Source organism: Colias eurytheme, chromosome 20 (assembly GCF_061535395.1).
Source record: "Colias eurytheme isolate Ceu_HAF_F1 chromosome 20, ilColEury1 Martin Lab GWU primary, whole genome shotgun sequence".
NCBI classification, from domain to species: domain Eukaryota; kingdom Metazoa; phylum Arthropoda; class Insecta; order Lepidoptera; family Pieridae; genus Colias; species Colias eurytheme.
Window position 1 is genome coordinate 4,192,644 of NC_142999.1, and position 60,948 is coordinate 4,253,591.

The window sequence follows — 60,948 nt, forward strand, 5'->3', positions numbered from 1 at the left end:
TTGTAAGGAACCTGAAATAATTCTCAGTGATAGATGCTCATTGGAGCCTGGAGGCGTTCCACTTACAAGCTTATCTCCATTACATATAAAAAATAAAGGTATCTCTGGCGACAAGCTTACTTGTTGGCCGCTTTTTATTTAAACTTTTTCACGTTATCTTCAATTTATGAAAAAATTGCGCACTAAATATAACTATATTATACTAGCTGTTGCCCGCAGCTTCGCTTGCGTGGAAAAGATTAATTTTCATGGTATAAGTTTTCATCCCCTATTTTACCCCTTTAGGTTATAAATTTTCTAAAATCCTTTCTTAGGGGACGCCTGCGTTACGACATCTACCTGCATGCCAAATTTCAGCCCGATACGTCCAGTGGTTTGGGCTGTGCGTTGATAGATCACTATATCAGTCACCTTTGAGTTTTATATAATATTGGTTAGGGAGCCAGGTGCAAATTTGGTTAACTATTTCCTCTCAAGAGATAATTCGTCAGACGCATGAGAGTATAGTATTATAAAGCCTCGTGAACGTCAGCTGGCGCTCGGTTGGGGGGGTGAGCGGTTGTAGCCTCCCACGCACATAGGAAAAAAAATACATTCATTCATTCATTTCCTCTCAGCTAAAAATTTGTCAAATTGTAGCTAACCCAATATCTCAACGAAAAAAAATAGTCAGCTGGTATGGTATGGCTGGTACATGGTGTATTATACGTCAGCTGGTGTCTCGAACATGAAAGTTAAATTTAAAGAAAAATTTATTTTCCGTTATTTCCTCTCAAACAAAAATTTACCTGATGATAGCTTATATGTAACTGTGGATAAATATATATGTCAGCTGGCTGTATCTTGGTGGAAAAACCGTCAGCTGATACGGGAGGCTACAACCGCTCTTCCCCCCAACCGAGCTCCAGCTGACGTTCACGAGGCTTCATAATACTATACTTTGATGCATTTTACTAATTACCGCTTGAGAGGAACTTGGTCATAAAATCTGCTGCTGGCTCCCGGACCAATATAGATAAGTAGGTTATTTAATTTCAATACAATAATCATTGCCAAAAACCATGTTTCTATCATTGGTTTCTATATGTTTCACGTTTTTGTAATAATACTTAATATGAATCTTTAATATGAAAAATCCTTGTTTTACCTGCATATTAAAAAATCTTAATTTTGTATTCAATCAAGTTAAACAAAAATACAACGATTAAATACTACATGTAGTTTAAAATTTAATTACGTATTCAAGCCACGAGTCGCGAATTAAAGTTTTCGAGCTGAGGCAGGTTCATTTAGTTAAAATTTCACACATATATTCCAACTGAAAGGTGGAGCTGAGTCAAATCCCAATTGAATAGCGTATTATTCATACAAATCATTAAAATTAATACGATTTTTAGTAAAATTGTTGTTAAAAACAGGTTTTGCAAACTAAATTCTCTGAGAAAAATATGTTTTTAAAAAAACTAGGTAAAAAATTATAAATGGTGATATTATATTTGCTTGACATTTTAATATTTGTCACGTTCTTCGTTGTTAATTATTTAATCACTAGCTATGCTCCGCGGCATTACCCGCATTGGTTCGCTCCTGTTGGTCTTAGCGTGATGATATAATACAGCCTATATATCCTTCCTTCCTCGATAAATGGGCTATTTATCACCGAAAGAATTTTACAAATCGGACTAGTAGTTGCTGAGATTAGCACGTTCAAACAAACAAACTCTTCAGCTTTATAAGTATAAGTAAAGATTTAAATATACAAGTTTGAAACATTAGATTAAATTTATTGCTTGACTTATAAAGCGTTATGAAATAATAAACTCAGTCATTCTGGACCATTAAATTCCAATGCAATGAAACGAACTCATAATCCATAACATTTGAAATATAGACAATAATTGCGTATTATTTTAAATTAGATTTCGCAGTAATTATAACTAGAATTTAATAACCCGCCTGATTAAATTTTCATTAATTAGAATATAAAACATGTTTTGTTGCTGAAAGCTAAAACTCATGTTTTCTGTTTTCAGTTGATACAAAACCAGTATTTTAATCTTTATTAAAATGCTATTTCACAGTTTTCCATTGGTTCACCTAGATGAAATAAGTAACTTTCATTTAAGTTCAACTTTAATATGACACATTTTTAACACAAAATCAAACGAATTTAACTAATATGCAAAAACAATGTTTTCTATTAACATATTGCCTGAAAACAATCTCGTTTGATGTTTTAATGTCTTGACACTTCTATACCTATATATTAATCTATTTGTAAGGTTATTATGAAAATAAAGTTTTGGTAGTTCACTCGCGAAATGTACTAGTAATTATATAAAACTAGCTTACCGCCCGCAGCTTCGCCCACTTTATTTAAAACCTAATCAATTATATACTTAAACCTTCCTCTTGAATCACTCTATCTATTAAAAAAACCGCATCAAAATCCGTTGCGTTGGTTTAAAGATTTAAGCATACAAAGGGACATAGGGACAGAGAAAGTGACTTTGTTTTATATTATGTAGTGATATCTAAATATAGGACACACAGAAATACTTTAGCATTTAATATTAACGAGACATAAATCACAAAGTATATTTGCATAAGCGTTAGGAAAATGGCTATCACTCATATTAGGGAAATGTGAACGTGCTCAAACCAGCAAATCTTTTAGACGTTATTTACATACGATTTATTACGTATGCGTAATTGTATTACTTAGTTACCATTTATTACGAGATTCTCTACTGCAATACTACATTGTGATAATGAACAAATTTGAGACCAATTACTTGATTAAATGACGAACGCTTTAAATTATAAGCTACTTGATTGTAAATAATTGATTACGTAATCAGACTGATGTTAACAGTCTTCTTCCAGTACTGGATTATCCAAATAGGCCGCTAAAATGCGAGTTGACGCATTCTGGTTCTAGGCTTTTTAGAGCTGACTTAAGGTAATAAATTTACCAGTAATTAGTAGGTTTAGAAATTTTATTAATTTAAGTGCTTTGTCTATGATTTAACTTCAGCTACAATAATGTTTAAATTTTAATTGTGAATATTCTGTAACTGTGCCTGAATTAAATAAATAAACTTCCATTTAAATATTTTTCCTCGTTAGAAAAAGCGTCAAAAGCCGTAAATTCCGTCCTATTGGTACCTATGGAGCAAGTAATAACTTTCGACGTATACTTACCTACAAATAGGCATTACGCTCTAATGTCTGACGTATGATGATGCATTGTGTATATCATAACATCATGATTAAGTGATGTGCAGGATTTGAAGTGGTTTCGCGATAACCTATTCGTAGTTGTTGTATTCGTAAAAGTTAATGCAATGTGCATAATTTTTTCATACAAAATATTGTATAAATAGGAGCCTGATACCGGGTTCGATTTAAGAGATAAGACGCTCTTAATAGTAACTACTAAAAAGGTTTCCGTCCGGCGATCGTGGATATAATAGGGGACTTATCCCTAACATACACACCCTCATATCCTTAAAAACTAGACTTCGAAGGACCATAGCGTATCTATATGTGTGTATTGCAGCTTTAAGTTTTTGTTTACTAGCGGTCCGCCCCGGCTTCACCCGTGGTACATGTTTACGTTTTCTCTCCATAAAAACCATCCTCGTCAACGAATATTATAAGAAAAGAATTACCAAAATTGGTTCAGTCGTTTTCGAGTTTTGCGCTTAGCACATTTGGCGATTCATTTTATTATAACGACATGATATCTAATGACGTAGCAGTATAGATAGCAAAGCCTATAGCCACTATTTAATGGCGGCAAGCTGAAACATTCTTACAAGCTAATAATTCACAGAACCGTACAATGCCGGACGATCTCTCTGTGACAAACGCAATCATTTGTTATTGTTAATAATTAATCCGCGAATGAATAATAGCCGAATACAATTTGTAATTGGAGAATTATTCAGATGATTTATGAAAGCGGCCGGATACGTTGTAAATCTGAATGATATTAGCATTGTCTCGTAAATCTGGGTCTAGTTACCCTTGAGTTTTACACGTGTTCACTATGAGTATTTTTATAGTGTTAGCAACATTTTAGAACGTGAATGTCCGCCATATCTGTTAAATGACAGCAGTTTTGTCTACTTAAGAAGTGAAACAAAGTAGTAATAAAGTTTTAAGTGTAATTATTGCGTTTAAATTTGCCAAGGTGAGGGAGTGTTTATGAACACAAGAAATACTTTAATCGTTTCGAAGTTCTGAATTCATAGTGAATTTCATTTCCTAGATTAAAATGGGGCGGCATTAATTTCTTGCATTTAAAATTGTGCACCCACAAAGGAATGCTAGTCTATTCAAATAACCACGATATAATTAATGCTACATAATTCATTATATTTATAAATACGTTATCGAAGAAACACCCAACATTCATTCGCACATATTACATAACATGCAAATAATTTGTGCAGCGATAGACGCTAGAGCCTTTAAGTTCATAAAAGAAATATAAAAACAAGCATTCAATACATTACATAGCAATAAGTCAACAAATCTTCGGGAAGATATTTCAAACTTGTATATGCACTCGCGGCATAAGCTTTTCATTTCATTCATATGATAACTCCGGGTGTTGCAATATTTCTAAGAGCTTAACTTCGAATCGAAGCCAAGTTTGACTTACCCAAACTCGGAAATCTAAAGTTATTTGGTGAAAATCTTGCAGTATTTTTATGTAGGTCATATTTTGTGTTGCTTTTAGATATCTTTGGATAACGCTACACTATTTTGCTTTTCAATAAATTGAAAGAATCTATGCTCTTTTCATTTCTTATTTTTAATATTATAGTGCTTTGGTTTCTAGTTTTTCTGCTCAAGGTCGTAAGTGTAGAAAAGTTGAGCTCTATTAATAATATTGAATCTGTGTTCATTACCATATTTGTAAGGTAGCTTCTTTAAGTCTTCTTCAACTGTTTAGTAGTAAAAAACGAAATAAATAATATACTTGTTATCAAAGTAACAACGGTAGATAACAAAGAAAGTAACATTAATTGTTAGAGCACATTTTGTAATTCTTTTAAAATTGCATCGACGGACTGCTGGGAATTGTATAGGTCATTATTCTGATTGTGATTGTAGCAATAAACGTTCAATGGTACCAATAAAGTTGTTAAAGCGTGCATTCCCTATTACGGGATTTTATTGAAAAAGTTTGCGTTCCGTATTACGCACAACATGCTCAAAGGGGAACTTAAATTTAAAACTTAATTCAATTGACTCACTGGGAACGTCGGCTTGGCATCGATAGGTACTTACAAAGTGAACGTATTTTTTAACCTATAGTGAAGTTTTCGTATATAAAGTAAATGATAATTATCACATTAGATGAAATTTTCAAATGCAATATTTATAAAATTCTTATTGCAAAACTGCTTGAAAACGGCTTGGCCGATGTTATTGAATTTTTTTTGACAAAATTCGGCAGGTGCTTGTTTTATTTAATATAGAATCACTGATAAGTATATTATTATAATATAACGTACATTTAGAATATAAGAAATACACGTCAAGCCTACAAATATTAGTAGAATAGAAAACACAAAAAAAGACAACACAATCGCGTTATAAAAATATATCCTTTCAAATACTTTTTCCCGAACAACAAACTGGGATTAAGGAATTTATTGTAACGTTTACAGTTATTACAGATTTTTCTGCTTTCAAAGTTATGTTTTAAAGGTATATAACAGTGAGGGTAATCGTCAAACCGTAGAATTTAATCGCAGGAGTTTCAGTGAACGCGAAACGGTTTCAGTTAAAAACGTTCGAGTTCAATATGTACGTATGAATTTTCAATTAAAATTAACGAGAAAACGGCCTCTTAATTGAGACCTTTACTAAGTGTAATGGGGCTAACGAATATTAATTTTATGTGTGCATTCAAAAGGTACTCTCTTTTATGACGTAACCGGTAACTGGTAACTGGTGGAACCCGCGGTTTCATCTGGGAAGGAAACCACAGACACAAAACTTTGAACCCAAAACTTTTATTAAAAAAAAGTATAGGTAGATAATATTTATTTGAAATTTGGTGTACGTTCTATTTTTAAAATTAATATATTAACTGAATATCTTGATACTCAGCAATACTATGGTACATAATAACAGAAATAAAATAAATACGCCGTCTAGACACAATGTTTTAACTTGAACAAATAGTCTCGATTGCGGATTTTATTAACCACAGAATGAAAATGACGAAATGAAATCCCGAAATATATTCCACATGTATCTTGTAATAAAACAGTAATCCGCAGCTAATGTTTGAAAGCTCATTCAATCCTTTTAAGATTCAATTTTCATGTACGCTGTATGAACTATTTGCAAGGCAGAGGTGGTCTGTTGGGAAATCTCAAAGAGAAATTGTTTCGAAATGACTCGCTTCAAACTTTAGTGCACTCTGGGGAACACATTAGGATTATGTTCTAATAATACGGTACACGTTTTATTTTATTTTAGTCACGTGAATTGGTTGTGTAGGTGGCCTACGCGTGGTTAATTAGCTATTTCGTCGTAAAACTATGTGATTATGTTTTGTTTCAAATTAACATCGTATATTTGATAAATTTAACCTAATTCATTCTAATATTAACAAACGCGTATAAAAAAGGAGATTTGTGTTTTTAATTATATACATGTATGTGCAGACAATTAATAATTAATTCACCGTTTTGAGACATGTCTTGCTTCAAAGAAATGTATAATAGGCATTGTTTGTTTTTAATAGCAACTTAAAGTAATATTCAGACACAACGAGCTACCCTAATGGTATGCCATTTTAAGAAGATATATACGGGAGGTCTGCGTCGTTAAGTACCTACTAATAAAACTTTATTCATTTAAATTATTTCAAAACTGAATTATTTTACGAGTAATTTTATGCTTACTCAGTAATAACATGGTAATAACTAAACGAAACAACGCACGTTCCAAAGCTATAGATAAACAAATGCAGTCACCACAATATCTCTAGCTACACTTGACTACATTGTGAAATTTAAACATAACTGATCTAGCACAATAGTGTGGGTCAAATCCAAGTTGTCAAATTCCAAAGTTTAGAAACTTGGCTAACATTTCCCGCGGCCGAGACGCGACAAACTTCCAAATTAACACTACATATAACACAACGAATTAATCTGCAATGCAGCTGCAATGATGGATGGATTTTAGAAACTAAAATAATTATTTGGTTTAGGAATTCGTTTCGGGTTTATTTAGTTTTACCTTTAAAGAGCGCTAACAGGGAGAGCAAAGAAGGAATTTGATTTGTTAAAGCTATCGATTTGTTGGTAGGTAATGTATCAATTAATAAACAATTGCTTTAGGTATATAAAGAAGAATAGATACAAAAATATATAGGTACTTAACAACTTTCAGCAAAGGAATTATAAGTACATTTTGAATTTATCAGTTGAAATTACGAAGATTTCCCATGCATTCATAACTTGAATTTAATACCTCTTAGCCTTTATATCGAAGTAATATACTTACGTCATATCTTTCAGGGTACCTAGGTTCTAGGAAATATTGACGCTGTCAGAAATATTCAAAATCTGCCTTTGCTGGGAAGTTTTCTAACAAACTAGGTTCTTCCTGTATGTGCACACCAATAAGATTTATTTTTGTAGACTCATTGTTATTTTTATGGTTAGAAATAGATTACAAAAATAGATGTATTTTCATTCATTTTTATAACAATGCTTGTTACCGTCTCTGGTCTTTTCAATTTTCTATTATTGTATGATAATTTCCAATTTCCTTTTCATTTCAAGAGGTATTAATATCGTTTTACATTTTCCTTTTTACGTATGATAAAAACATTAACGTTAACGCTAACATTAACGTCAGAAACGTAATTTTGAAAATTGTGCCGAAACATGTGAAAAAACACATTGTATAAGTAACATGAATTATTAAAACTATATTCTATTAATACTATTATATTATTTCTTTCTATTCTTAGAATTTCTTCCTATCATTATTTTATGGTCTAAGATCCGAATATAGGTCGACCTGCACTGGCGTGATAATAGAATGAGACCAATTTAAATAATAAATGTAGTCTATTAAAAAATCTATTAAAGATGGGTTGACTGAAAAAATCCTGGACAGGACATTTTAATTAATTTTTAAAAAATATTTTTTTTAATTAATTGCAGTACTTTGATAGACTACTATAATAGACTTGAAGTATGAAACCTACAGAATGTGCAGTCATAGGGTTTTCTAATATTTACCTGGACAAACTGCTAGGTTGGCAGGTATAAACAGGCATGTCCGTACCAGTTACTTTCACTTGATGGGATGATAGAAAAAAAATATATCAACATGAGCGCTGTTTTATAACAAAATTGTTTATTGTCTCAACACTGCATAATTAAAAAAATAAAAAGATTTTTTTAATAATTAACTAAAAATATCCTTCCTGTCCAGGATTTTTTCAGTCAACCCATCTTTAATAGGTTTTTTAATAGACTACATTTAGGTATTATAAAATAGGTCTCATTCTATTATCACGCCGGTGCAGGTCGACCTATATTCGGATCTTAGACCATTAGAAAAGACTAAGGAATCAGCTATGTTAGCTTTATTATAACCTTAGATTATTAAACGTTTCGCTGCGTCACAACTCACAATCCAGAAACTATAAACAATAAAATTGAATGCTTATACATGCAATAAAAAATTAATAAGCGAAGCTCATTCCCCTTCATAAATCAATGAAATAGATTTCCGAAAATGGACAATCATTGAATTATGATTAATGAGACGGAAGTAAGAAGGGCATCCATTTTGGCCGACTTCCAAGACTGAATGTTATGACCCACTAAAATATGTTGTAAGAACACATTATATGCGCTTATATGAGTTTGCCGACAAAATGGAACACATCAAAAACTTTTTTATACCTTCGTAATGGTGGGGCAATTGTTGTGAACTGCTTTGCTTCTGTAATAGTTAAGTATATCGCCGAGAAAATTCGGTAAGTGGAAGTGATGTTTTTCCTTATGTCAAAGTCATGCTGTAGGTATACTGAATCACTGTTATGGCATATTTGTTAACATTATATTTTCATCTCAGATTATTTCAACCTATATGGAGTTATTTTTAAACGGGTGGAGTAAAGTTAGTTTATGAATTATTAAAAAAATCGAACAGACAGATATTTACTTTCACATTTATTTTAAGTAAATAATTAAACTCAATTTCGTACTTGAATTACTTCACAGGTCTCTTGGCAATAGATAAATCTTTGACCAACGCCTAATTAACATTGGGACCCCAAAATGCCAAGCGACTAATGACTCTATGTTTAAATTTGTTCGAACAAACGCACTGTTTTTCGCCTTTTTATTTGTATGTATAGTAAGAAAAAAACTTCAACTATTTGCATAATGTATATTACATTCAAACCAATTAATTGATTCTTATACCTAATGAGAATGAAAAATAATGTATCTACAACAAAAACATATTTTTATCCGTATTTCACAAGTACGTAATGTAATATTCAATGACTTGAGTCATTCACTTCTAATTATTATCTCTACTGGCGAATTCAGGACTTTTTCTTTGTAGCGGAAATGGAAGTTGATTCCATTTCCGCTACAAAGAAAAAGTCCTGAATTCGCCAGTAGAGATAATAATTAGAAGAAAAATAACAGAAAGCTGACAGCTCGCATACTGAAGGCAGAGAAATAGATATTAAATTCATCTCTCGTACCCCATAACTTCACCCTCATATATTATTAGGTATGTATTAATAAATAATTGCATTCGTAAATGACTGAGTTGAAATTATAATCTCACTAAATACCTACATTTCAAAATTATACGTTAATCGCTTAAGTCGTCGAATGAAATTTAATCTTACACAGCCTCATTAGGACCGTGTATATCACATTAAGACTCTTTAAGTTATTACTTCGTACCCGAGTTGCCACAGACAATCAAATTAACGTACCAATTAGAGACCATATTCTCTACTTAATCTTGGCATTAAGTCTGTCTCAAATAGAACCGAAATAATATAAAATAAAACTTAATTGCTTTGGGATCTTAATGGCTTTGATAAACAAATAAATGCGTGTCTAGTTGAGCTTTATTTGAAAAGTCGATGGACGCACAAATTCAAAAACATTGCACCTAAAAAGTTAAATTAATGAAGTTAGTTCAAGGACATTTACTGCACTAACTATTATAAATACTCGTTAAATACTCTAATTTAATACCTACAGTAAAACACAGCATCTACGAGTTTTAATACGAGAAGCATCATTTCAAACACTACAACTACTTACTAAAACCTCTAACCCTTACTAAAATAAAAGAAAAAAATAGCATTATATCAGGTAGAATCCTTAGCTAGTGCCACACAAATGTATAAGATTAACGGTATCTGTCCGGATGCATTCCGTACAACGTCAGATTTACCTTCCCGCCACTTTCCATTATTACAATGTAATGAGATTTCATTACACCAGCAATGGATTGTTTCCTTGTGAGATATTTTTATCGAATTGAAAGTATTGCAACTTTTTGCGTGTATTAAAACTTAGTGCTATATTATAATATAATATAGGTAATTAAAAGGGAAAACTAGAATGTATTTGAAGGTATTTCAGTTATTAGTCTCAAAAATTTTAGGTATGAACAACGTAGGTATGAACTAAGAATAAACTTTCTATACCGAGCGATAAATTGGCGTGAAATAAAAATGACAATGAATCATAAATATATTTATTTCTAGCGACAAACAATTTAAATCATGTAGGTACCTACAATAATAAAAACTTCAACAGTATATAAATTACATTATAATACAATATTCTAAACATTATGTAAATTCTTATAAAAAGCTCGAGTAAAAAGCTCTGTACAAGTATATTTATTTATTTATATTGCAAAAAGGCACGCATTCAAAATTTCTGTTTAAATTATACTTAAAGAATACCAGAAAAAATGTTACAAAATATGAGTAGATTGTTTTTTAATTTTCCTGAAAATTTAACAATTAACAAAACACTGTCGAGATTGCACAGAGCCCTCCAAATTTTGCTGACATGAACCAAAATGTTGTTCGTTGTCATCTACCTAAAAAGAAAAAAATAAACATAAGTAATTAAAGTAAGTAAGCACTTAGCATGTTTTTGGTAAGGTTTTTATAACCTGATTAAATAACAAGTGATGAAAAAGCAATTTTTGCATTTAAAAATTATTAGAATGACTGTTTTTGCTTTGTACCTACCTACACGCTAAACCCAAAGAAGATATGCATTAAAAACTTTTTAAATGTTCATTTATATCAATCTTTGAAGTTTGAATAAACCTGCATAATTAGAATTAGGTATTCCTTCAGGTAATATGAACAGTATATTACGACTTTTAAATAATAATATTATTAAAAAGTCGTAATCAAAATACATAATCATTTTAAAAATACATAATTATTCATTATTTTACATTTTACACCATAAAACTTACTTGATAACTTTCATAATACAACTTCAGTTTTTCCCTCGACCGTATCTGCGTCCCAAGGCCACACGCGCCTGAATCGGGGACGCATTCAGCCCATTCGCCCCATGGCCCCAAAATACAGTCTTGGGGCCCTTGTCTTGATTCTAATGTTTTTGGTTCTTCGTCTTCCCTGCGATTATACATTAAAATACAAAATTAATTTGAAAACAAGACAAATGCATTATTTATAACTAGCTTCCTACCGCTTTGCCCGCTTTGTCTAAAACTTAACAAATTATTAGGTAGGTACTCAACTGCAGTAGTTTTTGGGCTTTTCACAAATAGACTTATAATATTTATTTAGTTATGATAGATTTATTATAAGTGAGTGGTTTGTATATTTAAAAAATGAATTATTCTTTATACCTACTTTGTATTTGTTACCTCTTGATGGACCTGACGTCGATGTTTCGAAACCGGTCGTAGTTTATTGTAATAAAAATATAAAGTGAATTGTGTGTTTCTATTATTATAATAAATTATACGTAAGACTTGTTTGTAAACATATTTGGAATATTTATTATAAGACACTGATTTCCTTATATTTCTACTGAAATACTTACTCTTCATCGTCTTTCTCTTCAACCGCTTTTTTTTCATCTTCAGCTTCGGATTCTAAATAAATAACAATGAAATCGTTAATATTTTTACGATGTGGGTTCATTTTTTCTAGGAAATACAACACAAATTACAACAATACATAGGCATTTAAACAATTACTGTTAATTTTAATTACTTATGAGTATTTAAAATCAAACACATTACGCCACTCGAGCTACAAGCATAACGATTTGAATTAATAATATATGGCTTTAGAAGCAAAATTTTATTTATTTTCATATTATTTTAATTATATTTTTAGCTTTACCTTGTTCTTCATTACAATCTTCATCGACCAGCGGATACACATCAAGGCGCCTCACTTGCAAAAATGCGAAAGGCTTTAGTTCGTTAAGATTCATTTGGTAAAATGGCGACTCTTTGTTGAAAGAGCCTACTGCTACACGATCCACTGCATCCACGGGGAGGGTAACTGACGGGGGCGACTGGAAAAGGAAAAACAACTCAATATATAAAAAAATACCACTATATGTAGGTATGTAGAATTAATATTTCTATTAGTTTATTTTCACTGGGCCCTTCTGTAAGATAAGCTTCGGTGAAAAGTATGTCCCTGGCAGAGATGCTGTACCAAAGTTTTCATAAAATACAGTTTTTTTAATTTACAACTCCTTGAACACATTTATAAATTACATAGCAATTTTTAAAAAGTAAGTATATAGGTATAGTTAAGTATGTTTAATAGCCATTAGGTTAATCATAAGTTAATTATTTATTTATTTTCCCATTTGTACTACCTACATAACAAGAGCATAATGTTTCAAAAAGTACATTACAAAGAAAAAACAACTTCAATACCGAATCTTATCTAAAATACCAAAACCCACCTCATACGAGATCCCATCAACCGTCCCCGCGTCCCACGGATACAATGGTATTTCGGACGTTTCCAACCACCCCACATCAGTACACAGCTCGAACCTGGTGGCCCCCAGGAACCAGTCTGGGGACGGCTTCATCGCCACCAGCACTGAGAACAAGTGGTGCACCTTGTCCACACGGAAGAGGGAGTGGGATGGCTCCCACATGTAAGGGTGGTAGCGACGTTTACCCCGGATTAGGGTGCGGGTACCGTTTTGGGGAGACATCTGGAATTGCAAAACAGGTAGGTACATAGTTGTGGAGGAAATGAATGGTTAGGTAGCTAGGACATCGACTTTATTGAATGATTACGTAAATATAGATGTCACAAAAACAGCAATATCGAATAAAGGGTTAACGAATATTTGTTTAATTGTTTTTTAGCAATTCGCTAAAAATTAACACGGAAAGAACTATGTGTTTCTTTACGAAATATGTCTGAGTATGTTGAAATTGTTAGATAATAATGTTCTGATATATGTTAATATGTATATAAATTGATAGATAAGGAAAATATACTTGTGTAATAATGTTACACAGCGAAAGCTATATAGGAGTCTGGGGTCCTCTTTTTTGTGTAATGTATTAAAAAAAATTACGAACAACACAGCAATTAAGAATCAAGGGAATGGTTTTATTACGTTAGTTGAGAATGGTGCAAATTGTAAACTAGGCATGGTTCTAGCAACACTTTCACTTGCATTTTCCGCTATCACGCCATCGGCCATTGACATATTTTTCATTCTGTAAATACTTCCCGCCTATCTCATTATATTTTATCAGAACAGATTTTTTTATATCTCGGTATGTACCTGCTGTTTTGATTTATTATAATCGTTGGCCTATTTAATCTGTAGTAGATCATATAGATATTAATTATACATAATATGAATTGCGATAATAGCTATTTGGAATTCTAGAAGTTGAAAGAATAAGTAAATATATATTTCAACAAATACATTCGATATAACCTCTACAAACTAATGAAAATAAACAAACTACTTAATAAATATAGAAAATGGGATTCGAAAATTGTTTACTTGTAAATATAACCTATATTTTAAGCGTTATATCAAACGTAATATGCTGTAAACTCCATTCGGGGAATTTAGCACATATTTCAAAATTACATTTTGCACGGAAATTTTCATCAAGGCTTTCCTTTCGGGTATTTTCAATTAATATTTCCATTCATAAATTTTATTTTGAATCACTACATGAAAACCCTTCTTGGTACATTTCACACATTATATATAATTTATTCGTTTAAAATTAATTGAAAAAATAGAATTGAAATATAAATACCCATTATGAGTAGCATTCTTTATAACCTTTTAATTTTTATATTAACTTACGACATTTTAATAACGACTTTAATGACAAAAATGTAACACAAAATCTTTAAAAAAATGTTGATGTTAAACAGAGATACAGTGACTTAATAATCTTTAGATATTTATATTATATTTCTACTAGAATACTCACAGCATCAATAATTTCCCTCTCAACGACGCTGATATCAGCCTCTTCAGCAAGTTTCTTCAGACCAGGGCTGGCTTTATCACCAGGCTGCCACAATATATAGGAGTACGAATGTGAAGCTCCAACCATGTGGCTGAAGCCGTTGTCATCAGGTCTGCTGGGGTAGTAGCGAGGATGCGTCATTCTTGACCAACGACCTTTGAAAATTACCTGAAAATATAGAAAAAAAAGATATGTTCGTACGAACTTACACTTAAAACTAATACACTTTTAAGAACAATAAATATGTAGTTTTCATTCAGATTAAGAATTTTCGTCATTTTGGAGAAGTGGATTAAAAATGTAGATTGTTAATAAATAAAAACTATAGTTCAATTTATTGAATAGAACAAACAATGTCGGACTAATATTCACACTGTATCGGTTGTGAATACGTCCAACATTACCTGGTATTAACAGAATACCGCTAAATTTGCTCACTTAATGAATCAATTGCCTATTTATTCAGTTAAAAGGATTAGGAAAGTCCAAACTCGAATACAAATATAATTTTCGGATACAAATTGTTCACGTTAAAGTTATAAAATACAATTATAAAACTAAAATCTCCGAGATCCTTAATACGGTTCCTCGTTTACAGTTTTGTGAATGCTTTATATAAAGTAACAAGTTACAACTCTGATTTCAGTTCTGCGCTTAATAACTTACCTAAACTTATAATTACTTCTTCTGGTTGAAAGCATTGTAAACGCGAATTATCCTCAGTTTATAGATAGCTTGAGCATATATTTATACATATTATATCGATACGCAGTAGCTGTAAGTCTTCTTATTCGAAATAATTGTATCTACGGTTTTATCTCTTTTGTGCTCCGCGGTTTTACCCGCATGGCTCCGCTCCTGAGCGACGATATTATAGCCTATAGCCTTTTTTTCGAATCGGACCAGTAGTTCCCAAGATTATCGCGTTCAAACAAACAAACAAACGAACAAACTCTTCAGCTTTATAATATTAGTATAGATAATAGTATACTATATCCCCAATATAACATCATGTCTCCTTCATATGTCTGCTCTACATTCCTGATTTTTCGAAAACAGGTATTTTCCTGCATCCTATTAATAACTAAACTTACTAACTTCTGTTTTTCTGTTTCTGTTCTGTCTTTTCAAATTACAATTAATATCTACACAAAAATACTAATAAATACTTGCCTCATATCTAGCTTCACTGCAAAGGTTACAAGTATCTACAGGTGAGTACGGAGGGCTGTCTAAAGGTCTCCGATCATCTTTTTCCAGCAAGATGGTGAGATTCTCTCCGGTGTGCCAGACCTCTTCGTTTTCAGCCACCATCGCGCGCAGACGGACCTTCTGGTTGTGCTCATTTTGTTTCGGAGATACCCAATGGACCTGAAATATAGACAATTTTTGATCAAACTTTACTTCAATAGTTTTCATTTTCAGGAACATGTCACAATCTCTATTTGAAATAGGTATTGATCAACAAACGAAATAAAAAATTGAAAACATTCCTATAATATGTTTAATATGTATCAAATGTAGAGTAGTAGAATATGTATTCTACAACTCTACATTAAATTATCAGCCATATTATCTATAAAGGCAAAAATAATTGTTGCTAAATATATTTCATGGTCCTTATGTTCTGCAAATTTTAACATAACTGGTATTTTTTTAATCGGAAATCAATCGACTTTAGGTCAAGGTCAGATTACCAATACCTGAAAATTTACCAACCACTTACCTCAACTTTATACTTATCGGAGTTATCAGTATTTTCCACAGAGTTATAACACCGCTCACTGTATCTAGACTGCTTGTGCGTGTCTATAGTCTTCAGGCTTCCTACGTCTATGGACTTGTGGTCAAACTCATATGTTGTGTTGTCGACCTCAGGGTCTTCCACGGTTATCATGAACCAACGGAATGGTCGGGTTGAATTATTTGTTGTAAGTTTTACTGCAAATTTGTACAATTTGTGTTAGGTATATTAAATTTTGAAATTTAACGGTTGCATATTTTTTACTAATTTCGAATTAACTATTAAAAATGTTCATGATAATTTGTATTAGTGAATCTATCTTATACACAAATGTAAGAAAAACTATCAAGGTATTTGTAGCCTATAGGTACTCTTTAACGCAAATTTTCGATTGCGTATAAAATTCGAAATAGCAGTTCGTTGATTTAATTTTTTATAGTCATAAGACACAAACGATTTCGTTGAATTAATTTTTTAATTGCATGCAGAAAATTAAGCGTAGAATTAACCATTTTCAAATTATTATTAGAAGTCTTACAAACATAAGTCTGATCCGGACGGTAGATATTGGTGTCATTGCCCTTAGTGCTGATGCTCATTCTGTAAATGCCCTTATTTTCGCTCGGCGTCCGCACCGTCGCTTGTGGCGGAGTTTGGTCGCATTTTACTTGCTGTCCCGTGCATGTATTTACTATTAATAGTAATAGTACTGATATTTTTAATAACCTGCAAATAAGGTTGATTAAAATAAAAATAAATGGTATTTATAATTTAATATTATATCCTACACAAAAACTTTTAGGATTAATTCGTACGCAAGCCTAAATTTCATAGAGTACCTATACGATATGATTGATTTTGTCAATATTCCGACCTTGATATTTTAAATTAAGCGAATCCTTCATAAATAAGGTATCGTCTATCCAAAAAATATATCCCTTTAGATATAAATAAATCATTAAAGTAGGACAAACAACAAAACTCGACCTTCCAAAATAGATTATTTTTTAAGAATTGCATGAAAAAATCCCATGGTTACCTACTTATTTACTATAATAAATACTCCACCAAAATATGCGTGAAAGGCAAAACTCTACCTATACATAGGCATGTATGTTTCATGCTAATCAGTCCGAAGCCAGTAAATATTTGGCATACTACGAGTTAAACACGTGCTTCTGTTTATGTTTACTTTAAAATAATACATATTGTTTCAATTAATAGGTTAGAAATGAAGTCATGTAGAAATTGTTAGACACATAAACAAACCAAGGCGAATATCATTAAACATTCCTCTTAGTTGCAGAATTGAATATAAAATAGAAGAGATACATACATTGTTACGACTTGAACTCTTTTGAAACAGAAACTATAAAAATAAAATAAACTCTGCCTTAAATCTACGCTTGCATTCTTAAAAGATATTGTTAAATAATAATGAACGAGGAAAGCTTGATTGGAATTGATTTGGTTATCGCGACGTCAACTGTGAACGCTCTGGGTTGAAATAAACCAACGAAGCGTCCTTTTGGAAACTTGCCAAAAGCAACTATGAAAAAGAATTAGGGATTCTTCACATTCATCAGCATTTACGAAAGTTCATAAACAAACGATAGTATAAAATATACATAATGATATACTATTCCACCTACTTAATAACACCATACGCCTTCTATAAAAAGGACTTTTTAAACATTGAGCAATAATTATTAGGTCTTTGCTAATAATTGCCATTGGTTCTACAGGGATGGCAATGATAAGCTACAAATTAAATACGGCAATTATAATTCCTAATTAAGTTATTTTTAGTCATTACATATTTTAGAGTATTGTGCTTATTGTGATCGTCTTTAATCGTGCTAAAAATTGCAGATCTGAATACTGTTCATATGTGTAAAGAACGGTAAAGACAGAGTAGGTAGTCAGTTAAAATACCCGTCGGAAGAGCAAACAAGTATGTGTTTCCCTGAAAAATGTTAAACATGGTGCTTGAAGCAACCGTTTAAATTTTTTTATGAAATTCCATTTCAACTTGGATGTCCAAGTTTATAGAATAAGTTTCTTCTCTAATAGGGCCATTCGAATTTCAAGTTTATCACTTATTCATTGTTGCTCCTTTCTTCTTTCCAGTTTAATTTTTATCAAACCTAAATAAAATTAAAAATATTGTAACTAGTATTTTTCCTTTATCATCCAACATTTCTCTACAATTTTTTTTTAAAGACATCAGTTATAGTTTCAGAACGAATCTGATTAAAATGACCCGTCATGTCAGTGTCATACCTATTTGCATTTTGTCAAATGTCAGTTAACAGATTACAGATGTCAGATGCACATTTTTCAAGTCAAAAACATATTTTCGTTCATTTTTGTCCTCGAAGTAATTATAAGAATTTTAACAATGATTTTCTAGATTAATTTTTAACATTAAAATGGCTTTCAATATTAAGAATAAAAATCTACTTCGTTTTATTTACTCAATACGACACTATAGCGAGGCTGATAATACAAAATCTATCTATGAGAAGCATGAAGCAGGCATTCAACCACATATAGTGCATGGCCAGGTACAAACTGAATGGCGCAAGCCCTGGATAAAGAGGGAAGGTGAACAGATAAGTAAATTAAACATTTTCGTTGAAAATAGTCCTAGCATGAGTATTTTAAACGCCATGCAAAGAATTCCAGATCTCACATTTCAAGATGTCAAGAAATGGTGGAAACAAATGAAAGAAATACAAGAAATTCAGAACCAAAAATACTTGCCTGAAAGAGTTACAACTTTGGGACCTAACCTGGGTGCTGTTCATTTCTTTACATATCGACAAGCAACTGTTAGGTATGTTTTAAGATATATCGTAATTTTTCTATTTATTTGTTTTGTCGTACATTCATTTTTAATTTTATACTTCATGTTTTCAGGCTGAAGGGTTCAAAGGAATGGATAGGTGGTGGTGACATAACAAAACTAGATCTACCTAGCCGCTTTGTGGATGGCTACTTAGTTGAGGCTGTAGACTGCACCAATTTCCACCACAACGGTATTAGATATGAAGGTATCCAGAACTTGACGGGCCTTAATTCCCTCAAATGGTTGTCTCTAAAAGGCAATAAACATATAGATGTGTGGTGTTTGGACAGATTAGCCGGCCAGAATGGAAATACTCTAGAATATTTAGACATTTCTGGGTGCAATATTTGTGTGGGCTCAATTTTAGCTCTAGCAAGAATGACAGCATTAAAATTTTTGGTTCTCACTGATCCTGGTGACGATGCAGCACTCCAAGCTGGTCTTTCAACACTTGAAGAGGAAAAACCTGATTTATTAATTAAAACTGTTGAAGCTCAAATGTCAAAACAACTTTAAATAGCACCATTTGTATATAAAATATATACTTTTATTGTTGAATAGTTATGGTTTAGTTAAGTAGCCTCTTTAAATATGACAATTGAATGTGTGTACAAATTTGTATTTAATAGGATGGAGAAATAAAATAAAACACAGAAACGTTTTTGAGGTTTTATGTTTAAACATAAGTTCGTACAATGATCCAATATGCTTGAACAGTGTGTCCGCAGTAACTGTTTTGTCTATATATCTGCATGTAACATTCTCTTTTCCATTACAAAGAATATTATATTGGTCCATAAATTGGATTCATTAAAAAACTTCACTACAATGTGACATCCGTTTCAGATTTAAAGGTCATTTTGTCTAATTCAATCTATTTTACATTAAATTGAACACTTAAGTCTAAATAAACCATTCTAAACGAGTTATTTACAAAGTACGCCGTTTTGACTAAACAATTAGACTAATACCTTATTTAGAAGAAATAAATAACGAATATGAAATGCTTCATTTAAAATGTCGTTTTTGAAATTATACCTAACATCTCTTAAAATATAACATTACAACTTGTTATATGCAACAAAGTTATTCAGTCTAAATAAACTGCTTATTACATGGGTTATTGACTGACAAAGCCTAGGTATTTGAGGCGCGACTGCTTTTGTACACTATACTAAGATCTGAGAGTCAATAAGGCACTAGTAATACGCAGCGTTGATTTTCATATTTGTTATTACACTAACACAAACCATCCATTCAAAAATCATCAGCACACCGAAGGACAAACACAATATTTGGACATTTATTTTAAAGCAAATTGAAACATTAATACAAACCCTCAAAGTGTGAACAAAGACCTTGTCATTACCAATATATCAAAATGAATAACAACCTTTTCTTGTTACTGGAATATTTTTTCAAAGCTCTTTTATATTTAGGTCATCACAGCTATATTATATACAATGGATATTTATCTATCTTAAATTTTGAATGCCTGACAAGATCTTTAAATTATGTATTTAACAGTAATACAATGAATTGCAAATTTAGTGCGTTAAAATTAAACGATAATACATATTTATTTTGATAAACAGAAAGACATTGTAGTGAAATGGTTGAATTATGTAGACGGGAATAATCACAACATTCAAAATTTTCTATTTAAAATATAGTACTGATTAGTCTATTTATTTTAAGTGCTTATGAACCTCATGAATTTTACGTTAAAATAAATTTATTTCCACAAGCAAATGACTTGCGCTAAAAAAGTCAATTCTACAAAAATGTATAACTCAAAACGATAAATAATAATGACAATCTTTTTCATTGTTTTTCATAAAATTGATGAGGCTTATATTCACTTATATAAGATTATTATCTAATTATGAAAGTGAATTGATCTATTAGTTATAAACTTTAAGAAGGAATTAATGTGAGGAAATCGAATAGGAGTTAATCGAATTAATGAAATTAAAAATTAAGTAAAATTATTTTAAAACCGGATGTTACCATTTTCACATGGCAAGAAAAAGCCAGAATATTTCGTTCTGGCTATAAATCTATAAAATAATCATATTTATATATTCCTTCTACACTCAGTCACACAACATCTTTAGAGCTCAAGGGAATCTGTAAATATGGTAACAAGTGTTTACATGACATTGTATATGTCAATAATTATGAATTGACTATAATATAATGTTCTCATTTATATATATTTCGTACGATTTCGCTGTGAGAGTTAAACTACCTTACATTCCCTAACACAATACTACGCAATTAGGCCAGATTTTTTACTATATTTTATCGAACCGACACGTTTTCTTTATAATATCGATCACAATTGAGGGTATTTTTATAATTTACCATATCGCTGTTTAGCCCGTTTTTGCAAGATATCTGTGATTTGTAATAAAATAATTTAAAAATAATTATCAAATGTATTGATGAATTTGAAGAATACATTTGAAAGTGCCAGTCATTTCGAATAAAAAAAAAACATTTATCATGTTATATCCTTTATTTTCTAATGGCGACTATGACGAGATTTTGGTTTTGGAAAATAATATATTAAATGAATCGCGTTTCTATCGATTGTAAAGTCTATAACTTCTTCGCGTTTATAATTAAAAAGGTTCTTTTAGCTTGCAAACTTTGAGCGAAATTTCGAAAGGAAATTAAAAAAAAACCTCGATGCGTGAGTTCCATTGCACTTGACCGGTTTTCATATTATATTGATGTCTAAGATAATATATACGTAACAACAACCACTCCACGCCTTTCCTGTCCAAAATTAGTAAGATAGTTTAACTATGTCGTTTATCGATTTGACGGTCGTTAACATTCGGAATGAGGTTACATACTAGTACATACATTTATATAAAGATAAGATTTAACAGTGCGAAAATATTCTCTTACGTTATATATTTAATAAATTCTCTTCACTTCCGGACTCCTAAAGCAATTATCTAACTCGAAAGAGATCATTTAAAAATACAATTTTGATATACATAATATAAACATTTGTATTGGCCGAAATTTTACCGAGTATAAATAATATATCTCATCTAAAATTAGCATTCTAAATAAAAATCCTAATTACTTTGAGAGCCAGGAACACTTACAGCTAGATAAGAATATAATCTAATATTTACAGTGAGATTGTTAATGTATAAATATTAATTTATCTAGTGTTTTTAATGATTTGAGCTGATTCTGTAAAATTTCGATAAAGGTAAGACTGCTACAACTTATCGTAAGGGCGGGTTCACACTAACACATGTTGCAAATTATAAAATTAAATCTCACATCAAAAGTGGGACTTATTGCAATGAACCATATCACAACGCTTTTATACAAACAAGTTGCTAAATTTGTTGCGTAAGTTATATGAAATATAAAAAGTGAAGGCGCAGAAGTATTGCTAAACAACGGCATAAATTGCGCAGTTCGCCGAAATGATTATAAATGTATGCGCACCCGCCATAGACAAAAGTTCCTTAAACGTAACTTACACATAAACATGGCATCGAATCAAACCACTATCATCTTAACACAAATCACTGTACATAATTAGACATTTAAATAAGTAGATATTCATTTTATAAAATGAAAAAAAAAATTCAAACGCGTGGAAGACGAACATCACAACATAAAATAGAAAATGATAAAGACCTAAACGATTAATTTTTGCACCAAAAATGGCCCCTATTGATAGCGTTATGATCAGTTTTTTGCGAATTGAACTGAAAAAATCAGTAAATCTATATAAAAAATTTAAAATGAAACTAAGGAACCAATTAAAATCCGTCGTGATACTGATAATACCGCTATCAATTAAGTATAACTTATACCAAGGAGCCGATATACACAGTCCGTATTGCATCAACATTTGGTACTCTAAATGCAAATAGACTCCATTAATTTTGATATAGAGCCAAACGTCACAAGTTATCCACCAATGTGGGGCTTTTATCAAACAACCAATTGATTTGCCCTATTCAAATATAGAATGTTACACCAACGACATAAAAAATTATAAAAAAATGTTTATGTATAAAATTGCACTGGCAAAAAAAAAGTTTAAAGATGAAATAATTTATACAACAATAATTGGTCGATTTAGTATGTACCCCACATTGGTGAATCCCCACCTTCCCATACTTGAACTTAACTTTAATGAGTACGTAATATGATACATACATTCGATAATACAAATATAATATCCTACATAATAATATATCCAACAAAATACAATAAACATTGAGATCGTGCACGTTTGAGTATATGATAACTAAAAATGATATTTAACCATGAATAAGTGGATATGGAGTATGAAAAATAGAATTTTCGTAGCGTAATTTTAAATATACTGATAACCAATCTTACGAAACTATTTACTTAGCTTATTTTTAAATTTCGAATAATTTTGATGAACACAGAACAATAAGAATCGTAACATCATGCTATCTCCCTCTTACCCATTCGAAGTTGTAAGTTAGAGCGAGACAGCACGACAAAAGCTTCATTTACACGCGTTATTGAAAAAGGAAATTGTCTACAGATTTGAAGTCTACTATTGCGATATATAAGTGCATATATTAAAACTGTGAATAGATAATATTTATCATAATTAGTTACACCCGCGTCCCATAACACTCACGCACATAACATTTTTTATTTATTTTTTGTATTTTTTCTTATTACTAATAACTTTTTTTGGTTATCACTAATTATATTATAACCAATTGCCATACTTATCGCTTGTTAAATGCAACAAGGGCATGCTACAAATCTCGATAGATGAAGACTGAAAAAGTAAAACATTTGAGTGTCACTCCACAGAACGATTTGTGAACAAAATGAACCAGCTATTCAGATATTTAATTATAATCCTCTCAAATGAAGGGCATAACAATAATCGACAACCGTAACACGAAAACCACTTCAAGCAATCCAATCCAAGTACAAAACACAACCTAACAAACGGTTACCATGGCAACCGCGTTCACTGTCCCACATACACTGCTGCCCCAACACTAGCACATTCCTTGTATCCGTATCCTCTTGTATAGTTAGTGAGCAATGTATAACGTATTGTTGTTTCATTGCTGCACCACGATGGAGAGGGTGTAGCCGCATCGCTAACTGGCCGTGGATGTTGGCTGCAACGCCGCCGATACTAACGGCGAATTTATGTCTGCAAAAGGATATCATTATGAATTATTTTAATAATGTATTTATTCCGTAGCTGTTTTAATTAATAAAAAAAGCAACAGTGGCCATCAAATGATATGATTCATTTAACTCATTTGTCGTTAGAGATTATGTCCGATTACGCTCTATAAAAGCTATTTTCTTATCAGAACTACAAAACAAATGATGAAACCGAAGCCCATTTTAACATACCGCATAAGTAAATAGCAAAATTAATATTAAATTTAGATTATACATAAACAGAACAACATAATATTAAAATTATCTCACTAGTAGGCGTGTTGACTTCGGAGTGCGGCGTGAGGTTTGACTGCGCCATCAACTTCTGCCTCACTTCGCGAATCTTCAGCTGCAGCGACATCTTTGTGGGGAATATGTCTGTGTGAGCCGCCTGGAACAGGAAATAAAAGGTTATAAATAAGTGACTATCGAAATATTATATCAAATTCAATAGCCATGTGTATGTTGCGCTCAAAAATATTATCCTACGCGTCATAGTAATAAAAGATTGAAGATGACATCGCGTAATGCGTGTGGCTCTAATGAAAATGCTTACGTTTTGAGACAATAATAGATAGACTACATCGCATGATATTCGTCCATTACGCATTGTGGCCATACATAAAAGCCATGACTCATTCTGAATATTAATTGGTTTATGGACATGCCTTCATAACTTGAAGCAATTTTAAATCGCCCAAAAAGCTTCCTTATTATTTTAGGCAGGAACTTGGCAGAGTAAAGATGGGTTAGCGAGGAGCAAAGCGACGAGTGTCACGAGTTACTGTGAATCTCTGCACGAGCTGATCAAGCGAGCCGCGGTAGCGATCGGAAAGTGCCAGAATCAACAATGCTTTATTTAATAATTTAAGATAATGTTTCCGAGCTCCCCTCGCAACCATTGAGATACGCCATATGGCGTAACTGCATGTTCATTTTTTTATTTGTTTTAAAGTGAAACGCATCAAATATGCCTTCGTGTGTGTTACGATATTGCACAAATAATACGGAAAAGTGACTAACAGAACTTTTCATCGGTACGTACCTAACTAGATAATAATTTTTAAAGCTTAGAGCAAAAAAATGGCGCACAGATTTTGTTCGTGGTGTCTCCTCCATACGTAGTAATATTATCTCAATGCTCGCAAGTGACATTTCCTCCGTACTGACACTACAATTGCACTATCTCTGTCTCACCTGGAAGCTAGTAGTGGCCTGTGTGGTGGGGAACATGCCGTGGTCCTGGAACAGCTTGAGTACGAGATGTCTCCTCTGCTCCAGCACGCGGCGGTGGCCGGCCTCCCCCCGCGCGCCCGCGCCCCCCGCCCCGCACGCGCCCGACCCGGGGGTGCGGGGGGACATCTCCTCCATGCTTTCTGATACTGTGGAATATGACGATTTTAAAACAAACATATAAAATGTTTGCTAGAACAAAACTACTATCGAATCGAAAACAAAGTTACTATTGAAAATGCTTGTTATAGCAAACGTTTTCGATAGTAACTTTGTTGTTTATAAATGTAAAGAAGAATTGCAAACATTGTCTATATTGAAATAATTAAATATGTAACAAGTTCACAAACTATGTTTATTTTTTATTATAAGCGTATCTCACACGTCGCAAGTGCCAGAAGCAAACGTGCGGGGTGACACCTCAATGCTTTTTGACACTATATTGCCCTATTTGACGCACTTTATCCACGCAGACACACTCACACGCATTATATTATAATGTGTAATGTAATTGTGTAAAATTTGTATGCCAATTGTTTGACAAATTGTGTGAACTATTCTATTTAAATGATGTGATCTTCTGTATTACCACAATTCTAACAAATAAATGATTTGTATTTGAATTTGCAGGTTTGTTGTTACTATAAAACTGTATTTTATCAATTATAAATACACTTTTAAGAACAAATTGTAAATATTTAAATTAAATAAAAACTACTTTATATTCAGCCTTATGTGTCACCGGTATTGCCAGCTAAGCAGACCCACCTCTAAGTCTGTTAAACCGTATTTTATTAAATACTAAAAAAGACGGGTTGCACTCCGGGAGTGCCGGCAGAAGTGAAAACTTGATTATTAACGTTGAGCATGTTTGATATCCATCCGTCTTACGCTTTTTCGATCAGGTCACGTGTCCTGACGCGAGTTTAAGATTTTATACCCATTACAGAAAAAGTGCTCAACGCCGCTAAAGAAGTTTTCACTTCAACAAAAATAACCCAATTTATTTTATACATTTTAACTTAATTTTACCTCTAAACGTGTCGATATTGAAGTCAGGCCCAAAGAACGTGTTCCCCACGAGCTTGGTGGTAGTGTGTGGTGTAGTTCCGTACGAGTGCGGTGTCGGGATGCCATTGCCGTTCATCACTTCCGCTTCTAATTGCGGCGTCACGGATGTGGTTTCTTCCTCTGTAAGTATATTATTATATTAGTTAAAAAATATTGAGTGCTTCTAAAATTTGAATTATAACAGATTAGTCAGAATAGCAATGAAAATAAAGTGCGTAAGTTATAGCAGTAAAGTGCGTTTTATTATTAGTTTCGTATTTTTGACAGAACAGTGACCACATTAATTTTAAATCCAATGAGAAGTTTCTGAGATAGAGTCCTTCGAAACGTAATTAATCATCTAAATACTAAAGTAAACAAAGCTCTGATTTAAAAAGATTTGGTTACAAATTCGTGTAAATTTTGAAACCTACAAAAAAAATACTTTTAATAACTTTCACCTTTTTTGAAGTCGGTTAAAAATTAAAACACACCACATACCAATTTTAGCGTGTTTCTTTCGCAAATATAACTGTGGGCTTCGCGGTACGACCATGCCACTGGGACTTGCCGCTTCTGGTTTGAACTGCGGTAAAGTACTGAATTTGGCCTCGAAATTCACCGTTTCTAGCACTCTGCAAAAAAATAATTTAATATTAGTTATAGAAAAATAGCGACAGATACTAAAAATAATCATAACGAAAAAGCCTTTTTTAAGAATAGTGTAAAAACAATCTAGAGTTTGGAATGTCCGAACCCGCATCCTTCGCCTTATCGTAGCGTATTTGTTAAGTATCACTTGCTATAAAAAAATACAAACAAAAATCTTTTATGGATAAGGCAGGAAATAATTTTATCGAGTATCTTGTTATATGGATAAAAAAATATTCAAATACACAAATATTTACATAGCAAAGTAAAACTATTCAACATACTTATCCCTCCCATCCTCGTTGCCCTTTTTAAACAAGCTTTTCTTCAAAGACGGACTGGGCAAGTTCTCGATCTTTTTGGGCGATTGTAAAGACTCTGGTGTATCAAAGTGTGGTACTGGGTTTGGTTCCGAGCGAGGCACGTTTTGCTCGCTGCCTACTGAGCCTGTAGATGCTCCTGGAAAGTATAGACACGTTAATATTTATTACATATCTATACTAATATTATAAAGCTGAAGAGTTTGTTTGTTTGTTTGAACGCACTAATCTCGGGAACAACTGGTCCGATTTGAAAAATTCTTTCGGTGTTAGATAGCCCATTTATCGAGGAAGGTTATAGGCTATATTTCATCACGCTTCGGGCAACAGGAGTGGAGCCACGGGGGTGAAACCGCGCGGAGCAGCTAGTCATTAATAAAATTACTACCCATTATTGTGATTTATACGAAATCATCTAGATATTAATTTGTATAATAATTCTGCTCGTAAAGATTTAATATGGAATTAATAAAAGATGACCATTTTATATAAAATGGGGATTTTATTAATAACTTAAATCTACTAAAATCGTAATACAAATCGACTCTTTCATGATAGCAAAATAATATGTAAATACAATGTTTAAAATAAGCCCCTGTAAAAGTTACAAAGTATATTTATTAATATAGGTAACTTTTTTACTAAATATTTCCAAATTATAAATACATAATAATTTTTTGACCAACTAACATTTGAAAAATATTATATATATACAATTCAAAACACAAACATAATCAGATAAATAACTAAAACACAAACCTCTACTAAGCCGCTTTTGTAGCGGTGCCCGCCCCAACTGCGCAGGCGTCGGTGCGAGAGGGAAAGGACGAGTCTCTTCTACTCCGTCCCATTCACTGAGAAAAATATATTTTAGATGTTCTTAATAAATAATAATCGAGTATTTATTTATAGATTAAATAGGGAAACGACCATTCCGAAACAGAGAACGTAAGAATGATTTCCATATTTGTAGACTTGAGTTTTTGAATATATTTTCAGTAGAGTAGTAGGTAAGTTATAATAATATTATATTGCTGCTTGCTTTATTATTATTAACTAAAAAATGTATGTAGGGGCGTGTTAAAATTTGTTGTAATGGAAATACGTGAAAAATATTTAATAATAGCCAAATAAATCTAATATGTATATAAAATTCCCCTGTCATTGGTTAGTTACCATACTCCTCCAAAACGGCTGGACCGATTCTCATGAAATTTTGTGTGCATATCAGGTAGGTCTGAGAATCGGCTAACATCGATTTTTCATAACCCTAAGTGATAAGAGTGGCAGAACATCGTTTGCCGGGGCAGCTAGTATTCTTTATAAGAATTATTTTTTTACGTATTTAGCCGAGACTGAAAATAGACTAAAACCTATATAAATATACACTTACGTAGTAGGTTTGTTGATTGGCGCAGTGTTGTTACTATTATTGTTCGTGTTGAGACTGTTGTTACTTTGCGACACTATCACGGATGGCGGAGCACTTTGCACCGTTTGCGTGGGCGTCTTGTTCGTTTCCACTTCTGAAACAAAATTTTGTGGTAAATTAATTCATTCTTATTACGTAAATTCTTTATACGTACACTAATTTAACATTATGTAAATTGTTTTAGTGCCTAGCCGAGACGAAGGCTATTTATAAATGGCTAGGAAGGAGAAAAAATACTTATTCATTCAATTTATGATTTAACTACGGTTGTATTTGAGATTGGTGCTATGACGATTTATGTAACAAAACAACAAGGAAGAATATATTTTTATCTCCAACTATTTGTTACTATCTATTGAGCATTTAATAGAAAATAATGGTATAACAAATTACTTATGATAATTTTATTTTCGAATACTACCCGCAAGAATAGTCTCATTAAACACAAATAAAGTATCCTTCTCTACATTATCCCACTCTATATTATTAAAATAAATAAATAATCAATCTCACCAGTGAACGAAGGCACGTAAAGCCGCTGCAAAACATAGTGCAGCTGGTTGGTGTGCCCATCGGAAGGTGGTTCTGGAGGTTGGCTTGCTTTGATGAATAAGTTGCCTGATGCGTCCACTGATAGGGTTATTGGACCTAGGAATGAATAACAACATTAATATGTTGACGATAATGGCAAATGTATTTGCTTCAAAAATTATAGACGTAAGAATGGATAGAACGAAATTCATAGAAAAAGTAAAGATTACATATACACTTCAGGTTTTCTCCGTTAGTCACAATTATGTTTCAGAACCAGGACGCATACGTCTTTTATAATTGAAAACAAAAAGAAACAATTCCATAACATATAACTGTTTAAGCAACGTTTTTTTGACAACGTTAGAATAACTTAAAGTTAACAGTGTTACCATAAAGAAATATTCCATTAATATTTACTGTAAATTAATAATCATAAAAGTCTTTGAAACATTTACAGTAATCTACTGTGCTTATGCTAATAAAGAAATTATATTTCAGTAAAAGTTAATACATTACACATACCTGAAGGCTTATTATCGCCCATATTCCGATTGACCAGCGTCACGCTCTTTAGTAGTGCGTTACTTAGCGCGTTTGTCGATGTCGATGTTTGCGGCATCGATACACCGGTCGATATCACTTGCACACCACTACTTGCGGGCGGGCTGTTGGTAAAAAAAATATATTATTTTATAACAAGAAACATATTATTTCAGAAATTCAATAATAGTAGGGTTTGATGAATTAATTTAATATTGAGTAACGATAAGAATATTCTTTTAGTCACTAAAGGGTCAGGAAATCAATACTTTTTTTGCATTTTTATTTATAGTGAAATAAAAACTACTTGATTATATTTTAATTTCAATTTATTGTTGTGAACTGTAAAAAATTTGTTTTGGTGTCATTGAAATTTAATTTAATAAAGCGGGTACGAGTCCCGCTCCCGATTTTTTTCTATTCTTAAAAAAATCTCACGAACGCGTGATTCTAAAACGTCATATAAAATTCAACATACACACATATACATAAAAAAGCTCACACAAACCTGATAATACTCGCTATCGCGTTATCCAACGCCGCTTGAGTCGACATGGGTTGCGCGTTGAGCGTGATGCCTTGCACGCTGCTCGTGATGTTCTGCGTGCTTGTGTGTGGGTTCGGAGCTTGGCTCTGATTGGTCGATTTCACCGCCGTGAACGCCGTCCATTGGCGGTGCGTGTCGCCTGGGAAATGTGCGATTGTGATTGGTTCTGCTTGTGGAATTAGATCAGGTATAATATGTTGTTCGGTGAAACTCGTGAAATGAAAGCGCTTCAGCTATTCCAAATAGTATATCGGGAATAAGGATTCACATCGCAAAATTATGTTTAAAATCAATGTTTAAAGTAAATAAAAACTTATTATGGACAAAGAAAATAGGCCAAGTTCGAACTAAAATTGAACAAAAGATAATTCAACTTTATTTATTTATAGGATAGGAAATGTTATTCATTTATATAAAAGTAGTGTTCAATAAATTTCAGTCAATCATTGAACAAAAAGAGTTGACTATTAAATAAAACTATGCCAATAATTTACTATATTTTTACTTACTATCTTGCTATTTTTATATATCTAAAACATATAATTACCATTATCAGCGTGCGTAGATTTAAACGCACCGCCAGTTGGCTGGAACACCTTGGAGCCACCGGGACTCGAAGCCGTTATACCGAGCAAATTGTCGGACGAACCAGCCCTAAACAAAAATGCTTGATACTTGAGTGACTTCCATAAGTATTTTTTTATTTTATTAAAAAATTTAATCTGATTCTTTTATTGTACACTTCGATTTAATTGAAATAGGTCTGCCGTGATTATCTACATTATAAAACAATATCTTGTTAATAGAAAAATACAACGCAATTACAACACATTACAACAAAATAAATAACTAGGCGCACTAGTTCAGGAAAACAATCAGCTAAAAATCAATCTTATCTCCTAAACTATAAAGTTCAATTTCCAATAAACACTGTTATAACCCACCTAGCTTTAATAGCCTTCGGTCGTCGTGTATGATCATGGTGCGTGATGTACTCTCTAGTTTCAACGCCTTCCGAGTCCGAATCGTTCACTTTCTCCGGGCACTTGAGGTCTATCTCGTTTGTGGTCTGCGGTGCAGGTGGAGGCTCTTCTGTTGTTTGTGTTATCTGTGGTAGGAATTGATTAGTTATTTTTGTTTTATTTGTTAAAAATAAGTTCTTCTGAGTGTTCGAAAGGGAAGGTACGAAAGATACATAAAATCAAAATTGCATGTTTGGAAAATAATTTTAGTAATAATACGATTAAAAAAAATATATATATATATATATATACAGGGTGTCCCACTATTGGTATACTAAGCGCGAAGGGACTTGTAGTTTTGTATACACTGATCACGTAAAAAATACTTAAACAACAAAATTACGTCAAAAATTTTTTGTTAAATTTTTCCTGAAAATTCATGTTTTCTTCTCTAGCTTCGCGCAGCCGGCATATACCGCTTCTCTAATGTGAGCATTTTGTCTATGAAAACATAATCTTAAATGATAGCTCACGTGTTGGTGGCAAAGTTGGGCGGGTTGCTTGTTATGGGTGTACACATAGAGTTTTAAGAATTCATCTATTTGAAAAAAAAATGCGTCTGGAATTTTATAAGTATTTTTTACGTACTCAGTGTATGCAAAACTATAACCTCCTTTGCGCTTAGTATACCAACAGTGGGACACCCTGTATATACTTACCGCACTTTTGATTCAATTATATTATTACAATTGAAATAATATCAATAATATAAACGTGATTTAAACCAATATAGCTCATAACTTTCGACAAATCGACAAATTAGAACAGGAAAATATCGAATTAAGACACCATTTTTAATTTTACATATCTTGTTTTACGCAATAATCCAATGTGAACTTTGTACTACCACTATTCAGACAAATAAATGTTTTTATGTTTATGATATGATCATGAAAAACCTCACCATCGGCTCATCATCGCTGAGTTGCGGCGACGCAACGTGTGCGTACGTGTTCGTGTTCATCATCTCCGCACCGCTTAGTGATAAGCCGCTGTTCATCACATCTGATGGGGTTCGGGGACTCTGCAAATGGACAAATTTCAATTAAAATTAATTATTTTTATGGTGTGCAATAAATAATAATGTCCAAAAAGATATGACAACATCATCATTATATTAATAATTTTATAGAGATTAGAGATTATATTTATAATTTTATAGAGATATTAATATGTAGATGATTTTTCAATAGTCAAAAAGATATAATAATCAAATGACAATTCTATTTTACATCGAAAATATAGTAACATCAAAGTATTATGCTGAAATTCTGGCAGCTTTAATAAACAAATTCTCAACAAAATAAACACAGTTAAAGCCTATCACGATAACTCACCTGAGGCATAGATCCCGTCGGGTCCCTGCTGCTGGACGACTTGCGCCTGTCTTTGTTACACCACTTCCATTCGGGGTGCGCTTTGAAGTGAGCTTCTTTAACCTACAAATAAAATATCAACATTAAATTGCGTTATTATGACGTTAGACTGGAAGAAAATTAATTGACAAGTGTCTGTCAAAAAAGATTTTTGAAGTGAAACTTACTTCGGCGCGTTGAGAATAAAATTTCTAAGTCGCGTCGTGGCAATACCGCCACGTCTTGGAGTAAGGCGACGATTTTGGTATCTTTGAATCTTGGCAAAGAAGTTTCACTTCTGATACGTGTCTCGGTACACACGCTCTTTTTGACGTGACAACGTCTTATAATTCGATAGAGCCGGCTGCACGCACGAAAAAACATGACTCATGCGGCGTTACCTCGTACCACCACTCGCCGAGTATCTTGCTGACCGTGCGGGGTACACTACTCCATTTTAACCAAAGAATTATAATAAAAGGATTTTTTTGGAATTTTTTAATGTATATAAATTTGGTAGAGCTGGTGGCAGATGTGCCACTAGACAATAACCCCACACCCCACCCACCTCGCTAGCCAGCTCGTTGTACTTCTGCTTCTCGTCCGGTTTCAGCGAATACCACCACTCGCCGAGTATCTTGCTGACCGTACGGTTGTCCTGGTTCGGGTGCAGCTGGTGCACCATTTGACGGTGCCGTTTCGAGAATATCATGAACGCGTTCATTGGACGACGGATGCGACGCTCCTTCTGTAAGAGAAGAACAAAATGTTGCTGTCTTACCACAAAAAACTTTTGACAGAGTTTAACTTTAAGTGCGGGTTCTTTTTAATCTGGTTTTATCGTATTTCACATAGACAATTATTAAAGTGACAGATCCCAGAAGTTAGACTGTAGGCTGTGTTTAAATTGTTTTGTAGTAAGCCCATTAATATTTTGACGCAATAAATTGCGTGTTTGAGAAAGCAGGTCTGCGTATGCGTCGCATCGCCTTCTTATTGGTCGCTGATGAGGCATAAACATACTCGTCACGCAACCGCCTTTATAGTCTTGTATAAGTCACGCACATTTTTAAACGAATTGTGATTTTACAAAATTCTAAATAATTTCTCTTCTCCACCACAAAATTTCAAGACAAGCTACTTTAACAAAATTCTTTGGTTAATTACAAAACATCAATAGTTCAATATTATTGAAAAATATAAATATTATGTAGCTCCTTTAATGAAAAATCATCACTTCATCACATAAACCATTAACACAATAAAAAACTTCCAAAAGTCAACATGACCATATAAGCCAAATCCAAAACCCACCTTATCAGGTCCTCCAGGCTGGTTGAGCGAGGACAGGCTCTGCGAGCGCCGATTATTGGTGTTATCTGCACCGTTTGTTCCAGAATCTTCGCATTCGAACACTTCGTCGTCGTCGTCCGTGCACATTGATGTTACCGTATCTGCGTCACAAATAATTTATATAGTTTTTGTATTAGGAAATGTTTGTCATAGATCGATTTGGTTGGTACTAATATCATAATTAAGTTAAATAAATTTGTATGTTATATAATTTAAGTATCGTTAGGGAACCCTATGTTACGTTGTCATCTAAATAAATAAGTTACAGTTACCTATATTTTTTTTTTGTGGAAAAATATCTAAATTTCTTTTAACAAAAAAAGACACTTTAGAAAATCCAGTAAATCATTCAGCGTCTGCTAAAAATAACAATAACGTCTTCTAGAATTCTATACTGTAATGTCACTCCATAGATTGCGGTACGCCACACCGAACTTTTTGTCGATTAGAAGAATGAAATAACAAATTTTAATTTTTAGTTAGTTCGATTCCCAGTCATTCAGAATTTCGAAAAATCTATGAATTTATTTCTATTTCTTTTTAAGAATAAAGAAATGTTATCTTTCATCAAAATTTGCTATCTACAGTATATATTTCAAGTACATACTTTCCCTCCAGGGCCCATCAGAAAATTTCCACACTGTATATTACTTGGACAGAGATTTGCCTGATGTTTCAAGTCCGTATCGATTAATTCACTTTAATCGATTGTTTTAGGCAGCTTACCTCCCTTCGAAGATAAAATTGATAGACGTCAAATGTTGCCTATTAATTTGGCTCTACTATAATAACTCACCATTACTTTCAGTCTTGATCTGCTCCTCGCTCTTGATATGCGGCGTGTGTGGGGTATGGGGCGTGTGTGGGGTGTGTGGGGTGTGGGGCGTGCGCGGGGTGCGTGGGGACGGGGGTTGTGCTGGCGCGGCTGGGGGCGGGGAACTGGCCCGTAACCACGGCACTAGCGACTGCCATGGAAACACTGCGCCGTTCACTCCGCTTGTTGATACTGTGGGATCAAGTGTTTAAATGTATTTAATAAGAAATTGACTAGCGCAAGTGTGTACGTATCAATGCTCGCGCAAGTAAACCTTAAATTAACTGAAAAGAGGTCTACTTGCGCAAGCGTATCAACGTGATAACACTCGCGTTAATTGACTTTTTTACCATTGATAGTTTATTATACTGTTATATAATAAATGGTCAAATTAGTTGACAAAAATATAAAAATGAGTAATGAATTAAAAATAGTATAAAATGTTCACTAAAATATAATTTATAACAAAAATCAATTAGGCAATCAATCAAAAATAAATGCTGAATAATTCTTACCAATTATAGCAGTGTGCGAAGTGGGGGGAGGCAGGACGGGCAAAAGTTGACTGGGGTGTACTATTACTGCACTACTATTCACATTATTTACCTGCAAATAACAAATTGCACCGGTATAGTATAGACAAAAATTATTATATTTTTTTTAAATATGATCAACAAGATATCAACATTTTCTAATGTCAGATTTTAACTAAACGATGCATTACATATTGAGTAAGTGGACAGAAGGCAATTTTTGGTATCTCTTTGATTTAGAAAATATCAAAAATCTTTTGTGTGAATCAAATGCCACCTTTGGTATTAAATCAATCCTAATAATATTTTTATATTGAACACATTCTATTCACCCAAAATGAACACATTCTACTTTCATAACAATTTTAATAAACATTTCCACCACACCATATACTTTACAAAAACACACTTTACTAAGTGTTAGTAACAAAGTGCATGTACATACATGATCGCCATTATCAATATTGCGTTGTTCCGTCTCGGCGTCGTTGTTTACGTGCTGTGTTAGCTGATGCGTTTTGTGATCTATCTGTAACGTAAAACATATTAACAACAGTGCACCTGTTTTGTATAAACTTGCATACATTACCAGAATATTTATTTAACATTGTTATTGAAGTGAAACTTCTTTAGGCGCGTTCAGAGTAAAATTTCAAGATCATGGCAATACCGTAACGTCATGGAGTAAGGGTCAGCTCACACCGAGACGCGACGCGGCGCGACGCTGCGCGCACATTTTTCATAGAGCGACTCAGAATATACTTTATTCACTACACGAAAAGATACACATTGCTACGCCGCGAGGCACCTCGAGGCGCAGCGCTGCGTGGTGCAACGTAATCTGAATTCTCACAATGTAATGTGTATCTTTTCGTGTAGTGAATAAAGTATATTCTGAGTCGCTCTATGAAAAAAGTGCGCGCAGCGTCGCGCCGCGTCGCGTCTCGGTGTGAGCTGACCCTAAGGCGACGGTATATTTGAATCTTGCCAAAGAAGTTTCACTTCTGATCTGAAGTTTCAGTTTGAACAAATGTACAGTTTATAGTTGAACTGGTGGCAATATCATCTATTGCCTTATTTGAAAACCCTAAAATTAATACCTTAAAAACCTTTTATGGACATTTCGAAAAATAATAAGGATAAATCAATATCAATGCTATGATAATAATAATTTAATAGAATTAAATAATATTTACCGAGTTATTTTTCCAGTACATATAATATATATGGTATAAACCAATTATATATAAATCAACCATATATGCGATATTTTAGAAACTAAAATATTACGTATCGAATATAAATAAAACATTTTGTACTAATTCTACATTGCCAGTAGGAACTAAAACTAACAAAAAATACAACTTTTAAATAAGCCAGTACAGACACAACTTACTTGCACAGAATCCGGGGGTTCGTTCTTTATAAGCACGATCTTCTTCTCAATCGAGTTCTGCGGTATCACATAGAAGCGTTTAACCGAATCCTTCGCCTCAGCATCGAGTAAAGACACGAAGCGAGCTTGTATCGGCGCCGGTTTCACTAAACGCTTGGCCTCTTCCTCCTGACGGTGACAATCATTTTGCTGCACTGCGGTTTCTTCTTCTTCGTACTCTGGGACTCGTCTCGTTTGAAAGTTATCATGGCCACCGAGCGGTGACGTCACTTCTTCCCGCCGATATTCATGGATACCGTTTCTCAAGTGCAGCGGCTGGTTGTTATACATGTCGAAGTTAATACCATTGGACGGTATACTTCTATGTAGGACCAGGTTGTGAGGGCTGTCTTCTGTTTTGCGTATTGTGTTGGCAATGCTCGTTAAGCTCGGGTTCATGCTGTTTATTATGGATATGCTTGAAAGGTTTGGGGTTGATTGGAGAGTTGGCGGTGTGAAGTTGGATTGCATGCTGCTTTGTAGACTGGACTGTATGCCGATTATATTTGACGGCGTGGATTGATGACTGGGGCCGTTGCGGCTTTCCACCTATTTAGAATAGAATAGAATTAGAATTTATTTGCAGTAAAAATCAAACACAAACACAAGAAATATAACAGTTTACTACGAAGAGGCTAGTTTAATATTACATTCTATTAAAACACATGGTAAATACTTTTTGCACTATCCCATTAACTTCATACATTTCCTTTCCATCAGGTTGCCTGGTAGAGATTGCTGCTTAGCAATAAGGCCGCCTCTTGTACAAACTATGCCTTTCTTATGTATTAATGTCATATTTTAGTTTGTGCAATAAAGAGTTATAAATAAATAAATAAAAATAAATAAATAATGTTTATTGAAGATACTTTTATCTGATTCTGCATGTAAAGAATATCAATCTTTATAACTTTTGCTGAAAGGGTAAATAAAAGCTTCATTCATTGCTATTGAACGCATTGTTATTATACATAGAGCTACTAAGATCTGAGTTTGTTTATATAAAGCTGTATTAATTATAAAATAATACCTGATAGTGATAAGTAGGTGCCGGCGACACTCGTATGACACTCGTAGCCACTCCACCGACCGGTGAGCTGACTCTACCCGGACGAACCAACTCCGGTCTGTAATATAAAAATACATATTATAAATTAATATTAATGCACACACTATAATTACAGCACGCATACATACATTACAAATATACGTCATAAAGACAGCGTGTATGTAATACACGCCGCAATATAAATAAATCATATTTCTCTGTCTATATTTCTCTGTCTGTCTGTCAACCTACTGTGACAAAGACGTTCTTACCGTTAAATTTCTCGAAAAAGTTAAACTTTTACATCTTTGCACACTTTAATATTATATCCAGTTAAAAGTAAATTCAGTGTTAAGTTCGAACATTCATACGTAATTGACGTATTGACCAGTGTATATTCATACGAACACTGCCGGCGATTTCTTATCTACACAACATCATCACCAGTCCGTGCAACTTCCGAGATTACAAACCCTTGGTATGGATAATTTATGCAAACGCTGCGATGATAATGTTTTGGATGGTGCCCAGTGCTCACTTTGCCGCATGACATACCACTTCTACTGTGTCAGCTTAACGGAGATTGGTTGGCGACGGTTGGGTAACAGGCAATCATCATGGACGTGTCCAGACTGCAGAAAGAGCCCGCAACCAATTAATACCGTTTCAAAGAATATTACTGTGCATGAAGAGCCAGCGTCTTATCAAGTTCAACTTAATAGAATAGAAGAGATGCTCGCACCATTAACCTCCCTGCCGGAGAATGTATCTCAATTGCGTTTTGAAGTAAACGAACTAACTACAAAGTTTAATGCCAATGTTATGGAGGAGATTTTTACTAGACTAGCCGACATTGATCTGAAATTAAATATGGTAGAATCCCTAAAAGACGAGTTAAAAAAGTCTAAGGCTCAAATAGTAAGTTTAGGCAGTCAAATTCAGAATATTAATTCAGAACTTGCAAAAAAAGATATCATAATCTCAAATCTCGAGAAAAAGGTTTCTGTTATCAACTTAGAACACCAAAATACGCAGCAAAAATCACGTTTTTTAAACGTAGAACTGGTGGGCATTCCAGAAAAGTCGAATGAAAATTTGGTTGAGATACTTCTACATCTATCTTCAACTATCGGGTCCACTCTTGCGCAAGAAGACATCGAGTTCATTACGAGGGTGCAGTCGTTTCGACAAAAACAAGGTCATCCTAGGAAAATTATCGCCAAGCTAAAAAACAGAAGGTGTAAAGACGATCTATTGGCTAAATTCAAATTATTCAATAAACAGAAGGGACTAAACGCGAGTGATCTCAACTACACCGACAACGCGACAAAAATTTTTGTTAACGAACATCTTACAATAGCAAATAAAATCCTATTGAACAACTGCAAACTTCGCGCAAAAGAATACAATATTAAATACGTTTGGGTGAGAAACTGTATTATTTATGTTCGTCGCAACGAAAAGTCTCCACCAAAAGCTATTAATTCGGAAAATGATTTGTCGGATTTTTTAGGCAAATCTTAAAATGTAAACTTTTGTTCATATGCCACTTGTTACGTTTCAAGATTAATTTCACGAGGTTAAGATATACCAGTTCACTTTACAATTTTACCACACACATAATTATATTACACTATAACTTTCTACACATACACAACTTAAAATATAATTTTATGAATTTTGAAACTTTTACAATTTTATATCTATTACTTCATTATACCAAGTGTTTATCACCCCGGTTAGCCTGTCCACATTTTAAAACACCGCATAGTTATAAAGCACTATTTCAAACTACCCTCAATATTATGATTTATTTGTGCACAATGTATTTTTTAATGATACATTTACTTTTTATTATATTTATATCGTACTACAACATTTTAAAACATAAAGTAGCACCGAAATATACTTTGCGTAACCACGACATTCTTGATATATTATTATTCTCTCGTCAGCGTTTATTTTATTTATTTTTATTCTTAACTAAATACAATGGTAGTATTAAATAATCTTAGGATTTATTATCAGAATGCTCGTGGTTTGCGCACTAAATTACATTTACTTTATAAAAATATTGAAAATAGTAGTTACGACTTGTTAATTTTTACTGAGAGTTGGCTTTGCGATGGTATATTGAACACAGAAATCTGCAACAATAATAATTACGACGTTTTTAGATACGACCGAAAACATAAAAAGAGAGGTGGAGGAGTGTTAATTTGTGCCAAAAAAAGTCTTTCGGCTTTTTGTCATATTACACTTTGCACACAATCGGAGAGTATTTGGCTAACTATTCCAAAATCCTCTTTTAATATCAGTTCACACTACAATAGCAAAGATTTACACATTATAGCAGTATACATACCACCTAATTCTGACGCTCCCCATTTACTCAAAGACTTTGATAACGCCTTAAAGGATTTTTACAGTAATAATATTAATGACAATTTTTTAGTTACCGGAGATTTCAATCTTCCTTTTATTAGTTGGGAAAATGACAACTTTAATATATCAAAACAATGCAACTCCGAACTTTATAACTCTGCTTTGAATTTACTAGGCACATTTAACTTACTGGGTTTACAGCAATACAACTTTTTTCAAAATACATGCGGTAATATTCTGGACCTTGTTCTTTCTAATACCCACTTACTCTGTAGCATAAGCTCTAATCCGCTAGTAAATATTGATCCTTACCATAGTCCACTCGAATGTATTATTAATGATTTATACATAAAACCTTTACAATGCAAAACCCGGGTGGTACGGAAATTTTTTAAGGGTGATTATGACATGATCAACTATAAGTTAAAAAATATTAACTGGCACGAGCTATTATATTCTGGCACTGTCAATGAAGCTGTTGATGCATTTTATAAGGTTATATATTCCTGTATTGACGAGTATATCCCTATTGTCAGACTTACGTCTCGGTACAATTATCCCAAATGGTATACACCAGCACTAATTAATCTTATTAAAGAAAAATCAAAAATTCATACTAAATGGAAAAAGTTTAATAATCCGTGCGACTATGCCGCTTTCTCTCTTCTCAGAGCCCGTGTTAAAAAATTGCAATTAGAATCATACAATAAGTATATACACCGTTGTCAAAATAGCATTATAAATTCACCGAAAGAATTCTGGACTTACATAAAAAACAAGCGGTCTGACCATAGTCTGCCGCAGACAATGTCTTATAAAGGGCGTCTATTAACAAACGGACAAGATATTTGCGACTCATTTAACGAATATTTCCGAAGCGTATTCCAGCCATGCGATCAATCAATCCCCAACTACGCTAAAGAAGCTAATATATCCGATAACCTTCATTCCATTGAGGTTAACGTGACTATACTTAAAAAAATATTTAAACAACTTCATCCTCGGAAAGGAGCTGGTACTGACGGCATACCTGCAATTTTTATAAGAAAGTGTGAATCTGGCCTATTATCTCCCCTTTTAATATTATTTAAACGCTCTTTTTCGGAAGGTATTTTCCCTAACAGATGGAAAGAGGCGCAAGTCGTACCAATACATAAAAGTAAATCTAAAACCGATATAACGAATTACAGAGGAATATCAATGTTGAATATATTTGGAAAGCTTCTTGAACGTATTGCTTTTAACAACATATATTTTAGTGCTTCAAGATGCATCCCTAATAATCACCATGGCTTTATTAAATCGCGAAGCGTTATCACCAACTTGCTTGAGTTTACACATGACATAAACAGAGACCTAGATGACAATTCTCAAATTGATGTTATCTATACGGATTTTGAGAAGGCGTTTGATAAGGTGGATCACAATATTCTATTAATGAAACTTTTTGCCATTGGTATTAGAGGCAACCTCCTAAGATGGACGGAGTCCTATATAAAGAATCGAAGTCAAGCAACAGTACTAGGGGGTTACAGATCAGATTTTATTACAGTGACATCCGGTGTTCCTCAAGGTTCACATCTCGGACCGTTATTTTACAACGTATTTATCTATGATCTATATGAATGCTTTTTTAATTCTAATTTCCTCGTATTTGCCGATGACAAGAAGCTTTATAAAAAAATCTGCTCCATAGAAGACTGTCTCAAACTGCAAAGTGATCTCAATCGCCTTTCCCTTTATTACAAAAATAATAAAATATCGGTTAATATAAACAAATGTCAAATAATCACTTTTACACGTAAGAAGAACAATGTTATTAAATTTGATTATAGATTAAATGATGAAATGCTTCAAAGAACAAATCAAATTAGGGACTTGGGTGTTATCCACGACACAAAACTGTCACATAATGATCATGTCGAGTATGTCATGCAAAAAGCTTATAAAAATCTAGGATTCATACTTCGCACTAGTGATGCATTTAATGACATTCTATGTTTAAAGGTACTGTATTTCGCGTATGTACGTAGTGTGCTCGAATTTGCGAGTTCTATTTGGCGTCCAATCTATCGTTGTCATATTGAACGGCTAGAAAAAATTCAAAAAATCTTTGTAAAAAAGCTAAATTTTTTATGTCAGGCTAATCCAGCTGACTATCTCGAATCTTGTGCACTCCACAAATTAAATACCTTAGAACAGCGAAGGGATATTATTGATATGATGCTCTTTTATGATATTGTAAACAATAAGTTGGACTGCCCGAATATTCTCAGCAATATATCTATTCAGGCGCCATCGCTCCGCACTAGACACACACACTTATTCAGAGTACCGCATGCATCAACCAAGCATCTGCAACACTCAGCTCTTTTTCGTTTGCCAGATATATATAATAAGAAATTTTCTAATGTGGACATATTTAAGACATCTCGCTCAAATTTTAAAAAAGAAATCACTTTTTCCAATAATTCATAATAACTATTATATAATATAGGTTTCAGTACTTAATTTTTAGTAACTTAAAGTATATACATACATACTCTCATCTACACACTCACTCACAACAAACTACACACCATACCTACACCTACACTCATCACAATAGTATTTTGTTTATTATTTTAACGTATATCTTTTCCTCCTACTTTCTTACTCAATTTTCTTTGTCACATGTTTATTATAATAATTCTATTAATGGAATTCCTTTTTATTGGCGTATTGTTCAATTATTATGTAATTATTGTAAGAATAGCTGTAAGGAATCAGAAATAAATAAATAAATAAATAAATAAATAAATATTTTTTTTATTGCACGTCTTGCTCTATTTTTAATTTTTATCAATTATAGAGGTCCACCAGGTCGTCTGGAAGAGATTGCAGTTTTAGCGATAAGATCTGTTGTGCTCTTTTATTCAAGTAGGTAGGTATCCTTATTTGTACTCGTCTCTGTAATGCACAATAATGAATTTTTGATTGATTGATTGGTTGGTTGTAGTGAGTGATTGAGTAATTGAGTTAGTGAGTGAGTGAGTGAGTGAGTGGGTGAGTGAGTGGGTGAGCGAGTGAGTGAGTGAGTGAGTGGGTGAGTGAGTTGGGTGGTTAGAGTGAGTGAGTGAGTGAGTGAGTGGGTGAGTGAGTGAGTGAGTGGGTGAGTGAGTGAGTGAGTGGTGAGTGAGTTGGGTGGTTAGAGTGGGTGAGGGAGTGAGGGAGTGGGTGAGTGAGTGAGTGAGTGAGTGGTGACTTGGTGAGTGAGTTAGGTGGTTAGGGTGAGTGAGTGAGTGAGTAGGTGAGTGAGTGAGTGAGTGAGTGACAGTTACCGTATGAGGTGGTGCAGCGAGGGGTGCTTGTGCGTGGCGGGCGGCTGCGGCGACGAGATCGGCACGAACACGTTGTCGCCCACCGGCGACGCGCCCGGGCTGCCCGACCGCGAGCTGCCCAGCGATACTAAACACACATACATACATACATGTTATGTTTCAATTTAAAAAAAAATTGGTTGTTTGTAAAGTAGGTACGATTTGAGATGTTTACGTGATAACGTCTTATTAGTGGCAGCGCTCGAGATGAGACGGGAGATCGGTCCGTCTCTCTCTCGTTATACCTGCGATCGCGCTCGTGAGGTGAGACACAAGTTTCTGAACATGTCACCCGAGTCCCGACTAAAACGATTTTAAAAACGTTATCACGTCAAAAACGAGCGTATGTAACGTATCAGAAGTGAAACTTCTTTAGAAACATATAATATGTTTCAATTAAAAAAGAGCATATGTGCCGAGCACACGTGTCAGAAGTGAAACTTATTTGACAAGATTCAAAGATAGGTACTAATATCGCTGCCTTACTAATAGGTTAGGAGAGAAAATATCAGAATGGTCAATAAGGCAGAACAACGTCTTCTGGGGCAACTAGTTTAAAAATTTATTGCTTAGGAATATTACTGGTAATCTCTTTTCAATTGTGATGAAAAACTCATATTTTTTGCTGAAATATATTTTTTTTTCGTTTTTATATTAAATTTTAAAGCAGTCTATCTCACATTACTCATAACAATAAGTATTAAAGTACAAAAAACACTTTTAATAACCACAAAACTCACCAAGCATATTAGCAGCCTCCGTTTCATCGGGGTCAAATCGCCCAGTAACGCGATAGTTAGGCGGAGTGGTGTCCGATTCGCGTGACGTTTCGTCGCCTTCTACGCCCGTACCACTAGACGATAGAGATTTGCTGCTGCTCCTGATAAACATATTACGACTATCTTAATCCATACTTAATATTATAAATGCGAAAGTAACTCTGTCTGTCTGTCTGTTACTCAATCACGCCTAAACTACTGAACCAATTTGCATGACATTTGGTATGGAGATATTTTGATACCCGAGAAAGGACATACGCTACTTTTTATTGCGAAATATGTACCACGGGCGAAGTCGGGGCGGACCACTAGTATTATATAAATCTCGTGTCACAATGTTTGTCCTCAATGGACTCCTAAACCACTTAACGGATTATAATAAAATTCGCACATCATGTCCAGTTCGATCCAACTTGAGAGATTAAACATGTAGGTACCACGGGCGAAGCTGGGGCGGACCGCTAGTTTATTATAGATAAGTAAAACTTAAATTTGAAAATACACACATACATTCTAATTAACATAAATTGACAACGGATACAGTAAACTAATTTATTTACAACATAAATAGAATATAACGCATATTTTATAACGCAGTTAACTTTTTTTTCCTTTTTTTAAGAAAATAAACGTATCTTTTTTATTTCAATGACCATTTTTTGCATCCATATTTTTGTTTTTAAACAGACGAGATACTATTCTTGTTTGAAGACCATATATTTTTTTTTATCAAGATTTTCTGGTAATATTTTTCCACCGAAATATTTCTTTTTTTTTTGGTATTCAATATTTTATTTAGAAAATAAACGTTCAAACACCATATAAATTGTGAATATTTACGTCTACTTTTACTTAATTATTTTTCTATCCTCTTTTTGTACATTTTTTTTAATTTCCCCACTCCTCATACCTCTGCTGCGGCGTATGCGCAGAGCCCTGTGCGAGCGGAGTATTCGACGACCTTGCCACACCTCGTAATGACAAGTGCCGGGAACAGAACCCGCGACGCTGGCTCTCCTTAGTGCAGCCGTCCTTGGAGCAGAGCCGCCGCCACTGCTTGCCGTTGAACTTCTTGCGAATACCCGTGGGGGTTGAGACCACGTCGCCCTTTTTGTACTTGTGCGGGGTGGCTGCTTGAGATCTAGTAAGTTATTGGAAATGGTCAGTATTATAAGCGTACTGCTGCCCCCAAAGTAGCTACTAGCTTGTAATCATGACGAATTTCCTCACGTTAAAAAAGGTATATGGGGAAACTTGAATCGAACGGTTGCAGATCCGACAAAAACGAAGTAAAATTTAAATTTTGAAGGATTAGATAGAGTGGGTAAACATGAAACAACGGTTGCGGGACCGTCAAAAATGTATAGCAAAATTTAAGGGCTCGATAAAATAATTTGTTATTTCTTTGACTAGATTGCAGTTTATTGCGAATAAGTAAAGATCATATTTAACTGAAATATGAACAATATAAATAGTACATAAATCAATATGTACCAGCAATATAGATCCAATTAGTGGTCTGTTCTTAAAATATATTTTCATATTAGCTCTTAAGAATCATCTAACTCTTGAAAAGTTCAAATTGGTTTACCATTTACTTACATAATATTGTATAAAATAAGGGATATTTAAATACATTTCCAACAATTAACGAATTAAATAGTAATTACCTGGGTGTAGGCGGTTGAGATCGTGGGGTGAGACTCCCCTCAATAAGACTTGAAGTGCTGCCTCTGCTCTGTAGACTACTCCGTTTGCTGTTGCTGCAATCTGAATTCAACAATATTTATATTACAATATATTAACTTTATTTTTACTTAAATATAATTAAAATTGGATTGTTAATATCATTTTTCATTCTGCATTTATTGCTCTACTAGCGGTCCGCCCGCCCGTGGTACATAATATATATATAGTACATAATAGTGGTACATAATATTTAAGTTTTCTCTACATAAGAACCATCCTCGTACTTCAAGGAATATAATAAAAAAAGAATTATCGAAATCGGTTCAGCCGTTCTCGAGTTATGCGCTTACCAACACATTTTGCGATTCATTTTTATATATAAGATTAATAGAGATTCAGCATTCACTATTATATGTGTGTTTCTTGCCAATATTTTGATGCATTATTACGCCATTAAAATTCTTGAGATCTTCGTGGGTTTTATCCAAAATCTAAGATATTTTAAAAAGAGAACATACATTATTATGCTAGCCTAGAGCTTATTTAGTACATGTCATTACGAAAATAATATCCCCTCCTCTTGATTCCACTCTTGATCTTCAAGTAAAAACGATACAAAAAAGATTCCTCCCCCGATTTACAACCATTTTATCACACAAGAACAGCCCATCTATATTTCCATCAATTCCCTGCCTCAATCCAAACTTACCCATGTGTGAAGCATCAGTGGGAAACATGATATCCTCCCGTGGCAGATCGTCATCACTCTCTCCATAGTCGTCGAATGGTCTAGAACCATTTGATAAAGCGCCGACGGTCACCACTTGGCCCGCGCCGGCCATGGGCGATGACGTCACGAAGTGCTCGCCCATTGAGTACTGGAAATACATGAAAACTATACAGACAGAACTCTTTTAATGGAAAAAAAGGTATGATCAGGGTAAAGGTACCAAAAAATAAAAGATTTACGACGTAGCTTAGCATAGCTTCACAACTAAAACAAGTCGTTTTTTTGTAAGAGTACGAAAAATTGTATTTAAATGGCAAACTCAAATTTAGGTGCCGTGTTATCTCATAGTATCCTTGATAGATTAATCATTAAAACATGTGACAAAATTTTAATAACAAAAACTGTGCAACTTTTTTCTAAAGTTTTACTCTGCATATAAATATTGAAACAGTATTCAGTCGGCGTGGGGATAAAAATGTGGAAGTACATAAAACTTTACAATACAACTATCTGCTACAGGACGGGTAAATAGCCCATAATAAATATAAATACATTTATAGTATAATAAGTATAGATATCTTATGTATGTAAAAGATTCGTTTTATTTTAACACGCACTGTAGCACATTAATGGAATTAAATCAGAGAGGTATCGGAATCTTTATCAGAATCATTAAAATTATAAAACAGTGCCTATGTACGATCAGAATGAAAGCGCTTAATTTCGAACTAATATTTTTGATGCTAAACTGTTCGTCTTTATAATCTATATACAAGAGTCCCTAACCAAAGTATTTCAGAATTTAATTTAAAAAACAGCCTTCTTTTTTTGTAATTTTTTTGTCAATTCCTCCACTCACCGGCACAGTGGCTATCGGGTGCACACGCATGTGCGGCGCCATAGCGCTCGCGGCGTGCGTGCCCGCGTCCTCCAGCTCGTCCGCCCACGGCGGCTGCAGCAGGCGTATGTCCGCCCGCTTCACCTCCACCGTGTCCTTTGACATGTTCTCGCCTTCTATCACCTGTTTTGTTACGTGTTTGTGTGATTTTGATTAAAAAAAAAGTTGGGTTGGTATAAAAATTAAAATTACCTCAAAACAAAATTTTAGACCATAAAATATATAAAGCTGAAGAGTTTGTTTGTATATTTGATTGAACGCGCTAATCTATATTAACTAATTACTTCACTAATTATCTATACTTCACTATAATTATTTTACTATTAGATAGTCCTTTTATCGACGAAGGCTATATTATATTAATATTATGATCACGCAAAGACCAATAGGACCACAGAGCAAAAAAATGCCTTTGTGTAATAATGTTTTAAGTAACAAGTTTAGAAAAAATATTTAGTCAATAGAGTTAGTTATAGTCGTACTATTGAAACCAAATTTTATTAATCATATAAAAGAGAAAAACGTTACCCATAATATGTACTCAAAAGAATTCTCTCCAATTTGTTTTTAAATAATGGAGGTTTTCATTTTGATAGACATTCACATTCAGCATGTCAATACATTCAAAGGAATGTCGAACCCTTTTTCCTGCTCGAGTAAAACTTGTTTAGAGCTCCACATAATTCGCATTTGCGAGTTGTGCCTCTAATATAATGAAGTACACTCCTACGGTTGTATACCGATAAACCCGTACATTGACGCATACAAAGTTAAATAAAACTTACCCGCACACGGATCCTAATCGGCGAGTTATGCACTTCGAACACAAAACCTTCCACAAACACATTTTGCACACTTTCCCGGCTCGAATCGGTTCTTACAACACACGCGGAGCCGATAGACAAATGGCTCAACTGGGGGCTAGCGTCACTAATCACGTCGTACTTGTTCGCACCGAATATATCACTGTACTCCAGGGGCTCGTTCTCCTGCCCGTCCAACTCGACGATCACTTTACAACCCTCCGCTTGACGTATCACTCCCGGGGTGTAGATACCGCGCTGCTTCGCCAGCACTCTGTGATCTCTCCACTCCGACAGATCTATGTTCGGGTAATGAATGTATTCTGTCGATTTTAACTCGTGCGGTGACGAGCGGTGAACTATAGGCGACGGTTGGAGTATTGATGAGTACGTCGATGGCGTGTATTCGACGGGAGGCGGCGCCGATACGGCAACATGATTCCTTTCAGGAATATGGTTCATGCAATTCCGCTCAATCTCCTCTAGTTCAGAAGGGTCTATTTTCCTTTTCTTAGGCAAGGTTCTGATGGGCGCCTGCGTGGGCGTCTGTTGTGCGGGTGTCTGATTGTTGTTCGTGTTGCTTGGGTTGGTTGGATTAGCCATTGTGATATTCGGCGTCGGATTGGTCGTCGATTGAGATAAACTAACCGTTCCCACGCTACTGATCACTGACGCCGGGATCTGTAAAGATACATAATAATGAGCATATAGATTTTTTGTAAAGACAACCGGAAAAAATGTTGATGTCAGATTCAATTTTGTATAATGTAAGATCAATTTAAAGTTGATGTCATTGTAGGTATTGCAAGGTTTGTAAACTAAATGATGCTCGATTATTTTAAACTAGTCGACAGACTACAAGATAGTACCTAAGTACCTATATAGGTAGGTGTTCCCATAATTATTACAATGTAACTTTCAATATGTTTGCATCCATTTATTTATAGTTTTGCCAGTCTCAAAATACAATAATATAACGATTGAAATACCATCAAAAGTAGGGTATAATTTACACTGCGAGACAGTTAAAATTTACAAACACAATTGGTTCGCGTACTTACGACAGTCACTTTTTTATAGAGCTTCGATAAAAAGGTAATTAATTCTATTGGAAAATCAATACTTAATGATCACGTATTCCTCAACTGGCGGTTAAACGATCATTACGTTATGCAAAGTTTATTCGATAAATACTTGTACTAAATGTATAAATGATTTATATTAAACATTATCCGGTAGTGCGGTTTGAGGCATGATACAAAATTGGTAAAAACGACAACTGAATATATGAACTGAACAATATACATGCACTGAAACTTATAATGATAAAATTGCGTATGAATTTGCTTTTCCATTTACTTCATTGTAGATCAGACTTTTCCAATAAACATAATTCTATCTTAAAAAGATTGAATCCATGATAAATTGTACGTGTGAGGTGTGACTCAAGCACCGTTCAGAGTTATTCGAAAGCTCAATAATAATCTCAGCAGTGAGTAACCAACTGCACACGGGAAAATATTATAGTGCAAAAGTAAACAGAAGTGCATTTCTTTTCATTTGTTTCGCAAACCTTGTGATACCCACAATGATATTAACTTGGATCGTGTTCACATAAATATTTCATATAAAACTCCGCATCAAAAAGGTTTTGGCCCGATACGGTAATCGAATGAGAATAAAGGAGCTCTCCGTAAGATTTAAATTACTAATTGACCACCGAAGAAATCGTAACAACCGTGTAAGCTTGCTCAAATTGATTTGCCATTTACGATACATTTTCCATCCAAAACCAAAGTTCAAACTTCAAACCGGTCAACAAAAATGTAGCGAAAAAAACGGACTACTCTACATACGTATAAAAAGTAGTGAAGCAATGCCTACTCTGCATAACAATTAATAAATCTGATGATAAATTTAATGTCTCGTTAATGAGGATTTCGTGGGACTGCTTTGATACTGCATCCAATTAAGTGCTCTTTTTCTGCACCAATTATCATGCCTGATGATCAATGAGTGTCGCAGCAGAAGATTTCAAGTTTGACTCTGATACTATGAACCAATTATGAATTAGTGCGCTTTTTCCTTACCAATTCTCATAACCGATTGTCAGTATCTGAATAGTGTTGCGAGTGCGAGCGGTTATTCAACTATTGCAATTGCATTGTCTACAGTCTATTCATTAGTATTTCATGTTATGTGTATACTGTATAGGTAGGTACCTAGTTGTGTTATTGACGATACACCGTAAACCTGAGTGCATAAAATTGTGGCGCGATGTTTAGTTTATCCTCATGTGTCAAGTATGGATGGTTTGCACCGTGCTTATCCCCCCCGTGTCACATCATACCTGATCATCAATATCCGAGTAGTGGTGCGAGTGCGAGCGGTAGTGTCGCGGGGCCGACTGCGGCTGCGCGGCGCCGCTCGCTTGAGCGCGCTGCATCACCGCTAGCACGGGTCACTCATTGCGCCTCGCCTGCAAATTATACGCAATTAACTTATCGTAATCGTTCGCGTTAACATAATCCTCGGGTATGGCTGTTGCTAACAATGGGGGGTAATTTTCGTGATTTCGCTATTGAGATTGAGAACTAAAATCTAATTGTTCAAATGGATTTTCCTGGTTGATGTTCAATTTGATTCTTGAATCATTTCACTACATATACTATCGCCACTAGGTACATAGAAATGAACTTTGAAAAAAAATCTATAATTGAAAATGTGATGTTATTCATAACTAATACCACACTAATACTATAACAACTATGTAGGTATGTAGTAGGTACCTTATGCAAAAATTTGTGAGCAAAATTATACATATAATGATAATATTATGGCATGTTATGCTCTATTATTATATTGTTATTTTTTCCTCTTTCCGAAACCACTGTTTATTATTTACTTAAACAAGAAGTGAATTATTGAAATAATGTAAGTACAAGTTTTTAAAACAAATTACCTATAAATATTACGTCTAATTATACGGCTCTGTGCAACCCTCCGACAGCAGCAAAAGACTAACTCCTATGATATGAATCTTTCGTGCAAAATTATGTTTGGGATTAGTAATCCCTGTTTTATAGTAGTTAATAAACTTCAACATCTCCATTGAAGTGTAGCGTATAAGTAAAACTACAATTTACTGTACAATGTACCTTCATGCTCTTAACTAGTGAAGGAATCCATAAAAGATAAGTAACTAGTAACTTATATAATTCAAGTTCATGTGTAAATGGACTTCAAGAAGCTTAGTTCAGCGAGTTCAGCGCCAGCGTCTATATTCTTGGACCGTTTATATTCTCTCTAGAACTCTAGGAAAGATTAATGTAAGACTATTCATTTCGCCAACTTAGATCACCATCAACTATAGTTATTAGGTAATTCCACCACTAACCGCCAGATAATAGGCAGCAAAACTCGTTATTCTTTAATAAAAGAGGAAAACCGATGAGTAACAGCAATTAGATATGATACAGTTTGCAACAAGCTTATATGTAAGTGTAACCACGATCAAACAGCGTATAAACTTTACACAAAGATGCATTTAATATTTATTTATATTCACAGCAGCAGATCAGCTATTTTCGGTTTAATAGAAATAGACTTAGCCTCGATCAATAACCTGGAGCGAAGTTGAGCACTAATTGTTTTATTCTTTTTCTCCCGACAATAGGGGCGTGGTAATTAATATTGTATGCCCCTCGCTCTTATACATACAAATACAACACACTACAATTACTTGATTGCGGATTCAAATCGAGATTTATTCATGAATAATATTCAAGTTATTATCAACGTACGTAATGCTCTATCTAATTATCCTCAAATCGCGACATAATAAGAGTAGCGTACCTATGTATATTAAATAGGTACTAGCTTTCCGCCCGCGGCTTCGCCCGCTTTGTCTAAAACCTAATAAATTATATACAAAAACCTTCCTCTTGAAATTCTTGAATCACACAATCTATTACAAAACACCGCATCACAATCCGTTGCGTAGTTTTAGAAATTTAAGCATACATAGGGACATAGGGACAGAAAAAGCGACGTTGTTTTATACTATGTGGTGATTTATAATATTATTTATTTTACTTCAATGAGGTAGTTACTACGTACGCGTTTGTGACTTGCGAAAAATGTTTATCTGCAAATATGTGTACAGTTGAAATTCTAGTGAATGAAATTCGAAATAACCGTGACGTTATGTAGATCGATTCTTCATTCTTGTAGGGTATTGATGATGAGTTATGACACACTAGGTATACCACAGACTAATAATAATATACTACGTACCTATACAACGGTATTACCTACTACTTTATTTAATTTCTTTAAAATAGATTACTAAAGTCTGGTGATTTGCCTACAAAGTAAGCAATAAGCACTAAGCAGGCAACCTACATTTAGAAACATTAACTGCAACTTGCTGGTTGTAACTTACCTACATGCTGGCCAAAACTCACTATTCATTTGTAAATGATACTTACATTAAATATTTAAGTATCCACTGCACTAAAGCAAATTAGATAATATAGAGGAGGTACCTATATCGAGTTGTACAATTAACAAATCCAATGTACGAGCGAGGATATAGAGCGACTTTAAACCTTTATAAAACAGTAGAGCTCTCGACTCTAGCTCATAATTACCTACTCATAGCGACCTAAGCAAGTTCAAACATGTTCATTCTAAATCCCAACGACCTTGTTCAAAGCGTAGCGTTATGAATCCACATCCACACTTAAAAGAGCCCATTAGTCAAACACTTGCACGGAGATAACGAACGCATAGTACGTATACAACGTACGCCTTGACGCCCACACGATACAATCATACAACAGAGAACATTAAAGTAGCGTAATGATTGACGAAAGCAGTTCCGCGGCCGGCGGTAATGAGCGGCTGATAATAATTATGTGATGTGCGATAATAGGCTGCTGGCCCTTGACTAACCTAATTTTTACAATTCGAAGTCCGAATAGCATCAATATGAGTAATAATATCGACCTACTGGCTCCTACCGACGTCTTTATACTTCAATATCTATTCCATTTTTTGTTTCTTCATAGGAATAGATAAGTACCTATCTGATTGTCTCCTAGCACACATTTTGTAATCAAGAAAAACCCATTCCAAATTGGATGATCGGTGTTATTCTCTTTTTTGTACTATAGATATAGTCCATCAATTGTTTAATGACGACCACAGTAGCTGGTGAACTATAGTTTGTGGTATGATATCACGGTCCTAATGTGACTAACTAATAGATATCTATTAAAAATATACCTATATCTACTCTAACGAAGGCCACATATCGCATAATTACTGCTATATTAAGCGTAGGTGTATATCGAATACTGACCATCAACTCTATCAATAAAACTCTATCCAATAACATTTACATTCACAATTGAATGTAAGATCAAACAACCATTACGTGACCACGTTTTTCACAAATGATGATTCACAATGTCTGGTTACGACTTACGTGCAACAAATAAAAAGAGGACCTAAAATAGTCTGAGGTTATACGAAGCAATCTATATGACCCTAGTTACATCTTTCAAAAATCCAGTTTTTTTTTTTAAATATCCGCGTACTGTTTGTTCATTTACATAATCTGTTCCATTCCCTCCATGGCATAGCATCCATGCCCGAGTTCAGCAGGAGATAGGGAACAACGTAAAATGCCCTTTAGTTATTCCAAAATCTTTGGTGTATTTGTTAGCCTGTAGTGTCCCAATGTTGGGCAAAGGCCTCCAAAAAAAAATTAATAATCTTTTTTGGGTGACTCCCCTCGATTTATTTCAAATGAGGATAAATTACCTAGTACCCACGTCTTTTTCTACACATTTTGCTAGTCTACTTTAGAAGAATTATAAATTGGCTATTATGTACTAGCGTAAGGTCGCAATTTCGTCACTTAATTCCACAAGAGAAAAAATTGACTCTACAAAAAGGGAAAGAGTTTTAAAACCAAATCTTCTCAAATTAAATTCAGGAATACAATAATATATAGGTGTCTATAGAACATTAACTTTTAAAACACTCCTAGTACGCCGCACCTAGCATCGGAATTCTTGGCTTCGTCATGACTAACGAAATTATTTTTTACGATATGGAGCCTATTTAAATTATAATAAAAAAAACACAATACGTTTACTAGATCGACGTTATTATCCAAATTTCTATGAAAGGTTCAAGTAGGCTTTATGATTCCTAATATTAATTTGATATTAAACAGGACTGCATCCTTACGTTCTGATACATAACCTTACTAACTTTTTGGGTAGGTATAGAAAAAAAATACTTTTCTTGAAAATTTTCAATAGAGTCATTGTTCTAGGAAATCTCAATTAACATATTTTATGGTAATCTACTTATCTTTGATAATCATATTTTTAAAGTTTATCATAGTGTATTCATTATTCAATGTTATAAGTTTATAACACATGTGTTGTAAAATAAAGAAAACAGATAAAAGCAATTTTATTTTTTATCTCAAGACCAATCTCTTCATTTGATATATTTACACATGTTAATCACAATATTAGGGGTTGCTGTTAGACGTGCAAAAAATACATATATCTACATATAAGTACATTATTAAGGACATGAAATATTTAGGAGGTACGTACCTAGGTACTAACCATATTTGTGCTGGCTCTAAAAAAAATTATAGCGACGGCACGTCTCTAGTCAGATCGCCATATTAATGTTTACCAGTTGATCAAGTGTAAATAAATAAACAATAATTAATATCTACTTTATCAGATGACTTCCCTTCATAGTCAGTAGACATTTTATTAGTACATACATAGGTGTAGAGCGGGGAATCTCCGGAAAAATTCCAATCCGTTTACTAATGCAACGTAAAAACGAAAATAAGTCATCAACCTTAAAACCTATCCCCACGTTATAGAAACGTTAATAAATCACTCGAGACGTGTAAAAAAAAAGAATCTTGCCAAGGCTGGAAAACAATGATGCATATTTCCGTTAAAGCTTAGCAGTAGCTTAAAAGCATGGAGCGTAATCCTTACAACTTTCTCCCAGATGGTTGGCGCGTCTGGCATACAGCCCTTTCACACAAAACGACAAAAAATGTCCTGTCTTCGTCCTAAAAAACTTGAAGCGAATTCTTTACGGCACGAAACAATTTCCTGTCCGCGCTTTAGCTGTACATAAATTACATATGTGCACAATGCACATACAACGTGAATGAATTAAACACATTGAATTTTGGGTTTGATTTTGCTGTTACATCTACTTACATAATATATTTTGTTTAAAAATCGAATACATTATTTATATTATATTTACTAATGGAATATATTTTATTATTTACTAATTTAAGGGCCATAAATCTTAATTTCCACTCACCCGCAAATTTTTTACTTTTTTTGTCAAGGTGTACAAGTTTAAGTATAACACTATTGTGAAACGTTAGAATAAGTGAATTGTAAAATTCTTTGAAATAAATGTCTCTAAACCTAAATTCGTCAATAAGAAAGCAACCCCTATTGGAAGTCATTTTTTAAATTTTAGTGGCATGCACAATGTCTGTAATGATTTATCTTTTATTTTAATTCACAAAGTCATTTTTTCTATTTATTTAACAAGCAAAGGCAGAGATTGAATCATTAATTCCAATTTCCAATAGATACTCTGTCCACTTTTTATATACTTTTATATTATTATAAAACATATCTGCAACATTACAATATCCTGCACTACAAAAAAACCTTTAAAGTTTAAAGAAATAAAAATAACAATAAATTTTTAATATTTTAAATTAAATCTCATGTGACACAAAACCTAACTTTCAATAGAACTGCCTAGAACACGACTGCCTAGATGTGTGAATATACCTTGCATTCTAATTTCATTTTTTACTCATAGCGCAAGATTTTTAAATTTTCTATATTAAAAAATTATGGTGCACCTAATAGCCCCGGTTCTCACTGCTTGATTCTGTAAGTGTCTATTTTTTTGACCAAATTATTAAACATGTACAAAACCAAAAGTAATGTTACAGATATTCTCTCAGTGAATAAACAATAGGCTGAAAGTATCTATAGTTATAAACTTTGGTTATTTTAAAACTCGCAACTATCAATTATCAATAAGTAAATAGGAAATATACAGATTTGTTAAATAAATGTTTCTTTTCAACAATATTATAATATGTAAGTTATTTAAAACACATCATACACTCTCTTACACTAACGTAATGGCACCGAATTCCGACCACTGATTGATACGGCTAAATGAATCCTTTAAAAGATAAATTAAATACTCTAGAGGTCATAAGAAAAAATGATATTATGAAAGATTACGAACTTATATTTTAAAATATGCACATAATTGTATTTCATAATGGCTTTTTATTACTTAAATTTGGATTTTAACTGTCACGACTGGAAATTAACTGAAAGCACCATTTTCCGACCGACTGAGTACAAATACACGTGTTTCCGACAACTGAGTAGCTAGATTCCGACCAGCCAAATATTTTCTACTAAAATCAACTTTATGGTAATAGAAATACAATGGAAATTCGTAAAAACCCGTTTCGTCTTTTCACTGCATCACGCGTTGACCGATTTCGATAATTCTTTTTTTATTATATTACTTGAAGTACGAGGATGGTTCTTATGGAGAGATATTTTAAATATGTACCACGGGCGAAGCCGGGGCGGACCGCTAGTTTTAAATAATATTTGAGCATTTATTATAATAACAAAAACTAACTCTATGTTAGACTGTAGTAGTTCACTGGTCATCCACACTAATTTAGAATGTCCCATTGACTACTTTGCTCAATTCTAAAATCCATTTCACCTAAAGTATTATTTCAGCTAATGAGAATATTACTTCAGCCCCTTTTTTATCACTCATGATGATGACCTGAAATAAACGCATGCAATTTCACTCAAGCACAGCGCAAGCAAAAGCAACCCAGTTGGACGGAAACAGGGAAATAAATCGCACCTAGATTCCGACCAAACCTACATTTGCGTAATAAAGCCTCTAAACCGAAATTGATATTCATTTTTAGTTCATTTCTATTTCATATGTACACTTATAAAGATCTCACAATTTCGTAGTTGTGCAATTATGTGTCATAAACGTAAAATATAGGGTTTTTAAACCAGACCGGTCTTTGTAAATGAATAACAAAAAAATCAAAAAAGTGTGTCAGTTAAAACGAATATTACAAATAATCCATTAAAGTTAGTATTGGTCGCATACAGGTGTTGTATGTAAGCATAGCGTTTAGAATAAATAACTTAATACGAAACCTCCACAAAACAACATGCATAATAGAAAATTACCTTCTTTTAAAAAGTGCGAAATTCCTTTTACCGACCGATTCGGTCGGATTTCGGAATGTTGTTATTTTGACAAGCTCCTCATTCCGTCCATAATTATTTGTCCAAAAAAACCTATAAAAACACGCTATCTTGGCATGTATATTTTAAAATTAATAATTTAAAACACCAATAAAACGTTTAAAGTAAATTAACCACAAACTTACCAGAGTATTTAGCGTAAATATCCAAATGTTTATTTTCACCGTTTTATGTTTTTTTCGCATTCAATCCAATGCAAACTACACCCTCGCCTAGCTTTTCTTGGATTGACGAAATGTCGGTTAAAATTTGAAACCCAATTTTGGACAGATGACGTACGATAAGTGATTGGATCGAAAGCCTTCAGTTTCACGAATGTCGCGCGTATTTTAAACGTTTTATCAAATAAAAATCAAAATGGTCGGATAGAGGAGGCTAGTCGGAAACCGGTGCCGTTACGTTATATCTTTTCTTAATAAATAAATTTAAGACGGGTGAGAAACGGAGAAATGGATTTTTATGAATTTTGGTTGATTTGTTTCTACTTACTTAAAATTTTGAATAATACCTATAGGTAGAAAAGGTAGAACTTTTGTTTGAATATGACTATAAAATAGGAGAAAAATATAATGATCCATTTATTTAACATGCATGCATGCTTATAACTTAAATAATAAAAATGTTATAATAATAAATAAAAAAATTTACTATTGCTAGGTAAGGAATAAGAATATGTACATAGAATAAAGCCGAGTTTAATGAAAGCGGCTGTATTTGTTAATGATGAAGGTTTTCTTAGCAAACTACTATTAATATTTCAATTATAAACAGATCACAGAACATAGAAATGATATGATTATTATATAAATACTAGCGGTCCGCCCCGGCTTCGCCCGTGGTACATATGAAAAATAGATGTTGGCCGATTCTCAGACTTACCCGATATGCACAGAAAATTTCATGAGAATCGGTCCACCCGTTTCGGAGGAGTATGCAGACTAACATTGTGAAACGAGAATTTTATATATAAGATATACTATTATGGATAAAACATAATATTATATTATAATCATGTCACTTCCTATGATCAAGTAAATGAGGCACATTATTTCCTGGTCTTTGAATGAAGTATTCTTCGTTAATATTTGTTGCAGTTTAATTACATCACACACTAAATGTAACCAATAATTAATTAAAATTAGACTTTTGATAGAGCCTAATTTCAAAAAGATTGATATAATAGCTTAAATAAGAATTTATAAACTTATTATAGTATTATTTTTCTGTATTTCATATCTTCAATTTGTAATCATATTAAAATATCATAATTTATGTATATATGTGTATGTGTATGTCAATTCTGTACTATTTCCATAAAAGGCAAATTTAAGATAAATATGAAATTTAACTTGAATTACTTACATAGTAATCAACTGTGCAGCAGCTGGATCATTGCTGTTCAGAATTATTTATAAACAATTCAAGTTGCAAGGCAACCAATGCATTTATGTAGTGTAATCAGCTGATAAGAGCGATTGGGACGCGAGGTACGTACGTAGGCAGGTTGCATATGACAGGCGCATGCTTAGATTTTGACCGAAATCAATTAGAATATTCACTCGTGTTACACATAGCACTGAAGCGCGTGAACCTACGAGCTATGACTAATAATGGACGTCAACAGTTTAGCAGGCAATACCACGGCTGCGCCGCACGGTGCACAAAATCGAATACCATTACTTATTCACTGATGCAAAATTACAGCCGTGTGCGGCCTACATGCGCAGACAACGTTTCGATATGAGCTAGACTTATACCGCCTTCTCAACTCACCGTCGCTTTCCATTGTTAAGAACACGATGCACAGCGTAAACAACCAAACCACATAATAAAACAAAATGGAAGTCCGGATCGCGCTCGCAACGAGATGAGAAATTTTATGAGCGCTATGAACACCTCTCGAGTAGTAAAACGTTGTTACTATCCTATCGTAGTATTTTAACAGCCCCCCCACCAAATAATTATCTGCCTTCACTGCACTCGATTGTTCACTTTACAAAGAAATAGGTCCACGAACACTATAATACGACACACATTGTATAGTTTAACAACGTTTTGCACTAATTTTTACATCCACTTGAAAATAATAATCATTGAAGCGTTTGACATCGCGAGACAAAACACCCACACCAAAAAATTCTACATAGCGACTGGCCTGGCCCATAATAATTTCCACTCGAATATATTCCTATTTCACTCGTTCACCATTCATTTAATTATTTCTCAATATGTGCGAAAGAGACAGAAATATATAAATATTTCCCATGTATGAATAGAATCGGTGTTGTGAAGTATCCCTCCCCGGCGCTCTGGCCGAATTCGAGTTGAATGGACCCGAGACGCGCTCAACCATTGGATCGATTTTAGTCACGTGACATAAATATGTCGCTCTGAAGATTTGTGCCCGCGAAAGTTCAAATATAAAATCATAAAAAATGATATCTTTGTATTATGTATTTTTATTTTACCTTACCGCTTTAAGTATATGTTTTATTTATATTTTATATATATAGTTTACAAAAATAAAATTACTAAAGCATTGTACAAAGAGTTTAATTTTATAAAATGATTGGACGTTGCCTCACACGAACACGCCCTTTAAAAATAGTAAAACATGTACTCAGTTTAAC

The 60,948-nt window shown here is 33.6% G+C and overlaps 3 protein-coding genes across 3 annotated transcripts; 1 reads left to right on the forward strand and 2 right to left on the reverse strand.

The window, feature by feature from the left end:
* Positions 1–10,884: 10,884 nt before the first annotated feature.
* On the reverse strand, positions 10,885–17,807 carry LOC149899577 (spondin-2-like). The gene is made up of 10 exons (XM_090113841.1): positions 17,658–17,807; positions 16,860–17,047; positions 16,304–16,518; positions 15,751–15,948; positions 14,539–14,745; positions 13,020–13,280; positions 12,440–12,617; positions 12,135–12,186; positions 11,536–11,701; positions 10,885–11,145 (listed from the first exon to the last, which is right to left on the reverse strand). Coding segments are annotated over exons 1-10 (1,554 nt in total). The 5' UTR covers positions 17,660–17,807; the 3' UTR covers positions 10,885–11,058.
* Positions 17,808–18,645: 838 nt separating this feature from the next.
* LOC149899578 (distal membrane arm assembly component 2) lies at positions 18,646–19,820 on the forward strand. The gene is made up of 2 exons (XM_090113976.1): positions 18,646–19,160; positions 19,244–19,820. Exons 1-2 carry the CDS (start codon positions 18,754–18,756, stop codon positions 19,686–19,688), a joined length of 852 nt encoding a protein of 283 aa, XP_089970102.1. The 5' UTR covers positions 18,646–18,753; the 3' UTR covers positions 19,689–19,820.
* A 3,099-nt stretch (positions 19,821–22,919) lies between these two features.
* On the reverse strand, positions 22,920–60,481 carry cic (Putative transcription factor capicua). The gene is made up of 31 exons (XM_090113977.1): positions 60,092–60,481; positions 51,250–51,378; positions 48,882–49,580; positions 48,058–48,219; positions 47,178–47,346; positions 46,450–46,549; positions 45,690–45,920; positions 44,741–44,880; positions 43,962–44,088; positions 38,239–38,335; positions 37,170–37,757; positions 36,219–36,302; positions 35,756–35,846; positions 35,223–35,432; positions 34,388–34,527; positions 33,642–33,821; positions 33,056–33,157; positions 32,623–32,742; positions 31,641–31,804; positions 31,244–31,350; positions 30,658–30,835; positions 30,132–30,274; positions 29,589–29,723; positions 29,037–29,169; positions 28,403–28,497; positions 27,608–27,782; positions 27,174–27,307; positions 26,655–26,813; positions 25,587–25,771; positions 24,660–24,780; positions 22,920–24,372 (listed from the first exon to the last, which is right to left on the reverse strand). The coding sequence occupies exons 2-31, from the start codon at positions 51,343–51,345 to the stop codon at positions 24,317–24,319; spliced, it is 5,121 nt and encodes a 1,706-aa protein (XP_089970103.1). The 5' UTR covers positions 51,346–51,378; positions 60,092–60,481; the 3' UTR covers positions 22,920–24,316.
* Positions 60,482–60,948: the final 467 nt, after the last annotated feature.

Bases quoted from the DNA above. Each gene is read 5' to 3' on its own strand.
- LOC149899577 (XM_090113841.1), bottom strand. The intron at 12,618-13,019 runs GTGGGTTTTGGT...TTCCTTTTCCAG, and splicing joins TTGATGGGATCTCGTATGAG to TCGCCCCCGTCAGTTACCCT. The intron at 11,146-11,535 runs GTAAGTTTTATG...TTTTCTTTTTAG, and splicing joins TGTATTATGAAAGTTATCAA to GTAGATGACAACGAACAACA.
- LOC149899578 (XM_090113976.1), top strand. From the start codon at position 18,754: ATGGCTTTCAATATTAAGAATAAAAATCTACTTCGTTTTATTTACTCA. The intron at 19,161-19,243 runs GTATGTTTTAAG...TCATGTTTTCAG, and splicing joins TATCGACAAGCAACTGTTAG to GCTGAAGGGTTCAAAGGAAT.
- cic (XM_090113977.1), bottom strand. From the start codon at position 51,345: ATGCAGCGCGCTCAAGCGAGCGGCGCCGCGCAGCCGCAGTCGGCCCCG. The intron at 33,822-34,387 runs GTGGGTTTTGGA...CTTCTCTTACAG, and splicing joins AGCCTGGAGGACCTGATAAG to AAGGAGCGTCGCATCCGTCG. The intron at 32,743-33,055 runs GTGAGTTATCGT...GTCCATTTGCAG, and splicing joins CGACGGGATCTATGCCTCAG to AGTCCCCGAACCCCATCAGA.